At 44.5% G+C, this 72,089-nt stretch overlaps 1 protein-coding gene and 1 long non-coding RNA gene across 2 annotated transcripts; both read left to right on the forward strand.

The window, feature by feature from the left end:
- Positions 1–1,797: 1,797 nt before the first annotated feature.
- On the forward strand, positions 1,798–32,325 carry LY96 (lymphocyte antigen 96). The gene is made up of 8 exons (XM_056523014.1): positions 1,798–1,970; positions 2,083–2,137; positions 2,230–2,241; positions 8,690–8,813; positions 9,465–9,551; positions 28,101–28,229; positions 30,641–30,696; positions 31,725–32,325. The coding sequence occupies exons 1-8, from the start codon at positions 1,798–1,800 to the stop codon at positions 31,809–31,811; spliced, it is 723 nt and encodes a 240-aa protein (XP_056378989.1). The 3' UTR covers positions 31,812–32,325.
- Positions 32,326–58,614: 26,289 nt separating this feature from the next.
- On the forward strand, positions 58,615–67,417 carry LOC130274172 (uncharacterized). Its single transcript, XR_008844272.1, has 3 exons — positions 58,615–58,711; positions 62,668–62,770; positions 67,305–67,417. It is a non-coding gene; the product is annotated as an uncharacterized LOC130274172 (long non-coding RNA).
- The last annotated feature ends 4,672 nt before the right edge of the window (positions 67,418–72,089 follow it).

The raw sequence follows: 72,089 nt of genomic DNA on the forward strand, positions 1-72,089 counted from the left end.
ATAGACACAAGAGGGAGGTGTAGACGAGCGAGGCAAAATTTGCAGCAGTTGCTTGTTTTCACCAGATTCCACATGTTAGCTCCGTCTGCTGGTCATCATTGGGAAATATGACAAGTTAGTATAGAATTTTTCATGATTTGTAAAAAGTAAAAAAAATGGAAAAAAATATTTCCAAAAATAAAATAAAAATTGAAAAATGTATTTAACCTCTGATAAAATGAAATAACATTTGGTGACACATTCCCTTTAAGCAAGAAGATGCTAGATTAATCCTTAACCCCTTAAGGACGCAGGGCTTTTCCGTTTTTGCACTTTCATTTTTTCCTCCTTACCTTCTAAAAATCATAACGCTTTCAATTTTGCACCTAACAATTCCACATTATTGCTTATTTTTTGCGCCACCAATTCTACTTTGCAGTGACATTAGTAATGTTATCAAAATATCCACGGCAAAGCGAAAAAAAAATTAATGGTGCGACAAAATGTAAGAAATTTGTAAATTTTTGGGGCTTCCGTTTCTACACAGTGCATTTTTTCGGTAAAAATGACATCATATCTTTATTCTGTAGGTCCATACGGTTAAAATGATACCCTACTTATATGGGTTTGATTTTGTCGTACTTCTAAAAAAAAAATCATAACTACTTCTGACCCCTATAACTTTTTATTTTTCTGTGTACAGGGCGGTATGAGGGCTAATTTTTTGTGCCTTGATCTGAAGTTTTTATCGGTATCATTTTTATATTGATCAGACTTTTTGATTGCTCTTTATTCATTTTTTCATGATATAAAAAGTGACCAAAAAAGACGCTATTTTAGACTTTGGAATTTTTTTTGCGCGTACGCCATTGACCGTCCGGTTTAATTAACGATATATATTTTTATAGTTCGGACATTTCCGCACATGGCGATACCACATATATTTTTATTTACACAATTTTCTTTTTTTTTTTTTTAAATGGGAAAAGGGGGGGTGATTAAAACTTTTATTAGGGAAGGGGTTAAATTTTTTATTTTTTTTTGCAGTGTTATAGCCCCCCCCCCCCTCCCCCCCCGTGGCTATTACACTGCACATACCGATCTCATACACAGATCATTGCTGTGCATTGACACGGCAAAGATCAGTGTTATCGGCGGTCGATTGCTCAAGCCTTTATTTCAGGCTTGGAGCAATCAATCACCGATCGGACGCGACCGAGTCACGTAAGGGGACCTCCGCTCGTGTTCTGGCTGATCGGGACATCGCGATTTCAATGCGATGGTCCTGATCAGCCCGACTGAGCTGCCGGAAAGCTTTCACTTTAATTTTAGATGCGGCGATCAACTTTGAATGGCGCGTCTAAAGGGTTAATAGTGCGTGGCACAACGATCGGTGCTGCACGCTATTAGCCCAGGGTCCCGGCTTTATAAGCCACCGGGACCGACCCGGTATAACGCTTGACCCCGCGTTATATACCGGGCGCAGGGCGTACAGGTACGCCCTGCGTCCTTAAGAGGTTATATGGGCACTGTCAGATATAAAAACGTTTTATATGTTGTACATCTTGGCAAAACCAGTAGTTTTTGTAATATACTTGTTTAAAAATGTTCCCATTTTATTAAAGAAATCACCACACACTACTCCCGCAACTTATCGCCCCTCCAAAACTAACCTTGTAGTCCATTTAATTACAGCGGCTAAAGCATTGATTCCACTGAAGTAGCGTCAAACCTCCCCACCTTCTTTGACGGAGTGGTGAGATAAGGTAAATCAAATCTGTAAATTTGAGGAGTTGACAAGCTGGGCTAATAGGGCTCATGTCAAATTCACTGCCTTATGGGCACCATGGGGAGCTTCTAAGTATTTTGCAAACCAGTTACTCCCCTCGCCTGTTCACTCTCCGATGGAGCGTGATACCCAGTCTGTCTCACATACGAGCGACTCCTCTCGCCTGGAATCCAATTTCCCTAAGATCCCGGATTGATGAAGAGTGCGTTGCTAACCCCCCCTTCTCCCCTCTCCTCCCCCCACCTTATCTCTTACTCTTTCTCTTGTCTTGAAAGTTCTCGTTTCTTTCTTATTTCTTTCTTTCTTACTTTAAGTTCTTCCTTTGAGGTCGTGGCTGCTGATGAGTGGGTCTTAGAGAGCGCCATGGGCGTAGGAGTCCGCTGTTATATAATCATATATAGTGGTTTGATGATTGCGCTGTTCATGACCCCGTCTTGTAACCACTTATTATTCCTGTATAGGCACAATATGCAGTGAGTACCTTTATTTATTGTATTGTTCATATTACATGTTAAATTATTTGAAAACTTCAATAAAAAGAGAATTGATAAAAAAAAAAAAGAAAATCCCACCACTAGGGGTCCTCATATCTCCTTGGACACTGATAATTCCCACAGCAGTATGAGGGTGTCTAAGGATCATGGAAGCAAGATGGCTGATTGACAAGGCTGCAGGAGGAACAGCTTGCAGCAACACTGCTGTAACACAGAGTTTTACCAAACAAGTGCCTCCAGCTGTTGCAAAACTACAACTCCAAGCATGCCTGGTCAGTCAAAGGATGTCTGGGCATGCTACATTGAGCAGCTCTAAAATGCAATTCTTTTGTGAAATATGAGTAATAGAGACATAAAAATGATATGTACATGATCAGGATTAGGTACTGAATAACATATGTGGGATCTGACAGGTATGCTTTAAGGATAAATATGTGTGGTCAAGATTTACTGTAATGTTAAACACTTCAGAGAGTTTGTGCAGTGGAGGTGAGCTGAAGAGTTTCCTATCTTTGTGTATCTTCTAACGCTAATGACCAATTTATTAGATTCCATATAATACATGGACTATATTATTCTCCAATATTTTTCCCAAAAATATGATAACTCCCACTGTCCTATATGTGGTGAATGGGCTGTGGATATGTTACATATGATTTGGGAGTGTATTAGCATTTTAGTGGAAGGAAATTGATGTTGAGTTAGAGAGTAGAATGAAAGTGCAAATCCAACTATTCTACACTAGATTATTTATTATAGGAAATTGGTTCTCCTCAAAAATCTTACGTGTAAAGGCTTTGATAAAAGTAGTGGACCTTTTTGAGAGGTTTATTTCACTTCAATGAATATATCTGGGCAGTTAAAATAAAAGTTTAGTTTTTTTCCTGTCAAGTTCACCAGGTCAGTTTTGTAGAAATCAGGGAGGAGTAGTCTTCCAGAAACACGTTGTCCTTACTTGTATCTCCAAATAAACACTTTTATTTCTTCACCATATCTAAAGCACCTCATCATCTCTTGGTACATACTTGGTACATACTCTGAGCCAAAAGGTGGATCTCAAGGGGGGTTCTCTACCAAGAACACCCACATAATCTTCTTACTCAATATCCCCCTCATGTAGTGTATGTATACCCAGCACTGTCAGGAGCGCACTCCTATCCCCCTCATGTGGTGTATGTATACCCAGCACTGTCAGGAGCACACTCCTATCCCCCTCATGTAGTGTATGTATACCCAGCACTGTCAGGAGCACACTCCTATCCCCCTCATGTAGTGTATGTATACCCAGCACTGTCAGGAGCGCACTCCTATCCCCCTCATGTAGTGTATGTATACCCAGCACTGTCCGGAGCGCACTCCTATCCCCCTCATGTAGTATGTGTATACCCAGCACTGTCAGGAGCGCACTCCTATCCCCCTCATGTAGTATGTGTATACCCAGCACTGTCAGGAGCGCACTCCTATCCCCTCATGTAGTATGTGTATACCCAGCACTGTCAGGAGTGCACTCCTATCCCCCTCATGTAATATGTGTATACCCAGCACTGTCAGGAGTGCACTCCTATCCTCCTCATGTGGTGTATGTATACCCAGCACTGTCCGGAGCGCACTCCTATCCCCCTCATGTAGTATGTGTATACCCAGCACTGTCAGGAGCGCATACCTATTCCCCTCATGTAGTATGTGTATACCCAGCACTGTCAGGAGCGCACTCCTATCCCCTCATGTAGTATGTGTATACCCAGGAGTGCACTCCTATCCCCCTCATGTAGTATGTGTATACCCAGCACTGTCAGAAGTGCACTCCTATCCCCCTCATGTGGTGTATGTATACCCAGCCCTGTCAGGAGTGCACTCCTATCCCCCTCATGTGGTGTATGTATACCCAGCACTGTCCGGAGCGCACTCCTATCCCCCTCATGTAGTATGTGTATACCCAGCACTGTCAGGAGTGCACTCCTATCCCCCTCATGTAGTGTATGTATACCCAGCACTGTCAGGAGTGCACTCCTATCCCCCTCATGTGGTGTATGTATACCCAGTAGGGATGTAAGAAAAAATCGATTCTCGCGATAATCGCGATTTTTCATTTGCCGATACAGAATCGATTCAAAATATTTTTGAATCGATTCTTTTAGGGATGTGGAATTTTTATCTGCGGACGCCCGGAACAGCATGTCATGTCCCGGGCATCAGGAGATAAAAGTTCCACATTTGTGGAGGCGGGCAGGCCGGATCTGACACGGCTATGGAGCGGGCTCCGACTCGTGCCCACTCCGTACTATGCGACCCCCGGCTGATTTCAGTAGCCGGGGGCCGCCGCTAATAGCCAGCATGCGGCAATCGCCGCGGCTGGCTATTAAAGGAGTATCCGGTGCGCACTTTTCTCATTTTATCCTATCCAGGCTGCAAAATAAAACGCACTTTATCTTACCTGCAAACGAGCCCCCGGAGCTCCGGTACAGGTGTTCGGTCCCCGGGCTGTATTCTTCTTACTTCCTGTTAGTCTGGCACGTCACATGGAGCTTCAGCCTATCACCAGCCGCAGCGATGTCCCGCCTCCGCTGGTGATAGGCTGAAGCTCCATGTGACGTGCCGGACTAACAGGAAGTAAGAAGAATACAGCCCGGGGACCGAACACCTGTACCGGAGTGTACCGGAGCTCCGGGGGCTCGTTGGCAGGTAAGAGAGTGCGTTTTATTTTATTTTGCAGCCCGGACGGGATAACATGAGAAAAGTGTGCACCGGAGTACTAGATCGCCGCTGTCAAAGCTGACAGCGGCGTCTATTGGGATCTATGAATGCTCCCAGGTGGGCGATATATCGGGATATATCGCGATGTATCGTCACCTAGACGGTATCGCGATATATCGGGATATATCGAATCGCCACACTGGTATCGCGATTCGAATCGAATCGCCAAATTCTTGGCGATTCACACCCCTAATACCCAGCACTGTCAGGAGTGTACTTCTATCCCCCTCATGTGGTGTATGTATACCCAGCACTGTCCGGAGCGCACTCCTATCCCCCTCATGTAGTATGTGTATACCCAGCACTGTCAGGAGTGCACTCCTATCCCCCTCATGTAGTGTATGTATACCCAGCACTGTCAGGAGTGCACTCCTATCCCCCTCATGTGGTGTATGTATACCCAGCACTGTCAGGAGTGTACTTCTATCCCCCTCATGTAGTATGTGTATACCAAGCACTGTCAGGATCGTACCCCCATCCTCTCATGCAGTGTATGTATATGCAGCACTGTCAGGAGTGTACCCCCGTCCACTCATGTGGTGTATGTATACCCAGCACTGTCAGGAGTGTACCCCTATCCACTCATATGGTGTATGTATACCCAGCACTGTCAGGAGTGTACCTTTATCCCCTCATGTGGTGTATGTATACCCAGCACTGTCAGGAGCTTACCCCTATCCGCTCATGTGGTGTATGTATACCCAGCACTGTCAGGAGCATACCCCTATCCCCTCATGTGTTGTATATATACCCAGCAATGTCAGGAGCATACCCCTATCTCCTCATGTGTTGTATATATACCCAGCACTGTCAGGAGCATACCCCTATCCCCTCATGTGGTGTATATATACCCAGCACTGTCAGGAGCGCACTCCTATCCCCTCATGTGGTGTATGTGTACCCAGCACTGTCAGGAGCGTACCTGTCACAATCAAACCCTATCGGTCCAGCCATGACACTAGAGAGAGTGTGATGGTGCAAGGGTTAAAGCCACCAGACCTCTGGGTATCCACTACCAGTCCCAGCAAGTCACCAAATTAACCCTTTGATAAACGTGTTTCACCAGAGCTTCCTTCAGAAAGGTGAGCTCCTATATTTAGAGATCAAAGACCAGAGCTGATTAATTAAACATTTAATCTGAAAAAGGTATCACAGTGCTATGTATAAAATAAACAAATGACATATAAGTATAACAATATATAAAAGAGTTCAGCAAGACAAGTTCAGAAAACAAAAAGAAAGTCCTTACAGCATAATTGTATAGCAGTCTTTGTGAGTCAGTGTCCAGCTGTATTTTAGGATGTCTTCAGCTTTTTCCACAGGCTTGAACAAATGTTTGTCCAGCATCTCAGTTTTATAGTGGCCTTTTAGGAGGGAAAACTCCATCCCCCCTCCCTTCTGATCCCACCAGGTGGGGGGCATCTCTCGTCCGGGCCCCTTATCTCATTTTGATTTTATGATGGGACCAGAGACATCTCATATCCTGCTGCTATGAAGGCTTTTGACTTCAAAAGAAGTATAACACAGGCAGGCAGGCCCCCCAATACATCTGGAATACACAATAACAAATACACAGTCTGAATTAACCCTCATCCATGTCTCAGATTATACATTATACACAAATACAATTATAATACACGTGTATGATTCCATAATCAGGCCTTGGGCCTGACAGTACCCCTATCCCATCATGTGGTGTATGTATACCCAACACTGTCAGGAGCATACCCCTATGTCCCTTAAGTAGTATGTGTATACCCAGCATTGTCAGGAGCGTACTTCTATCCCCCTCATGTAGTATGTGTATACCCAGCACTGTCAGGAGCATACCCCGTCCCCTCATGTAGTGTATGTATACCCAACAATGTCAGGAGCATACCCCGTCCCCTCATGTGGTGTATGTATACCCAGCACTGTCAGGCGCATACCCCGTCCCCTCATGTGGTGTATGTATACCCAGCACTGTCAGGAGCATACCCCTATCCCCCTCATGTGGTGTATGTATACCCAGCATTGTCAGGAGCGTACTTCTATCCCCCTCATGTAGTATGTGTATATCCAGCACTGTCAGGAGCATACCCCGTCCCCTCATGTGGTGTATGTATACCCAGCACTGTCAGGAGCATACCCCTATCTCCCTCATGTAATGTATGTGTACCCAGCACTTGTCTGCTGCCAAGACACTGGGTGTATGATCCCCAGACGATGTGTTATGGCATAAGGAGGGTGGCCATAATTGCAGCCGGAGGCATGTTTAGTGCCTTCACAAATTAACATTGCATCTTATCTGCAGTTCTGACTAAACAGAATGGAGGATACAGCACTAACATGCACACACGTGCTTTCGGCTGACTATCAGTGCCACATCTCTGAAATCGTCTATGTGTCTACAAGGTGAGGGTGAAAATTACTGTACCCTTACTGTGAGCAATTAGGGAAAGGGGGAAAATAACTGTGTACTCATTGTATAAGCAAGACCCTCTATGATCAGGTTGGAGATCAGCGAGTAGTAATATGCATAGGTGCTGGACACCACTGTGCTGCTGTTCACATGGGCCGGAGACAAACCAGAGCAAACGTGCAAATCTGAATGACGATTCAAGTGCCGTGAACAATGGCCATGTGTGAAAATGATGAGAATGTTAACATTTAAAAGGGTAACAAGTGAGGAAAATGGAGAAGGGCTAACATTACTATAATACGCATCTAATAGTCATCGCATGGAACATTGCTAGCTGAATCTATCATGGGAACTTTTGGAAGACACGGTTCAGCTGGCAGGTTGCTATGTTTGTTTCAAAACTGTAAGGGTATATTCACACTGGTTGGTTAATCTAAAGTGTATTATAGTAGCAGAATAGTGGATGGGTTTTGGAGAAATATGTCCACACATAAATAGACCTGCAGTGCAGATTTCAAGTCTTGTGGATATTCTGGGGATTTAGGCTTTGTTTACACGAGGTAATTTCCGTGCAGAATTTTACAGTAGCAGATTCCCATTGATTTTAATGAGATTCTGCCGCGCTGTTCTGCTGCGTAAACTCAAATTCTGGTGTCCGCACAAAGAATAGATATGTCTACTCTTTCTGCGGACTGTGCACGGAATGCATTGCCATCTATGAGACGGCACATTTCCAAGCGGTCCGAGCGCTGGCAGATTCTTCGTCCGGACATTCCCCCTTGTTAACATATGAAACAACTTACAATTGCGTGGTCTTTTTCCCTTGTTAACATAGCCTTATTGTGATTTTCCACATAAACTTCATTGGCAAAGTCAAAATACACAATAAGGGTCCATTTATACGTACATAATCCACTGTGGGTAAACGTACCATAAATCTTTAGGCTTTTGTACATTACACTGATTTTTTTTTTTTTATAATATATTCTGCTCTAAAATCAGTGGCAGTAAATCCGCATATTTGGGTGCAGATTCACCTGTGGAGTTGCTCTTAATTTTCTACTGTGGAAAGTTTCTGTCCCTTGGGGCCTTACCCTAAAAATGTTTACAACAGACACCACAAGTAAATGACTAAATCATTCAGAGAATTATGCATCATGGGAGGAAAAATCCTCTAATAAAAGGAACTGAAAATTGACAAAAGGGGAACTTGAACTTTTGTTGCATTCTGCTTGTCGAGGTAAAACAATATGGTAAACGTTGTATTTGTAGGATCTTATTGCCTCTGAAATGTTTCGGGTTCTACTGTTTCTTTTTGGATTTGTGATAACAGAAACCAGCAGGAAACATATGATGTGCAATACATCCAAGATGGAAGTATTTTATGAGAAGTGTGGTAAGTAATACAGTCCTTTCTATATTAAAATACACTGTGCTATTTCTCTTATTGGTTTTATGAAAATGATCCCCCCAAAACACAAGCATTTATGAGAACATCCCATCAATGACTTCTCTTATCCTACCAGATGGGAATACTTTACATTTTTTGTTAGATCGGTAGCTGGATCTACCTTATTTTACAGACATATTCCCAGAATAAATATTAATTAACTCTATCAGATCGAGCAAAATAGAACAGGTTTGCTAGACGGATAATATAAAAAAAAATCAGTGTCAATATATTGCTGCTATACGTTTTTTTTATGGCGCCACAATATCATATATGGTATGGAAAGATGAAAGAGTTAATCCAACCCCTGATGGCCTTGTCTGACTAACATAGTTGATTTTTCTACTGTATGACTGAAAGTCGTGCTGCAAAAATGATGACACATACAGTGCTATTTTTGCTATTAAATCTGATGTTTTGCCGACAGAGAAGCCTTTAATGCAAAGGTTAACATGACCAAAGAAATAAATAAACAGAATATTTAAAAAATTGAGTGATAAGGGAAATGGATCTATTCTTATTATTATTGATATTGTTACTTTTAATTGTACTGAAAACAAATACTCTACATAATGTCTATGTTTCTCTCTTCTTCAGATGACAGTTTTATTCCATTGATTAAGGTAGAGCCTTGTGAGCTTCATAAGAACGCACGTATGAATTTTACTATGACACTGATTCCAAGTATGTACAGTATTTGTTGTTAAAAAATATCATTAGAAATGTTTTAAGGGGTACTCCGGTGGAAAAACAAGTTTTTTATTCAAATTTACTGGTGCTAGAAAGTTAAACAGATTTGGAAATTACTTTGATTAAAAATTTCAATCCTTCCAGTACTTATCAGCTGCTGTATACTACAGAGGAAGTTGCTCTTTCCAGTCTGACTTCACTGCTATCTGCTGACACCTCTGTCTATGTCAGGAACTGTCTAGAGTAGGAGCAAATCCCCATAGCAAACCTCTCCTGCTCAGGACAGTTCCTGACATGGACAGAGGTGTCAGCAGAGAGCACTGTGTTCAGACAGTAAAGGAATTAAAAAAGAAATACAACTTCCTCTGTAGTATACAGCAGCTGATAAGTACTGGAAGGATTAAGATTTTTTTTATAAAAGTAATTTACAAATCTGTTTAACTTTTTAGCACCAGTTGATTTGATAAAAATAGTTTCACACCAAAATAACACTAAATACAAAGACGATTTGCACCAACTCACCGTTCTTGCAGTTTAGGGAGATGCCTTTGATTGGAGGGAGCACAGGACTAGATGCCGAGCCACATCCTCAGTTCAGGTTCACAGCAAATAACAGGATATATCCAGCTCCACAAAAAGTTAAAATCTCAAATCTTTACTTCAAACTGGTTAAAACATGGCACACAAAAACAAAAGATAGTGCTCTAGTGAGATAAAAAGACTAGTGCTGAGCACGAATATTCGTAATGCAAATTTTTATCGCGAATATCAGCACTTCGCGATTTCACGAATATTTAGAATATAGTGCTATATATTCGTAATGACGAATATTCGTTTTTTTCCACATGCAAATCTTTATGCAAATTTATATGCAAATTTTCGCATAGAAAAAAAGTGACTGAACATAGCGAAAATGCGAATTTCGCGAACATAGGACGAATAATCGTCAATATATTCGCAAAATATTGTAAATTCGAATATGGCCCCTGCTGCTCATCACTAAAAAAGACGCCAATGCGTTTCAAACCCTTAGGTTCTTAATCATGGCATGAGTGGTTACTACTAGCTACAGCACTTATATACTACTAATTGTTCAGACCCACATGTGAAGGAGACACCCTCTGACATCAAGGAAGATACATTCCACAGGGAGTGACAAGCTCCACTACGAAACCAGCATATTAAACCACATATATCAAAGTACACATAAACCTACAAAAAAAAAGCAAATCAATAAATATAAGCAAAATCATTCTTATAATTCATACCCAACGGAAAAAGTGTGTCTAAAATCCAATTAGCTTCTCTCATGAATAGAGTCCGTGACCAGTCTCCTCCTTCAGGGAGGGCCGACTCTTTCTATGCCTGTAATTTCCTAACATGATGCGTCACCATTATGGAGCGTGAAAGTGACATGGAGACCTGTGGGATAGGAAATTGTTTGTAAATAAGTTTTTTTGAACTTACGTACTGTGCATCCTACATATTGTACATTGCATATTTAACACGTAGCCAAATATACTACATGCTATGTATCACGATTTATGAAAGATTGAATATCAAAACTCTTATTATTAGCGATTGATATAAAAGTATAAGTCTTAACCCCTTAAGGACCCGGGATTTTTCCGTTTTTGCTTTTTCGTTTTTTCCTCCTTACCTTTAAAAAATCATAACTCTTTCAATTTTGCACCTAAAAATCCATATGATGGCTTATTGTTTGTGCCACCAATTCTACTTTGTAATGACATCAGTCATTTTACCCAAAAATCTACGGTGAAACAGAAAAAAAAAATCATTGTGAGGCAAAATTGAAAGAAAAATGCCATTTTGTAACTTTTGGGGGCTTTCATTTCTTCACAGTGCATTTTTCTGTAAAAATGACACCTTATCTTTATTCTGTAGGTCCATAAAATTAAAATGATACCCTACTTATATAAGTTTGATTTTGTCATACTTCTGGAAAAAATCATAACTACATGCAGGAAAATGTATTCGTTTAAAATTGTTATCTCCTGACCCCTATAACTTTTTATTTTTCCATGTATGGGGTGGTATGAGGGCTCATTTTTTGCGCCGTGATCTGAAGTTTTTAGTGGTACCATTTTTGTATTGATCGGACTTTTCTATCGCTTTTTATTCATTTTTTCATGATATAAAAAGTGACCAAAAATACACTATTTTGGACTTTGGAATTTTTTTGTGTGTACAGCAATGACCGTGCGGTTTAATTAATGATATATTTTTATAATTCGGACATTTCCGCATGCGGCGATACCACATATGTTTATTTTTATTTACACAGTTTTTTTTTTTTTAAATGGGAAAAGGGGGGTGATTCAAACTTTTATTAGGTGAGGTGTTAAATGATCTTTATTCACTTTTTTTCCACTTTTTTTTTGCAGTGTTATAGCTCCCATAGGGACCTATAACACTGCACACACTGATCTTTTACATTGATCAGTGGTTTCTCATAAGAAACCACTGATCGATGATTCTGCCGCTTGACTGCTCATGCCTGGATCTCAGGCACTGAACAGTCCTTCGGCGATCGGACAGCGAGGAGGCAGGTAGGGACCCTCGGGCTTTCATGTAAGCTGTTCGGGATGCTGCGATTTCACCGCGGCAATGCCGAACAGCTCCCTGAGGTAGCCGGCATTGTTTTACTTTCACTTTAGACGCGGCGTTCAACTTTGAACGCTGCGTCTAAAGGGTTAATAGCGCGCAGCACCGCGATCAGTGCTGCGCGCTATTAGCAACGGGTCCCGGCCTTTGTTAGCCGTGGCCCCGCGTTATAGAACGGGAGCGGACTCATGACGTACCGGTACGTCATGGGTACTTAAGGGGTTAAAGGGGTATTCCAATTTTTTTTTATTTCACTATGCTACAGGGGCTGTAAAGTGTAGTTCATAATATAGTGTAGTTCATAATATAGTGTGTGTACCTGTGTGTGAGACAGTTTTCTCACAATTCTTCTGTGATTTTCACCCCAATATTTATTTTTACCAGCATACAAAATGACTGTTGTCTCATTTTTCCCAGGTTGCAATGCGGCCGAGACCTGACTCACTAGTCAGCTGATGACAGGGAGCATGTCTGCTTCAATGGGTGGAGGGATCGCTTGGTGGGAGAGAGATCAATCTGCAACTAATGCAACAGCTGTAGGCACCCTGATTGAAAACCACAGGTCTTTTGAATGGATGCAACTCATTTATGTTTCAATGGGTGGGGTGGCTGATGTGTGGAAGGGAGAAAATTGAATTATGGGATTTGTAGGCAAAGAAGAAAACTCAAAAAGGAAATACCAGTTCACAAAAGCTAGCCACAGTGTTATAGTAATCTTACAACATAGCCATTTAGCCCCAAGACAAGTGCAGATCCTTCCTAAGCATGTCCATTACTGTCTGCCAGGTACGTACTAAAATCACCTTATGGTGGAGAACCCCTTTAACATAAGTCACACCGAGGTCTAGAACACTTAAAACAACCTTTATGCCGTAACCACCTGTCATTCTCATTACTTCCACAAAAATCACTGTGATAAATTATTACGTAGTGTCTGTCCCATTTTCGCAACTACTCTTATGCCAGGTTTCAAGATTTCATTTAAAACATAATTTACAAACAATATAGGTAAGTGCTTACGTATGACTCTCTCTATTTGAGTAAATTCAGTGCTATCAGATGTGGAAAAAACAATCTGTTTATTTTTAATGTTTGAATCCTTTCTTTTACGTGAATGAGTGTTTAATAAAAGGTCATTGCGGCTTTTGGGTTTAACTATATTTTGTGCTATTTTGTGCTTTTTGTGTGCCATGTTTTAACCAGTTTGAAGAAAAGATTTGAGATTTTAACGTTTTGTGGAGCTGGATATATCCTGTTCTTTTTTGGAGTACCCCTTTTAAAGGGTAAAATAATAATTATATATTTTTTTAAACTGTTGATATTTGATCAGTATGGGTCTGAGACCAGCACCAATCACTAAAATAAAATACTCCTCTAAGCGCTGTACCCCTTCCGTTTTTTTTTATCCGCTATCCTTGAAGAGCTCTTTCTGTGAATCCATACTTTGCACAGTCAGCTCTCCAAGATGTGGGATGAATGACCTGGGTGGCCGTATGATGACGGCTAGTCCCCTCCTGGCAGCAACAGCAGAGACCCCTCTGCTGCTGCTTCCAGGAGGGGACTAGCCGTCTTCAAACGGCCACCCCGGTCATTCATCCCACGTCAGGGACGGTATCTTAGGGTCTGAGTGAGTGGTCCCCACCGGACCGGACATCTTATTTTCCACACTAACTGGCGGTTATTGTATCACAGCTCTTTTCTTTCCTACATTTGTATCCCCTGATGAACCCGCATTACTCCTATTTTGGAGGGGGGGAAACGCGTCGGGATTAATTACGTTATATTTGTGTATATTGACACAGTTGATTCTCTGTAGGATTTTGTGCTTTAATATGGGAAGTTTTGAGCCCTATAACATTTATCTGAGCTCCTCTTCACCTATACTTATTACTAATTATTTTTGTACTTTGAGGACTATTTGTCTTATTACTAAACACTATTAAAAGTTAAGTTTTAAGCGATCTATTTCCCTTCTGTGAAACCCTATTCTCTAAATGCATTTACCTGATTCATTCTAAATGTTCTCTTCTGTTGTTGTACACTCTAAGGATCATGAACACTTTTATTATGCATCATTGGTCCTAAAATGCAGCTTTACTTTGGATACGTTTTATTTAGTTGTCCTTCGATATGTGGCATTACAACAGCCCAGAGGGAAATTTTCTGCTATGCCATGACCAAATAATATCACAATACTGCTACTAAAAGGCACTGTAGAGGATAACTGGGGGTGGCACTACTGACCTCTGTAAGACTGGTACAATATATAAGTTCACTGAGGGGATAAGAGCCAAAGCTGTGAAAATGAGGGGTGCAAAGAGCCTGAGAATACAGTCTGAAAACCAATCGAAAAATTGAGAAAAAATAGGCAGCAATGCATTCACCTCTACAAATTCACTTCTTCATATCACATCCATTCCATAATGCTGGGCAGACACCGGGCTCTGCCCGATGTCTGCCCAGCATTATTGTCACGATGCCGGCTGGCAGGAGGTGGATCCTCTGTGCCAGAGAGGGATTGGCGTGGACCGTGCTAGTGGACCGGTTCTAAGTTACTACTGGTGTTCACCAGAGCCCGCCGCAAAGCGGGATGGTCTTGCTGCGGCGGTAGTAACCAGGTCGTATCCACTAGCAATGGCTCAACCTCTCTGACTGCTGAAGATAGGCGCGGTACAAGGGAGTAGACAAAATCAAGGTCGGACGTAGCAGAAGGTCGGGGCAGGCAGCAAGGATCGTAGTCAGGGGCAACGGCAGGAGGTCTGGAACACAGGCTAGGAACACACAAGGGAACGCTTTCACTAGGCACAAGGGCAACAAGATCCGGCGAGGGAGTGCAGGGGAAGTGAGGTATACATAGGGAGTGCACAGGTGAAGACACTAATTGGAACCACTGCGCCAATCAGTGGCGCAGTGGCCCTTTAAATCGCAGAGACCCGGCGCGCGCGCGCCCTAGGGAGCGGGGCCGCGCGCGCCGGGACAGGACCGAGGGAGAGCGAGTCAGGTACGGAAGCCGGGGTGCGCATCGCGAGCGGGCGCCACCCGCATCGCGAATCGCACCCCGGCTGGAGGCGGTATCGCAGCGCACCCGGTCAGTGGATCTGACCGGGGTGCTGCCGTAGCGAGGATGTTGCGAGCGCTCCGGGGAGGAGCGGGGACCCGGAGCGCTCGGCGTAACAGTACCCCCCCCTTGGGTCTCCCCCTCTTCTTAGAGCCTGAGAACCTGAGGACCAGACTTTTATCTAGGATATTGTCCTCAGGTTCCCAGGATCTCTCTTCAGGACCACAGCCCTCCCAGTCCACTAAAAAAAAAGTTTTTCCTCTGACCTTTTTGGAGGCCAGTATCTCCTTTACGGAGAAGATGTCTGAAGAACCGGAGACAGGAGTAGGAGAAATAAGTTTGGGAGAGAAACGGTTGATGATGAGTGGCTTAAGAAGAGAGACATGAAAGGCATTAGGAATACGAAGAGAAGGAGGAAGAAGAAGTTTGTAAGAGACAGGATTAATTTGGCACAAGATTTTGAAAGGACCAAGATAGCGTGGTCCCAATTTGTAGCTGGGAACACGGAAGCGGACATATTTAGCGGAGAGCCATACCTTGTCTCCGGGAGAAAAAATGGGGGGAGCTCTTCTTTTCTTATCAGCAAACTTCTTCATGCATGATGAAGCCTGTAAGAGAGAATTTTGGGTCTCTTTCCATATGGTGGAAAGATCACGAGTTATTTCATCCACAGCGGGCAAACCAGAGGGCAAGGGAGTAGGGAGGGGGGGAAGAGGGTGACGGCCGTACACCACGAAAAATGGGGATTTGGAAGAAGATTCAGAGACTCTGAAGTTGTACGAGAATTCGGCCCATGGAAGAAGATCTGCCCAGTCATCCTGGCGGGAGGAAACAAAATGCCGTAAATAATCACCCAGGACCTGGTTAATTCTTTCTACTTGCCCATTGGATTGAGGATGATAAGCAGAAGAAAAGTTTAATTTAATCTTGAGTTGTTTACAGAGAGCCCTCCAGAATTTTGACACGAATTGGACGCCTCTATCCGAGACGATCTGCGTGGGCAACCCGTGAAGACGAAAAATGTGTACAAAAAATTGTTTTGCCAACTGAGGCGCTCAAGGAAGACCAGGAAGAGGAATAAAATGTGCCATCTTGGAAAATCGATCAACGACCACCCAAACAACAGTGTTGCCACGGGATGGGGGTAAGTCTGTAATAAAGTCCATACCAATCAGAGACCAAGGCTGTTCAGGGACAGGCAGAGGATGAAGAAGACCAGCAGGCTTCTGGCGAGGAGTCTTATCCCGGGCACAGACAGTGCAGGCCCGCACAAAATCAACAACATCCGTTTCCAGAGTCGGCCACCAATAGAAACGAGAGATGAGTTGCAAGGATTTCTTGATGCCCGCATGGCCTGCGAGATGGGAGGAGTGACCCCATTTGAGGATTCCGAGGCGTTGGCGTGGAGAAACGAAGGTCTTCCCTGGAGGAGTTTGCCTGATGGAGGCTGGAGAAGTGGAGATCAGGCAGTCAGGAGGAATGATGTGTTGCGGAGAGAGCTCTACTTCCGAGGCATCCGAGGAACGAGAGAGAGCATCGGCCCTAATGTTCTTATCGGCAGGGCGAAAGTGAATTTCAAAATTAAACCGGGCAAAGAACAGAGACCACCTGGCCTGGCGAGGGTTCAGCCGTTGGGCAGACTGGAGATAGGAGAGATTCTTGTGATCGGTGTGAATAATAACTGGAAATTTTGATCCCTCCAGCAGATGCCTCCATTCCTCAAGTGCTAATTTAATGGCCAGTAGCTCTCGATCCCCGATGGAGTAGTTCCTCTCCGCCGGAGAGAAGGTCCTAGAAAAAAAACCACAAGTAACAGCATGCCCAGAAGAATTTTTTTGTAGAAGAACCGCTCCAGCTCCTACTGAGGAGGCATCAACCTCCAATAGGAAGGGTTTAGATGGGTCAGGTCTGGAGAGCACGGGAGCAGAAGAAAAGGCAGACTTGAGCTGTTTAAAGGCGTCTTCCGCTTGAGGAGGCCATGACTTAGGATTGGCGTTTGTTACGCCGAGCGCTCCGGGTCCCCGCTCCTCCCCGGAGCGCTCGCTTCACTCCCTCCGCTGCAGCGCTCCGGTCACGTCCTCTGACCCGGGGCGCTGCGATCCTGCTGCCAGCCGGGATGCGATTCGCGATGCGGGTAGCGCCCGCTCGCGATGCGCACCCCGGCTCCCCTACCTGACTCGCTCCCCGTCTGTTCTGTCCCGGCGCGCGCGGCCCCGCTCCCTAGGGCGCGCGCGCGCCGGGTCTCTGCGATTTAAAGGGCCACTGCGCCGCTGATTGGCGCAGTGGTTCCAATTAGGGTTTTCACCTGTGCACTTCCCTATATTACCTCACTTCCCTTGCACTCCCTTGCCGGATCTTGTTGCCTTAGTGCCAGTGAAAGCGTTCCTTGTGTGTTCCTTGCCTGTGTTTCCAGACCTTCTGCCGTTGCCCCTGACTACGATCCTTGCTGCCTGCCCCGACCTTCTGCTACGTCCGACCTTGCTTCTGCCTACTCCCTTGTACCGCGCCTATCTTCAGCAGCCAGAGAGGTGAGCCGTTGCTAGTGGATACGACCTGGTCACTACCGCCGCAGCAAGACCATCCCGCTTTGCGGCGGGCTCTGGTGAAAACCAGTAGTGGCTTAGAACCGGTCCACTAGCACGGTCCACGCCAATCCCTCTCTGGCACAGAGGGTCCACTACCTGCCAGCCGGCATCGTGACAGTAGATCCGGCCATGGATCCCGCTGAAGTTCCTCTGCCAGTTGTCGCTGACCTCACCACGGTGGTCGCCCAGCAGTCACAACAGATAGCGCAACAAGGCCAACAGCTGTCTCAACTGACCGTTATGCTACAACAGTTGCTACCACAGCTTCAGCAGTCATCTCCTCCGCCAGCTCCTGCACCTCCTCCGCAGCGAGTGGCCGCTCCTGGGATACGCTTATCCTTGCCGGATAAATTTGATGGGGACTCTAAGTTTTGCCGTGGCTTTCTTTCCCAATGTTCCCTGCATCTGGAGATGATGTCGGACCTGTTTCCCACTGAAAGGTCTAAGGTGGCTTTCGTAGTCAGTCTTCTGTCCGGAAAAGCCCTGTCATGGGCCACACCGCTCTGGGACCGCAATGACCCCGTCACTGCCTCTGTACACTCCTTCTTCTCGGAAATCCGAAGTGTCTTTGAGGAACCTGCCCGAGCCTCTTCTGCTGAGACTGCCCTGTTGAACCTGGTCCAGGGTAATTCTTCCGTTGGCGAGTATGCCGTACAATTCCGTACACTTGCTTCAGAATTGTCCTGGAATAATGAGGCCCTCTGCGCGACCTTCAAAAAAGGCCTATCCAGCAACATTAAAGATGTTCTGGCCGCACGAGAAATTCCTGCTAATCTACATGAACTTATTCACCTAGCCACTCGCATTGACATGCGTTTTTCTGAAAGGCGTCAGGAACTCCGCCAAGATATGGACTCTGTTCGCACGAGGCGTTTCGTCTCCTCGGCTCCTCTCTCCTCTGGTCCCCTGCAATCTGTTCCTGTGCCTCCCGCCGTGGAGGCTATGCAGGTCGACCGGTCTCGCCTGACACCTCAAGAGAGGACACGACGCCGTATGGAGAACCTCTGCCTGTACTGTGCTAGTACCGAACACTTCCTGAGGGATTGTCCTATCCGTCCTCCCCGCCTGGAAAGACGTACGCTGACTCCGCACAAAGGTGAGACAGTCCTTGATGTCTACTCTGCTTCTCCACGTCTTACTGTGCCTGTGCGGATGTCTGCCTCTGCCTTCTCCTTCTCTACAGTGGCCTTCTTGGACTCTGGATCTGCAGGAAATTTTATTTTGGCCTCTCTCGTCAACAGGTTCAACATCCCAGTGACCAGTCTCGCCAGACCCCTCTACATCAATTGTGTAAATAATGAAAGATTGGACTGTACCATACGTTTCCGCACGGAGCCCCTTCTTATGAGCATCGGATCTCATCATGAGAGGATTGAACTTTTGGTCCTCCCCAATTGCACCTCGGAGATTCTCCTTGGACTTCCCTGGCTTCAACTTCATTCCCCAACCCTGGATTGGTCCACTGGGGAGATCAAGAGTTGGGGGTCCTCTTGTTCCAAGAACTGTCTAAAACCGGTTCCCAGTAACCCTTGCCGTAACTCTGTGGTTCCTCCAGTAACCGGTCTCCCTAAGGCCTATATGGACTTCGCGGATGTTTTCTGCAAAAAACAAGCTGAGACTCTACCTCCTCACAGGCCTTATGATTGCCCTATCGACCTCCTCCCGGGTACTACTCCACCCCGGGGCAGAATTTATCCTCTCTCTGCCCCAGAGACTCTTGCCATGTCCGAATACGTCCAGGAGAATCTAAAAAAGGGCTTTATCCGTAAATCCTCCTCTCCTGCCGGAGCCGGATTTTTCTTTGTGTCCAAAAAAGATGGCTCCCTACGTCCTTGCATTGACTACCGCGGTCTTAATAAAATCACGGTTAAGAACCGCTACCCCTTACCCCTCATCTCTGAACTCTTTGATCGCCTCCAAGGTGCCCACATCTTCACTAAATTGGACTTAAGAGGCGCCTATAACCTCATCCGCATCAGAGAGGGGGACGAGTGGAAAACGGCATTTAACACCAGAGATGGACACTTTGAGTATCTGGTCATGCCCTTTGGACTGTGCAATGCCCCTGCCGTCTTCCAAGACTTTGTCAATGAAATTTTTCGTGATCTGTTATACTCCTGTGTTGTGGTATATCTGGACGATATCCTAATTTTTTCTGCCAATCTAGAAGAACACCGCCAGCATGTCCGTATGGTTCTTCAGAGACTTCGTGACAACCAACTCTATGCCAAAATTGAGAAATGTCTGTTTGAATGCCAATCTCTTCCTTTTCTAGGATATTTGGTCTCTGGCCAGGGACTACAGATGGATCCAGACAAACTCTCTGCCGTCTTAAATTGGCCACGCCCCTCCGGACTCCGTGCTATCCAACGCTTTTTGGGGTTCGCCAATTATTACAGGCAATTTATTCCACATTTTTCTACCATTGTGGCTCCTATCGTGGCTTTAACCAAGAAAAATGCTGATCCCAAGTCCTGGCCTCCTCAAGCAGAAGACTCCTTTAAACGACTCAAGTCTGCCTTTTCTTCGGCTCCCGTGCTCTCCAGACCTGACCCTTCCAAACCCTTCCTATTGGAGGTTGATGCCTCCTCAGTAGGAGCTGGAGCTGTTCTTCTACAAAAAAATCCTTCCGGGCATGCTGTCACTTGTGGTTTTTTCTCTAGGACCTTCTCTCCAGCGGAGAGGAACTACTCCATCGGGGATCGAGAGCTTCTAGCCATTAAATTAGCACTTGAGGAATGGAGGCATCTGCTGGAGGGATCAAGATTTCCTGTTATTATCTACACCGACCACAAGAACCTCTCCTACCTCCAGTCGGCCCAACGGCTGAATCCTCGCCAGGCCCGGTGGTCTCTGTTCTTTGCCCGATTTAATTTTGAGATTCACTTTCGTCCTGCCGATAAGAACATTAGGGCCGATGCTCTCTCTCGTTCCTCGGATGCCTCAGAAGTTGATCTCCCTCCGCAACACATCATTCCACCTGACTGCCTGATCTCCACTTCTCCTGCCTCCATCAGGCAGACTCCTCCAGGAAAGACCTTTGTTTCTCCACGCCAACGCCTCGGAATCCTCAAATGGGGTCACTCCTCCCATCTCGCAGGTCATGCGGGCATCAAGAAATCTGTGCAACTCATCTCCCGCTTCTATTGGTGGCCGACTCTGGAGACGGATGTTGGGGACTTTGTGCGAGCCTGCACTATCTGTGCCCGGGATAAGACTCCTCGCCAGAAGCCCGCTGGTTTTCTTCATCCTCTGCCTGTCCCCGAACAGCCTTGGTCTCTGATTGGTATGGATTTTATTACTGATTTACCCCCTTCCCGTGGCAACACCGTTATTTGGGTGGTCGTTGATCGATTCTCCAAAATGGCACATTTCATCCCTCTTCCTGGTCTTCCTTCTGCGCCTCAGTTGGCTAAACAATTTTTTGTACACATTTTTCGTCTTCACGGGTTGCCTACGCAGATTGTCTCGGATAGAGGGGTCCAATTCGTGTCTAAATTCTGGAGGGCTCTCTGTAAACAACTCAAGATTAAATTAAATTTTTCCTCTGCATATCATCCCCAGTCCAATGGACAAGTAGAAAGAATTAACCAGATCCTGGGTGATTATTTGCGACATTTTGTTTCCTCCCGCCAGGATGACTGGGCAGATCTCCTTCCATGGGCCGAATTTTCGTATAACTTCAGGGTCTCTGAATCTTCCTCCAAATCCCCATTTTTCGTGGTGTACGGCCGTCACCCTCTTCCCCCCCTCCCTACCCCCTTGCCCTCTGGTCTGCCCGCTGTGGATGAAATTTCTCGTGACCTTTCCATTATATGGAGAGAGACCCAAAATTCTCTCTTACAGGCTTCTTCACGCATGAAGAGGTTCGCGGATAAGAAAAGAAGAGCTCCCCCCGTTTTTTCCCCTGGAGACAAGGTATGGCTCTCCGCTAAATATGTCCGCTTCCGTGTCCCTAGCTACAAGTTGGGACCACGCTATCTTGGTCCTTTCAAAATTTTGTGTCAAATTAATCCTGTCTCTTATAAACTTCTTCTTCCTCCTTCTCTTCGTATCCCTAATGCCTTTCACGTCTCTCTTCTCAAACCACTCATCCTCAACCGTTTTTCTCCCAAATCTGTTCCTCCCACTCCTGTTTCCGGCTCCTCGGACGTCTTCTCGGTCAAGGAAATTTTGGCTGCCAAAAAGGTCAGAGGGAAAAATTTTTTTTTGGTGGACTGGGAGGGTTGTGGTCCTGAAGAGAGATCCTGGGAACCTGAGGACAACATCCTTGACAAGGGTCTGCTCCTCAGGTTCTCAGGCTCCAAGAAGAGGGGGAGACCCAAGGGGGGGGGTACTGTTACGCCGAGCGCTCCGGGTCCCCGCTCCTCCCCGGAGCGCTCGCTTCACTCCCTCCGCTGCAGCGCTCCGGTCACGTCCTCTGACCCGGGGCGCTGCGATCCTGCTGCCAGCCGGGATGCGATTCGCGATGCGGGTAGCGCCCGCTCGCGATGCGCACCCCGGCTCCCCTACCTGACTCGCTCCCCGTCTGTTCTGTCCCGGCGCGCGCGGCCCCGCTCCCTAGGGCGCGCGCGCGCCGGGTCTCTGCGATTTAAAGGGCCACTGCGCCGCTGATTGGCGCAGTGGTTCCAATTAGGGTTTTCACCTGTGCACTTCCCTATATTACCTCACTTCCCTTGCACTCCCTTGCCGGATCTTGTTGCCTTAGTGCCAGTGAAAGCGTTCCTTGTGTGTTCCTTGCTTGTGTTTCCAGACCTTCTGCCGTTGCCCCTGACTACGATCCTTGCTGCCTGCCCCGACCTTCTGCTACGTCCGACCTTGCTTCTGCCTACTCCCTTGTACCGCGCCTATCTTCAGCAGCCAGAGAGGTGAGCCGTTGCTAGTGGATACGACCTGGTCACTACCGCCGCAGCAAGACCATCCCGCTTTGCGGCGGGCTCTGGTGAAAACCAGTAGTGGCTTAGAACCGGTCCACTAGCACGGTCCACGCCAATCCCTCTCTGGCACAGAGGGTCCACTACCTGCCAGCCGGCATCGTGACAGCGTTCTTCTTGGTTAAAGCCACGATAGGAGCCACAATGGTGGAAAAATGTGGAATAAATTGTCTGTAATAATTGGCGAACCCCAAAAAACGTTGGATAGCACGGAGTCCGGAGGGGCGTGGCCAATCTAAGATGGCAGAGAGTTTGTCTGGGTCCATTTGTAGTCCCTGGCCAGAGACCAAGTATCCTAGGAAAGGAAGAGATTGACATTCAAACAGACATTTCTCCATTTTGGCATAAAGTTGATTGTCTCGAAGTCTCTGAAGAACCATGCGGACATGCTGGCGGTGTTCTTCTAGGTTGGCAGAAAAAATCAGAATATCGTCCAGATACACAACAACACAGGAATATAAGAGATCACGAAAAATTTCATTAACAAAGTCTTGGAAGACGGCAGGGGCGTTGCACAGGCCAAAGGGCATGACCAGATACTCAAAGTGTCCATCTCTAGTGTTAAATGCCGTTTTCCATTCGTCCCCCTCCCTGATGCGGATGAGATTATAAGCACCTCTTAAGTCCAGTTTGGTAAAGATGTGAGCACCTTGGAGGCGATCAAAGAATTCAGAGATAAGAGGTAGAGGGTAGCGGTTCTTTACCGTGATTTTATTAAGTCCGCGGTTGTCAATGCAAGGACGTAGGGAGCCATCTTTTTTGGACACAAAGAAAAATCCAGCTCCGGCAGGAGAGGAGGATTTGCGGATAAACCCCTTTTTTAAATTTTCCTGGATGTACTCAGACATAGCAAGAGTCTCTGGGGCGGACAGAGGATAAATTCTGCCCCGGGGTGGAGTAGTGCCCGGGAGGAGGTCAATAGGACAGTCATAAGGCCTGTGAGGAGGTAGAGTCTCAGCTTGTTTCTTGCAAAATACGTCAGCATAGTCCATATAGGCCTTAGGGAGACCGGTTACAGGGGGAACCACAGGGTCACGGCAGGGAGTACTGAGAACCGGTTTAAGGCAGTCCTTGAAACAAGAGGTACCCCAGCTCTTGATCTCCCCTGTGGACCAATCCAGGGTTGGGGAATGGCGTTGAAGCCACGGTAGTCCAAGGAGAATTTCGGAAGTGCAATTGGGGAGGACCAAAAACTCAATTTTTTCATGATGAGGTCCGATGCACATTAGGAGGGACTCCGTGCGGTAACGTATGGTACAGTCCAATCTTTCATTGTTAACACAATTGATGTAGAGGGGTCTGGCGAGACTGGTTACCGGGATGTTGAACCTGTTGATGAGAGAGGCCAAGATAAAGTTTCCTGCAGATCCGGAATCCAAGAAGGCCATAGTAGAGAAGGAGAAGGTGGATGCAGATATCCGCACAGGCACAGTAAGACGTGGAGAAGCAGAGTTGACATCAAGGACTGTCTCACCTTTGTGCGGAGTCAGCGTGCGTCTTTCCATGCGGGGAGGACGGATAGGACAATCCTTCAGGAAGTGTTCGGTACCGGCACAGTACAGGCAGAGATTCTCCATGCGGCGTCGTGTCCTCTCTTGAGGTGTCAGGCGAGGCCGGTCAACTTGCATAGCCTCCACGGCGGGAGGCACAGGAACGGATTGCAGAGGACCAGAGGAGAGAGGAGCCGGGGAGAAAAAACGCCTCGTGCGAACAAAGTCCATATCCTGGCGGAGCTCCTGACGCCTTTCGGAAAAACGCATGTCAATGCGAGTGGCAAGATGAATGAGTTCATGTAGATTAGCAGGAATTTCTCGTGCGGCCAGAACATCTTTAATGTTGCTGGATAGGCCTTTTTTAAAGGTCGCGCAGAGGGCCTCATTATTCCAGGATAGTTCAGAAGCAAGAGTACGGAATTGTATGGCGTACTCGCCAACGGAAGAATTACCCTGGACCAGGTTCAGCAGGGCAGTCTCAGCAGAAGAGGCTCGGGCAGGTTCCTCAAAGACACTACGAATTTCCGAGAAGAAGGAGTGTACAGAGGCAGTGACGGGGTCATTGCGGTCCCAGAGCGGTGTGGCCCATGACAGAGCTTTTCCAGACAGAAGGCTGACTACGAAAGCCACCTTAGACCTTTCAGTGGGAAACTGGTCCGACATCATCTCCAAGTGCAGGGAACATTGTGAAAGAAAGCCACGGCAAAACTTAGAGTCCCCATCAAATTTATCCGGCAAGGATAGTCGTAGGCCTGAAGCGGCCACTCGCTGCGGAGGAGGTGCAGGAGCTGGCGGAGGAGATGATTGCTGAAGCTGTGGTAGTATCTGCTGTAGCATCACGGTCAGTTGAGACAGCTGGTGGCCTTGTTGCGCTATCTGTTGTGACTGCTGGGCGACCACCGTGGTGAGGTCGGCGACAACTGGCAGAGGTACTTCAGCGGGATCCATGGCCGGATCTACTGTCACGATGCCGGCTGGCAGGAGGTGGATCCTCTGTGCCAGAGAGGGATTGGCGTGGACCGTGCTAGTGGACCGGTTCTAAGTTACTACTGGTGTTCACCAGAGCCCGCCGCAAAGCGGGATGGTCTTGCTGCGGCGGTAGTAACCAGGTCGTATCCACTAGCAACGGCTCAACCTCTCTGACTGCTGAAGATAGGCGCGGTACAAGGGAGTAGACAAAAGCAAGGTCGGACGTAGCAGAAGGTCGGGGCAGGCAGCAAGGATCGTAGTCAGGGGCAACGGCAGGAGGTCTGGAACACAGGCTAGGAACACACAAGGGAACGCTTTCACTAGGCACAAGGGCAACAAGATCCGGCGAGGGAGTGCAGGGGAAGTGAGGTATACATAGGGAGTGCACAGGTGAAGACACTAATTGGAACCACTGCGCCAATCAGTGGCGCAGTGGCCCTTTAAATCGCAGAGACCCGGCGCGCGCGCGCCCTAGGGAGCGGGGCCGCGTGCGCCGGGACAGGACCGAGGGAGAGCGAGTCAGGTACGGAAGCCGGGGTGTGCATCGCGAGCGGGCGCCACCCGCATCGCGAATCGCATCCCGGCTGGAGGCGGTATCGCAGCGCACCCGGTCAGTGGATCTGACCGGGGCGCTGCCGTAGCGAGGATGTTGCGAGCGCTCCGGGGAGGAGCGGGGACCCGGAGCGCTCGGCGTAACAATTATGGAATAGATGTGATATGAAGAAGTGAATTTTTAGAGGTGAGTGCATTGCTGCCTATTTTTTCCTCAATTTTCTGACTGCTACTAAAAGACTAGTGCTAGAAAACAGCTCTACAAAGTTTCTGAATGCCGTATTAAAGGGGTACTACCGTGGAAAACTTTTTTTTTTTTTTAAATCAACTGGTGCCAGAAAGTTAAACAGATTTGTAAATTACTTCTATTACACAATCTTAATCCTTCCAGTACTTTTTAGGGACTATATACTGCAGAGGAAATGCTTTACTTTTTAGATTTCTCTGATGTCATGACCACAGTGCTCTCTGCTGACCTCTGCTGTCCATTTTAGGAACTGTCCGGAGCAGGAGAAAATCCCCATAGCAAACATATGCTGCTCTGGACAGTTCCTAAAATGGACAGCAGAGGTCAGCAGAGAGCACTGTGGTCATGACATCAGAGAAATCTAAAAAGTAAAACATTTCCTCTGTAGTATATCGCCCCTAAAAAGTACTGGAAGGATTAGGATTTTTTAATAGAAGTGATTTACAAATCTGTTTAACTTTCTGGCACCAGTTGATTTAAAAAAAAAAAAAGTTTTCCACAGGAGTACCCCTTTAAGTGATTACAGTGCAGTTACATCCAGTCACAGATGACATCTTGGGAGTTAGCCATTTTCCATATATCTCCGTCTTAGAACACCAGGACGATTTTTTCCAGCCGCAACTTATCTCAGCAGAACCGGCCAGACACACATCTCAAGCTTCTCACTTTTCCATTATCCTCCTTACCTTTCTCTATCTATAGTAAAAATGGCCCCTTGGTGTAAAGTGGGGTAGGTAAGTTTGTTGGAGAAGGGTTAGGTAGGTCTTCCTAATAAGTGAGTAGGTCCTTCCCAGTATGTAGTGTTCCCCATTAGGTAGGAGCCACCAGTTTGTAGTTTGCCTAGTGAATAGTTGGCCCAATGCATAGATTCCTCAGTATATAGCCCCCAGTGAGTAGTTTACCCCTGTACACAGTAAACAATGTGACGGAGTACAGCCAACTCCCTCATAGACCAGGGAATGGGAAAGAAGATGCATACAGGGCTTAATCCTGCCTTTCTAGCAGTGCAGTACAGCTGCTATTTGTCTTTAAAAGGATTGTCTGAAAAAAAGAACCAAAAGCACAGAGCGCTTCCCGGTGTGGAATCCGAGATATAGTTAGTAGTATAGGGATGGGTACATAGGCACTCACCTAAAAGGGTTGTGCAAGGTTAAGTCACTTAACAACAGCAATGTCAGCATAACCCCTTTAAATGCCACCTCTCTGCTGACATTGTCCACCTATTGTGTGTACTGAATAAATCAAGATTTTTTTTCAATGATTTAAAAAAAAAAAAAAAAAAAAACCTTAAAGGGGTATTCTAGGGAAAAACTTATTTTTTTCTATATCAACTGGCTCCAGAAAGTTAAACTATTAAAAAATCTTAATCCTTTCAATAATTATCAGCTGCTGAAGTTGAGTTGTTGTTTTCTGTCTGGCAACAGTGCTCTCTGCTGACATCTCTGCTTTTCTCGGGAACTGCACAGAGTAGAAGAGGTTTGCTATGGGGATTTTCTTCTAAACTCGGCAGTTCCCGAGACACGTGTCATCAGAGAGCACTTAGAAAAGAACAACTCAACTTCAGAAGCTCATAAGTACTGAAAGGATTAAGATTTTTTTATGGAAGTAATTTACAAATCTGTTTAACTTTCTGGAGCCAGTTGATATTGATATATATAAAAAATTTTTTTCCTGGATAACCCCTTTAAAAAAATGTATCTATAAAGGCAGCTCAGTCCCATTTTCTTAAAGTGTACCTGTAACGCTTATCTCCAACCAATTCTTCAGACTAAGAGACGCAGGTCCTCTTTGGGCAGTACAGTTGCTGAGGCACAGTGGGTCCATTTCTAATTATTAGGACTCATGCACCCAACTCGCTGGGCATTGTACTCCTCGGTCCTCGCCATCTGTGCCGCCCAGTGTGGACCTGCATCTCTACTCTCCCGAAGAACTGGTGGGAGATCATCTTTACAGGTACACTTTAAATAGACGTTGACACCGATAAAGATAGAGAATTGCTTCGCAAATGCATTCTGATTAGAAAGTTAGAATTCAATTTTATTTTCCAACAAATAACCATATTTTTCTTCACATGATACAGGAAAGAACATTGACCGTTTATATGCTAAGGTGCAAATTTGGAAGGGACCCGTCACAGTCTCAGATAGGAGATACGTGTTGTGTACTGGACTGGATGATGAATATGATTTCTGTGGCGCTCTAAAAGGAGGTGAGTTAGCAGCAGAGACATTGCTTGAGTTTCTTCCACATTACATGAGCGTAAATACTGTATTTCACATTGCAACAGAGTGGTTCAGACAACACTGATGGTCAGGAACAGATTTATGTCTAGTAGACTAGTGTTTCCCAACCAGGGTTCCTCCAGCTGTTGCAAAACTACAACTCCCAGAATGCCCGGACAGCCTTTGGCTGTCCGGGCATGCTGGGAGTTGTAGTTTTGCAACAGCTGAAGGCACCCTGGTTGGGCAACACTGCTGAAGATAGTGGCACCTGTCTGGCACCTTAGACTCTTCCCATAAAGTACAGTAACCCCCCGACATGCGATGGCCCCGACATATGATCATCAAATCAACATATGATGGCCTCTCAGAGGCCATCGCATGTCGATGTCAGCATCGACATACGATGCTTTTATATGTCGGGGCCATTAACTGCTATCTGACAGCGCAAAATGTTTGTCGAATAGCAGTTTAAGCATCCCGAACAGGTTCACTTACCTATTCCTGCTGCTCCGGGTCCACTTTGCGATCCTCCGGCATCTTCTGCATCTTCTCCGGGGTCCGGGCCTCGCTTTCCGGCGTCGTTATTACGTCGCTGCGCACGCCGTCCCGGCACAGCAACGTAATAACGTTACCAGAAAGCGAGTCCTGGACCCCGGAGAAGATGTGGAAGAAGCTGAAGGACCCGAAGAAGATGCCGGAGCAGCGGGACAGCATTGGGAGCACCTGGGATAGCATCGGGAGCGGTGAGGACGCGGTCCGGAGCGGCGGGGACAGGTGAGTATTTAATGCACTTTTTACAGTGCACGAATCCCTCAACATACGATGGATTCGACAAACGATGGGTCGTTTGGAACGAATTACCATCGTATGTTGAGGGACCACTGTAATCCACACTTTACACCATGTATGGCTTAACAGCTGGCCTTCCGCTATTGGCTGAACACTCCAGCTGGCAGCTATTCCTTCCAAAATTTCTGTACAGATGCCTATGACACCTAGGGCTATGGCTTATCTCCCCTGAGAGTCCATTCATACCTAAAGTCTCAGTCATGCAGCTTGTATGTCCAAGATAGACAATGTTAAAGGTTCTGGCAGCTGGTGTTTGAAGTGCCCAAGGGGCTGGATCTTCTTCTTAGGTGCCCAGGGCTCTCTGCAATGAGAACTTTCTAAGTCTTTCGTCTCCACTATAACTGATAACTCGACCTTCCAATCAGAGGACAGCGAATGCTATCCGTCATAGCTGAGAGGTGGTCTCCCAATAAAATCACTGAGGTCTGCCAGGATTTATTAACATCCTTTGAAAATTGGTCTGGCACAGCTATTATAGCTCCATTTTAAATAGAAAACTCATCACTAGAGTGAACAGAGCCTAAGACATATAGGAGGATATTTATTCATGTGTTTCCAATGTTTTTCTCTCTTTTTGGGGCCAAAATTTGCAGGCAAAAAAACCTTAAAAAGGGACGTGGCCACTCGGGGTAAGGTGCATAACAAACAACCCCCCCCCCCAAAAAAAAGGGGTGTAACCTCGACAAAAGGGCATGCTTCTAACAAAAGGGGCATAGGCATGTCCCCGACCTATTCATTGAGGTTTCCACATAAAATGTAGTGGATTTGAGTTCTGAAAAACCAAACAATTTTGAACTGTTGTAAAAAAAATTAAAAAAGACAAATGTAGGAAAAAGCAAAACACAGGGAAAAAAATACAAAAAAACCTTGAAAACCTGACAAGCATTCCACTTTCAAAAGAAAAACTTGAAAAAAGGACGTGGCTGCCCGGTGAAAGGTGCATAACACCCAACCCCCCGCCCCCTCCCCCCAAAAAATGGAGTGTAACCTTGATAAAAGGGGCATGTTCCCGACAAAAGGGGCATAGGCATGTCCCTGACCTATTCACTGAGGTTTACACATAAAATGTGGTGGATTTGAGTTCTGAAGAAACAAACAAATTAGAAAAAATTTATATAAAAATTAAAAAAAATTTGGGGGGGGGGGGGAAAGCAAAACACAGAGAAAAATTTTAATAGAATTAAAATACCTGTGGGTGGAAAAAAAAGACACAAAACTACACTCCATTCTTAGTAAATCTTCTCATTGCATTTATGGTAAATGCCACCATATCATTATTTCCACCTTCAAAAAGTAATTATCAGTCCTGGCAGTAGATGATGGGTTGGCCATATGTAATGTATGGAGTCCATTTATTTAAACAATGTTTTCCATCCATTTTGGGAACAGACAAGGCAATATGAGTATCATATGTCACAGAAAAAGCCTTGTAGGCCTCAGTTTTACAGTACTGTATCCAGTAGATGATAAATTTATAGTATCTGCAGTGACTATTATGATTGTACGTTTTGTGTTCTTCACTTTCTACTGATTTTTCTTTTCTCCACAGAGACACTGAACCTATTTCACCATGATCTTAAGTTTAGGAAGCTGCAGTTAATACCGGTATTGTGATGTTATGGCTACTTCTTTTACTGTATTTTTTTGGGTACATTTTTGTAAAACACAAGACAATTTAAATGGTGGACACAGGACAATTTAAATCGTTTCATAGTTGTTTTGCAAAACTGCTGCACTTTCCTTTTGGCCACAATTAGAAAAATTAAGGAAATAACCAATTTTGGCCTAAAGTCTAACTGACATTTAAACTTTTTTTTATGTTTTAAGTTAGTGTCACTGATTTAAAACCACTTTATAGTTTACTTAATTGACCTTTCCTACCCCCTTTAGTGTCCTGTAAACTCCTAAAATGCCTCTCCACACTATCGCTACATTGTCATAAGAAATCCATCTTCACTCACTGTGCTAAGCGGGGAAGGCAGCTCTCTGAGTGGTGACATCTTTTCAGCTTCCTGCGTGCTCCAGTTGAACCCCATGCTTAGGGTCACTGAGTATCAGATATTTCTTTCACTGTTCAGCACCTGGTACATCGGGTGTTAGACTTGAGCATGAAGGAAGCCAGAAAGACGTCACTTCTGCCATCCCGGCTGAGCACAGTGAGTGAAGATGGATTTCATATGACCACACAGTTTTCCCTGAGGGAAGTACCCCACATGTAAGCATAAACAAAAAGGTATTTAAGGGATGCAGTGACAATTCAGACCTCACAGATGTTTGAGTAGAGTTTATAGCATTAGGTTGTAAAACATAATATTTAACTTAAAATTACTAAGTTTCATAAGAAACTTAGGGGTATATGCACCCCACAATTTTATGCCATTCTTCCTGAATATGTCAGTACCCCATATGTGACCATGCGGCTGTTTGGGTACACAACAGGATTCAGAATGGAATGAACACCATTTTTATTACAGAGTTTGCCAAAATAGTTTTAGGGCGTTATGTCACATTAGTACAACCCCTGAGGTACCAGTACAGTAGGGAACCCTGACAAGTAATATGTCACATAATATACCATTTTGTTTTGAAAATGTTTAAAGCAACAATGTTTTCTGTCCTCTTGTTTTTCCTAGGGCCTATACACTATAAATATTCATCTACTTGTGGGTAAAAAAGAAGAAATGCTTGCATGTTTCATCATAACAGTGATAAAGCAGTGATAAAGCTGCAGTGTTCTGATAAGAAGCTGAAATTCAATATACAACACATACAAGGGGATGATTCTAAATGATTCCCAGACTGACCTGTGAAAAGTTTGAAGACTGGGAGGGATCTTTACATTTTGATATTTGTCTGTTTTACTAATTTCATTCACACATGGCAGGAGAAATCTGCACAGTTATTAGGGGATTTTTTTCACCTCAAGATTGAAGATTGTTCTGTAAATTTAGACCACCCAGACATTCCGGGATTGTTGTTTGCCTTTCTCTTTTTTTATATTACTGTTTTTTTTAATTTATTTAATAAATAAAATAACATTCACATTTTCACATAAGTGCACAATAATAGTGAAAATGAGAAAATAAATAATTACACTAAATTAAATAAGAGATACAAAAGCAAAACAATAATCCCGATACATATCTCAACCTATTTTGTAAATAGTTGTCTAGAACAAGGGTGTGGAAATTTAATTAAAAAAAATACTTGTCCATGGGACTAAAACAGAGCAAAATCTACCGTATATACTCGAGTATAAGCCGACCCGAGTATAAGCCGAGACCCCTAATTTCAACCCAAAATCCCAGGAAAAGTTATTGACTCGAGTATAAGCCTAGGGTGGGAAATACCTCATCCCCCCCTGTCATCATCCAGACCCGTCATTAACATCCTCATCATCATCCCCTTGTCATCATCCCACACATCCCCCCTTCATCATCCCCTTATCATCCCACACATCCCCCCTTCATCATCCCCTTGTCATCATCCCACACATCCCCCCTTCATCATCCCCTTATCATCCCGCACATCCCCCCTTCATCATCCCCTTATCATCCCACACATCCCCCCTTCATCATCCCCTTATCATCCCACACATCCCCCCTTCATCATCCCCTTGTAATCATCCCACACCCCCCCTTCATCATCCCCACCCCCCTTCATCATCCCCACACCCCCCCTTCATCATCCTCTTCTCATCATTCGCCCTCAGTGGTCTTCAACCTGCGGACCTCCAGAGGTTTCAAAACTACAACTCCCAGCAAGCCCGGGCAGCCATCGGCTGTCCGGGCTTGCTGGGAGTTGTAGTTTTGAAACCTCCGGAGGTACGCAGGTTGAAGACCACTGCGGCCTTCAACATCATCCAGCCCCCCTCTCACCCCCTTTAGTTCTGAGTACTCACCTCCGCTCGGCGCTGGTCCAGTCCTGCAGGGCTGTCCGGAGAGGAGGTGGTCCGGTGAGGAGGTGGTCCGGGCTGCTATCTTCACCGGGGGCGCCTCTTCTCCGCGCTTCCGGCCCGGAATAGAGGCGTTGCCTTGACAATGACGCAGAAGTACGTTGGCAATGAACGCACCTCTGCGTCGTTGTCACGGCAACGTGACTATTCTGAGGCCGGGCCCGAAGCGCTTAGAAGAGGCCTCCCCGGTGAAGATAGCAGCCCGGAACCAGTATCCCACCAGACAGTCCTGCAGGACCGGACCAGCGCCGAGCGGAGGTGAGTACTCAGAACTAAAGGGGGTGAGAGGGGGCTGGATGATGTTGAAGGCCGCAGTGGTCTTCAACCTGCGGACCTCCGGAGGTTTCAAAACTACAACTCCCAGCAAGCCCGGACAGCCGATGGCTGCCCGGGCTTGCTGGGAGTTGTAGTTTTGAAACCTCTGGAGGTCCGCAGGTTGAAGACCACTGCGGGTTGGGGAGTTCACTCGAGTATAAGCCGAGGGGGGTGTTTTCAGCACGAAAAATCGTGCTGAAAAACTCGGCTTATACTCGAGTATATACGGTACTTGTCCCTCATGACGATCCACTTGTCCTAGCCAATAGAGATGAGCGAAGTTACAGTGATTTGATTCGTCAGGAACCTCGCGGCTCGGCATTTGCTTACTTTAGCCTGCATAAATGAGTTCAGCTTTCAGGTGCTCCGGTGGGCTAGAGACCCTCTCCTAGGACTGTATCCACCTTTTCTAGCCCATCGGAGCACCTGAAAGCTGAACTAATTTATGCAGGCTAAAGTCAGCAACTGCTGAGCTGTGAAGTTCGTGACAAATCAAATTACTGTAACTTCGCTCTTCTCTACTGGGAAATTTTCGCTTTTACACTCTCGTTTTTTTCCTCCTCGTGCTATAATAGCCATTACTAACTACTATAATGATACCTTTTAATTCTTCCATAACATATGCTCCGAAACGAAAAAAATATTGGTGAAGTGAAATTGAAATAGTAAAAGATAATTTTGCAAATTTGATGGTTTTCTTTTCTACGCTATTTACCTTGTGGTTGAGTTAAAGGAGAACTCCAGAATAGGAAAATTATCGTCCATACTGCCGAAATAAACCGGTACATACCTTTCTTCATTCCCTTTGTGCCTCCGGTAACCGGCTCCGTCCTCTGCCGCGATCCTCTTCCTGGTTGCCGGTGGTCAGCGAGTCATACTGCACTCAGCCAATCACCGGCCGCAGCAAAGTCCCGACTTGGCCGGCGATAGGCTGAGCGGCAGTGTGGGAACGCTTCAAGACACACAATTCATCACTACACTGGCACCTGCTGCCAGGGCCAAAAACGTCACACTGCCGCTCAGCCTATCGCCGGCCAAGTCGGGACTTCGCTGCGGCAGGTGATTGGCTGAGTGCAGTATGACTCGCTGACCACCGGCAACCAGGAAGAGGATCGCGGCGGAGGCCAGAACCGGTTACCGGAGGCACCGGGGGAGCAAAGGAAGGTATGTACCTGTTTATTTTTTTTACTGCCGGCAGTATGGCCGATAATTTTCCTATTCCGGAGTTCTCCTTTAACATGTTATGTTTGATACTGTAGGCTGGCCTGATTACAGCAATACCAGATTTGTATAGTTTCCGTCATGTTTTACTAATTAAAAAAAAATTCTGAACTTTTCGAAAAAAAATTAATTTCTATTTTCTGACCCCTGTAGGTTTGTTTTTGTCCTCCCCCCCCCACCCCCCATACCAGGCTGTTTGAGGCTGTTTTGCACCATAATTAGTTTTTTGTATCTGTACCATTTTGGTACCTGACTTTTTAATCACTTTTAACTTTTTTCTGGGATATTATAAGAATTGCAACTCTATGGTTTGGTATTTTTTTTACATTTATGTCATTTACCGTACGGGATACATAATGTTATATTTTAATAGTTCGTACAATTACACAGGCAGTGATACCAAATATGTTTATCTTTATTATGTTTACATGTTTTTATATAGGAAAAGGGGGTGATTTGAACTTTTAGTATGGAAGGGGTTAATGTGTGTCTTTTAAAATTTTATAAAATGTTTTATTTTTTTACACTTTATTAGTCCCTTAGGGGACTTATAGGAGAAATCATTAGATTCCTCATACAGATCAATAGAGTTCTATTGAACTCCATTGATCTGTGTCATCTGCCCTCCATTGATAGAGCCTAGTCCATCCAGGCTCTATCAATGACAGAGCCACGGACACCAGACAAGCAGAGGTAAGCCCTCCGGCTACCTCTATAGTGAATCGCCCCCACGTGATTGCGCTGCGGGGGGCGATCCACCCCACAAGCCCACCAGGGAGCATTCACATTCCGTTTAGATGCTGCTGTCAGCTTTGACAGCGGCGATCTAAAGGGTTAATAGCCAGCCGCGGTGATCGCCGCATGCTGGCTATTAGCGGCGGCCTCCAGCTACTGAAAACAGCTGGGGGTTGCAGAGTATGGAGCGGGCACAAGTCAGGAGCCTTCTCCATACACCCCTCTGAGCGCCGCCGTGCATGTCGGGGGCTTTCAGGTCTGGCCCTGCTTGACCGAAGCAGGGCTAAGGGCCTGAAAAATTCACCTGCTCGGCGCTCGGAACTGCATGTCCTGGGCGTTGGGCGATGGGAATTCCACATCCTTGACTAGAAGGAACTTAGAATTGTAAATGATGTGTCCGTGACTAGTCTTAGTAAAGTTAGACCAATTCAATTATTAGCGAAATGGACTAGGGCGGAAGTAAGCCCCTTAATAATTACATGTACTTTATAACAAACTGGTAAACCAGGGACAAGAAATGTATCCTTCTATATGGGAGTAGATTGCACATAGAAGGTAGAGAAGTTGTAATCATCAAGTCCAGTCCAACTGTCCTTGCGATTTCAAGAGTAAGTGGGGATTAAAGAGGAGAATAGAAAAAGGAATGAAGATAGAGTAAGGAATGTAGAAGGAAAAAAAAAAAAGGAGGTAAAAAAAAACATAAGTAAAAGATAACTAATAACAAGTGGTACCTGCATGAACCTCATCAACCGTCACTTCTATAGGGCATTGGTCTCTTCATCAAGTTCGTCCTACGGGTGCCAGATTCTTAAGAATCGTTCAACAGTATTATCTACACAAGCTGACTGGTACTCCATCCTGCGGACCTCTTTAATTCTATCAATTAGGGCTCTATATTTTGGAAGTACAATTCCACCACCTTGAAATCAAACATTTAGAGGTCGTCAGAACAAAAAGGAGTGGTGGATACATTTGAAGGGAGGAGTTTTAAAAGAAAAATCTCTGGGCGCAGAGGGACAGTAATACCTATGTCCTGTGGAGTATGTTTAGGGTGTGATACCAATGCATTACAATTTTGTATTGGTTTTCTTTGTGTATAATACACAAGGATGATTTGGAAGCATGGGACCAGATAGTCCACCATTGGAGAGGGTTGAGTTCTTTATTTACGTAGGTTTCCCACTTGATTATATAGGGATGTTTTTGAGTAAAGCAATCAAGTGAAGAAGATAGAATGTTATATATTTGTGAGATACGACCTCTTGTAGTACTACTATGTTTACATAACATTTCAAAGGGAATCGGGAGGGGAAAGGTGTCATCCAGGTTATTATTTAATAAGTACTGCTGTACATTTTGATATAAATCAAAAGCTTTCCTGGGTAAGTTATATCTGTCTCTCAATGAGGGAAATGGTAGTACGGTGTGTCTTAGTGGGTCAGTGATGCCTGCCAGGTGGAAGACTTTGGCTTTGATCCATGGTGTTATCGTTTCCGGATCATTATTGTTAGAGATTTTAGGGTTAAACAAGATAGGGGTGATGAGCGTTTTGGAGGATTTTAAAGGATACTGTAAACAGGCTGAATCCCAGATATGTTTAGTTAGTTTCATGGGGCCTAAGAGCTGTTTAGGAGCCTTAAGGGAGGTGGGAGACCAAATAAGAGAGCTAGGGTGTGCTGAATCCAACCACAGTCTCTCCACCTCGGTCCATTTATTGAGTGCAAGAAAAGTTGCACAGGATGGAATTCTCCTAAGATGGACCGACAAGTAATATTTATGTAAGTCAGGAACTACAATTTTTGGAAGCAGTTAAGATCGAGGAGAGTCTGTGACGTTTCTCTCCCCAAATAAACTTTATCAACATGGATTGGAGGCGTTTTAAAACATATTTAGGTATAGGTAAGGTCTCTAGAACATAAAGAATTTTAGGCAGAATTGACATTTTAACAGTGGCAATCCTGCCAAAAAAGGAGAGTTTGAAAGGGGACCATTTCTCACAGAGAAATTTGATCTCTTGGGTGAGACGTGGTATATTACTTTTAAATAATAAGGGATAGGACGAGGTGAGGCTACTTCCCAGGTAAGTCAAGGTGGTGTCTTGCCACTTATAAGGAAAGTGTTTCTTTAACCGGACAAGGTCGTATCAGAAATATTAACCGGAAGGGCCTCCGTCTTGCTGGCATCTATTTTATAACCTGAGAGCTTCCCATAATAGTCAAGGGCATAATGCAGGTTGGGCAGGGATTACAAAATGGAGAGGAGGACATCATCGGCAAACAATGAAATCTTAAATGTTTGTGTATTCACTTGTATGCCCATGATGTCAGGGTTATTCCTAATGCATGTGGCGAGGGGTTCTATACACATAACAAAAAGAAGTGGGGATAAGGGTCAGCCCTGACGGGTTCCGTTCGATATGCCGAACTTCTGGGAAGTTGCATGAGGTAATCTGACTTGGGCTGTTGGCGTGGTTTATTGGCTGGAAACGGCAGAGGCAAAAGGACCATATATTTTGTAGCTTTTCAAAGTTGCAAAGAGAAAAGACCAATTTAGCCTGTCAAAGGCTTTTTACGCATCTAGGCTCCAAAAGAGACCAGACTTCTTGGTCTTATTCAAAATCTCAATAAGGTCTATATTTCGCCTCGTACCGTCTCCAGCCTGCCTATGCTGAACAAAGCCAAACTGATCTTTATGGATCAAGATCGGTAGGATTTTACTTTTTAGTGTAAAGTTTCAGGTCAGTATTGAGCAATGCAATTGGCCACAAAGTATAGCTACCACAATCTGCAGGGTCTTTTCCGGGTTTCAGAATAAGTAGACGTAAGTCAGAAGTAAGTCAGGTCCGAAGGGGAATCCTGGGGAGATTACACGATTTTAAGTATTCAGATATCTGGTTCATCCTATCCCTCGAATCATTAACAGAGTTATCAAATGGTAAAGGTGTCAATAATAGTCTTGGGAAAGTTTTCCCATTTGGTCTGGATCATAAATCAAATGACCATTTTTATTTTTTAATGCAAAGGGGCTATTTTGTGAGGAGCTCGAGTTCAACTGGGCTGCCAAAAGGGTGTGGGCCTTGTTAGCCTTCGCATAATATTTATGCCTAGTATAAGACAGTAGTTTCTCTATGTTATGAACCGCCAAATCCTTTAATTTGTTATGTATATTAACTAATCTTTTTAAAGTAGTTGTAGTAGGAGTACTACTCATTAGATTTTCTTGGTATTTAAGTTGTCTCTCCAGGACGTGTGTTTGTTGTAGACGGTCCTTTTTAGATACAATGATATAAGATACAATGTCCCCTAAAAACAGCCTTGTGAGATTCCCAAATTAGGGGAATGGGAGTGTAGATAGGGGGGAAAAAAAAAACGGTTCGGCGAGGCGCTGCTTAGTGTATGGTCGATAAAAGAGGACTCGAGTAGCACAGGACAATAAAAACTTTATTGATGTATTGGGGACAACACGTTTCGGCATCCACTGCCTTCCTCAGGTCCACTTACAGCTCCCAGTGTTGCTGTATGCTATGCGCTGGGTAGCTGGAACGGAGTCCTGTTCAGTTTCTGTGCTTCACACAGACCGAGAGAAGCACAGAAACTGAACAGTACTCCGTTCCAGCTACCCAGCGTATAGTATACAGCAACACTGGGAGCTGTAAAAGGACCTGAGGAAGGCATCAGTGAATGCCGAAACGTGTTGTCCCCAATACATTGATAAAGTTTTTATTCGTCTGTGCTACTTGAGTCCTCTTTTATCAGTCATACACTAAGCAGCGCCTCGCCGATCTGTTTTTTTTCCCTATCTACACTCCCATTGCCTTTCTATAGGACACCACTCTGGGTGATCCGATACGATAAGAGTGCAGCAGCCAGCAAACTCCGAACACCGCTACCCTCTCAAGCGCAGCCAAACCCAGCGCAAGTACGTCTAAGGTTGGTATATCACCTGAGTGTGGCGGAGGGTACACACCAGTGGATACACCTCACCAGGGAGCACCACCTGTATTTTTCATCCCTTCTCCTAAGCATCAAATATGAGGAAGGTATTGAGTCTAAGTTCTGGTTGAAAAATTCTGTAAGACATGCTCCCAGGCAATCTCTATATATAAGAAAAAAGAGAAAGACCAACGGGCGGCGCCTCGTGTATTATCCCAATATATATGCGTGAGAGGTGGGGAGAATAAAGGGATGACCCCACGGGGCTTATAGATTGCCGCTCACCTCAAGACAGTAGTAATAGGCATATAACCCCAGCAACATGGGGTACCATCAATCCTAGAGACGCTGTCAAGCCAGTGGGTTGCAGGAATCGACCCAGGTCGTCCTGTAGAAATGTGAGAAGAGAGTATGGCAAAAGAACCCTTGGGACCGGCGCTGCGACTAATAGGAGTGGTAATGCTGTAATCCAGGTAATGGAGGAAATGATGATGAAGTCCAGGTAGTGATAAAGATCCTCAGCAGGATCATTTATTGACAAAAGATAAAAGATTACGCGTTTCGGGAGGAGCCCTCCCTTCCTCAGATCAGGGTAGCTAGGAACTGTGGTAGCCTTGAGGTCAAGTGTGACTGGCGCATGATCTGACCACGTGATAGGATGAATGGTCACTTTGTTGGTCAGATGTAAACCCATAAGATTACCTTGGAGCATGTCTATACTGGAATGGGTAGTATGGGGGTGGGAGTAAAAGGTATACTGCCTACTAGTGGGGTTATCTCCATAGGTCTTAAAGACGATATCATTTAATGAGTTTACATTATAGTCATAATTTGTCTTTTACAACAAGGAAAGTGTGGGGGAGATGCACCTTTCTATGGTATCTTCAGGTGAATATAATGACCATTATTGGCTGCAGTTCACTCTGGACCCAATGTGTGCAATGTAGGTAGTGCTACTACGTGAAAAAGTGTTCAAACAAGTATATTCTTGCATAGAAGAAACTACAGAGCACTGACCGTTATCTTGCAGGAGATGTCCTTTATTGAAGATCATGACATGTTCATATGTACAGGTGGGGAGAGCGGACGCCTGTAGGAGATGAGCGGGCAAAGGACCGTATCACGCGTTAGCGCTTCTTCAGGCCATATGACATCACGTCCGGGAGGTGTGCTTTCAAAATCCTCCGACCTGGTGGTCATAGCAACCAACCACGCCAGATAAGAAAAACAGGTGAGGGAGGTGCAGGTAAGTGGGGAGGGGAGACAGATGGGATAGAATAGAAAAAGTGAGGAACAAGGAGTGGAGGATAAAAAAGGAGGGGAAGAAAACGGCAAAGAAGGCATGAAAAGAAATAGAAAAGGATATTAAAAGCAACCGCATTGCAAACAGACACATACAAAGGTGTAAACAGACACATACAAAGACATTGTGTAGATAGTCAGACTATGGATGGAGGTGGCGTAGGATGTGTTAATGAGTGTCTATCAGTTAGGGCTGAGAACAGAAGATTAAAGTCTCCACCAATAAACAGAGTATAAGGAGGTATTTTAGTGAGCTGGGCAAAGGCTCTGGTGATAAAAAATAATTGCGATTTATTGGGTGCATATATGTTGCAGAGGGTCATAGGAACATTGGAGAGGCGTCCTGTGACAATAATATATCATTAAGGGTCAGCAATAGAGAAGGTGACTTGAAAAGGACATGTTTTAGAAATTAAAATGGCCACCCCACCTCTCTTTCGATCCTGATTAGCAGCAAATATTGAAGGGTAACAGGAAAGGGCGAAGTTAAAGGTACCTGATTCATCATGATGCATTTCCTGAATAAAAGCAATGTCAATTTTCTGTGTTCTCAACTCTTTCAGGAGGAGTCGATGCTTAACGTTAGAATTCAGGCCTTTAACATTGAGTGTCATTAGACGCACCATGATGAATCTTTGTGTGTTGTCGAGCATGTTAAAGATAAAACATACCAGAAGTCTCATGTTGATGGTGGAGGTACATAAGTTGAGATAGTTAGCCTAGGTGGATTCCATGCAGGAGGAGGGCAATGATGTAGATAGAAGATTTTGTACTTTACAGCCCAGGAGAGACGGTCAGAGTGGTTGGCAAGGTCTTGCAGGCACAGAGAGAAAAAAAGATAAAAAGGAGTTAACATTGGGAACAAGTAAGAAACATGTGAAAAAAACATAAAGCAAATCAAGAAGATAATGAGGCATTCCTCAAAGAATTTACTCTAAAGGGGATTAACCTGGTCAGAGATAGTGGAGGTATTAGACTACTGATTGAACTCCTACGGACTACGGGGACCAAGGGGAAAGATTAATACCTCTACCAGTGGGAGAAGAGGTGAAAGGCACAGGAACTAGAACTGGTGGAACAGAGTAAGTGAGTTTTAACTAAATTAACACTGTCCCCTGCCGCAATTGTGAGGGAGTATGATATAATTACTTTATCAAGCAAGGAAATATAAAGGAATGAGTAACAAAATTCATTGATAGTATTGGAAGTAACCATAATGGTAATAAAATGGTCTTAAATGGAGAGTTTAGACTATATTAAGCCCTGTTAAAAGCTTACTACATAAAACATACATCTAAATACTAAGTATCTAAATAGTACACCCTCTCTGTATGTTGAAGGTGAGTAACAAATCCAGAGATTCTGAAAAACCTGAAAGGTAAAGTGGTAAATCAAACAGGGTTTAGATCTACGAATCCCCTATCACAGTCTTGTAGAATTATGGTGGTTGTCTATGCCGGTCTGGCATCTTAGATTGAGGACTTTGAGTCTTCCGAGGCAGTACTTTGGTCCATATTGGAGGAGGAGGGGGAGGCAACAACTCCCAGTTAGGCAGTTCTGGCACAGGGATGTCAAGAGTCTCACAAAAGTCCTGCAAGTCCTGGGAAGATTTCAAAGTATCTGATTTGCCATTATGTCTAGCTGTAAGGCTAAAGGGAAAACCCCACCTGTACATTATATTATTGTCTCTCAGGGACTGGAGGAGGGGCTTAAGTTGTCTTCTCTTTTGCAAAGTGAGCCAGGGGAGATCGAGCATTAGTTGTAAGATAGCTCAGTTGAAAGCTATGGTACTCAAATTTCTCGCTTTCATCATAATTTCTTCTTTGACAGAGTAATCCGTGACACAACAGATCACGTCCCTGGGGAGAGGTGACATTTTTAGGTTTTAAGGCTCTATGTGCTCTGTATTTTGTTATTTGGAGGAGCCTTGAGGATCATGTTGAATATGGCCTCTAAAGTGATTTTTAAGTTCTCTTCTTGAGTGGCTTCCAGGAGCCCCCTTACCCTAATGTTGTGTCTCCTTCCCCTGTTGTCAAGATCCTCGAGGTGACATTGGTATTCGCACAGGGTAGTATGTTGTGCGGCAACTGTAGATTGTTAGGAGGAGATATAGGTTCTTGTCGTCCTCTAAAGTATCAACTCTCTGTTGAATGACTCGAATATCTTGCCTCACCGTAACTATTTCTTCTTTGAGGGGGTACTTCATTTTACTCAAATAACATAGTAACATAGTTAGTACGGTCGAAAAAAGACATATGTCCATCAAGTTCAACCAGGGAATTGAAGGGTAGGGGTGTGGCGCGATATTGGGGAAGGGATGGGATTTTATATTTCTTCATAAGCATTAATGTTATTTTGTTCCAGGAATGTATCTAATCCTGTTTAAAGCTGTAAATTTTTCCTGCTGTGACCAGTTCTTGAGGTAGACTGTTCCATAAGTTCACAGTTCTCATGATAAAGAAGGCGTGTCGCCCCTTGAGACTAAACTTTTTCTTCTCCAGATGGAGGGAGTGCCCCCTCGTCCTTTGGGGGGGTTTAACCTGGAACAGTTTTTCTCCATATGTTTTGTATGGGCCATTTATATACTTATATACGTTTATCATATCCCCCCTTAAACGTCTCTTCTCAAGACTAAACAATTGTAACTCCTTTAATCGCTCCTCATAGCTAAGATGTTCCATGCCCCATATTAGTTTAGTCGTGCGTCTCTGCACCCTTTCCAGCTCCACAGTGTCCCTTTTATGTACAGGCGACCAAAACTGAACAGCATATTCCAGGTGAGGCCGTACCAATGCTTTATAAAGGGGGAGTATTATGTCCCTGTCCTTTGAGTCCATGCCTCTTTTGATACATGACAATATCCTGCTGGCTTTGGAAGCAGCAGCCTGACATTGCATGCTATTCTGTAGTCTGTTATCTACAAGTACACCCAGATCCTTCTCTACCAGTGACTCTGCCAGTTTAATCCCCCCTAAGACATACGACGCATGCAGGTTATTAGTACCCAGATGCATAACTTTACATTTATCCACATTGAACCTCATTTGCCAAGTGGATGCCCAGACACTTAGTCTATCCAAGTCATCTTGTAACCTATACACATCCTCTATAGACTGTACCGTGCTACAAAGCTTGGTGTCATCTGCAAAGATAGAAACAGAGTTGTTAATGCCATCCTCTATATCATTGATAAATAAATTAAACAACAGCGGGCCCAGTACTGAACCTTGGGGTACACCACTAATTACCGGGGACCAATCAGTGTACGAATCATTGACCACCACTCTCTGGGTACGATCCATGAGCCAGTGTTCAATCCAGTTACAAACTAAAATTTCCAAACCCAAAGACCTTAACTTACCTGTCAGACGTCTATGAGGGACAGTATCAAATGCTTTAGCAAAATCCAGAAACACTATATCCACAGCCATTCTTCTGTCAAGGCTTCTACTCACTTCTTCATAAAAGCAAATTAGATTGGTTTGACAACTTCTATCCTTAGTAAACCCATGCTGGCTATCACTTATAATACAATTATCCCCTATGTATTCCTGTATGTAATCCCTTATAAGTCCTTCAAACAATTTACCCACAATGCACGTTAAACTTACCGGTCTATAGTTTCATGGGGAAGACCTAGAGCCCTTTTTGAAGATTGGCACCACATTCGCCTTGCGCCAGTCCCTTGGCACAATACCAGACACCAGTGAATCTCTAAATATCATGAACAGGGGTACAGATATTACTGAACTTAGTTCTCTAAGAACTCTTGGGTGCAATCCATCCGGCCCTGGAGATTTGCTTACATTTATATTACTTAACTTACCTTGTACCATCTCTACATTAAGCCAGTTCAGTACATTACATGATGTGTTACCAGCACTGACCTGTCCAATGTCAGCTCCTCCTTCTTCCATAGTGTATACAGAACTAAAGAACCCATTCAGTAGCTCCGCTTTCTCTTTATCGCCTGTGACAACCTCCCCATTATCATTATTAAGGGGTCCTACATGCTCTGTCCTTGGTTTTTTTGCATTTATATATCTAAAAAAATATTTAGGATTAGTTTTGCTTTCTTTGGCCACCTGTCTCTCGTTTTGAATTTTTGCTGTTTTTATTACATTTTTACAGATTTTATTAAGCTCTTTGTACTGTTTAAATGTTATAGCTGACCCATCAGATTTGAATTTTTTGAAGGCTATTTTTTTGTTGTTTATTGCTCTTTTAACATCATTTGTCAGCCATGTAGGATTTAGTTTTAATCGTTTATATTTGTTCCCCTTTGGTATATATTTAGCTGTATAGTTATTTAGAGTTGATTTAAAGATGTCCCATTTACCTTCTGTATCAGTATTTGAGAACACCTCCCCCCAGTCTATGTCCTGTAGTGCAGCCCTCAGCCCAGGGAAGTTTGCCTTTTTAAAGTTATATGTTTTTGCCTTCCCCGCCTGTCTTTGTTTTCTACATTTTAAGTCAAAAGTAACTATATTGTGGTCGCTATTACCAAGGTTTTCCCTTACAGTTACATTACCAACCAGCTCTGCGTTGTTGGAAATGATCAGATCCAACAAGGCATCACTTCTTGTTGGGTCCTCCACAAACTGGCCCATAAAATTATCCTGCAATAAATTTAGGAATTGTCGCCCCTTTGTAGTTTTAGCCAGCCCCCGGCCCCAATCTATATCTGGATAGTTAAAATCTCCCATTATTACCACTGTACCTGCCCAGGCGGCCCTCTCTATTTGTTTATGAAGCCGAACTTCTATCTCTTCAGTGATATTAGGGGGTCTGTAGATTACACCAAGTATTATTTTTTCAGTATTTCCCTCCTTTTGTAATTCTACCCACAGTGATTCCACCTCCTCAGAATCATCACACACTATGGCATCGTTCACACTGACTTTCATACCACTTCTTACATACAGACAGACTCCACCACCTTTTCTGTTCATTCTATCTTTGTGAAACAATGTAAACCCCTGCAGATTGACAGCCCAGTCATGCAAGGAGTCCAGCCATGTCTCAGTGACCCCAACTATATGAATATGTTCCTCCAGTATCAAGGCCTCAAGCTCCCCAATTTTATTTGCTAGGCTTCTGGCATTTGTGAACATACACTTTACATTTCCATCCTTTATGTTATTGGGGTTAATGGGATTCAAGGGTGTAAGTTTTATTTTCCTATGAAGCCTATTCCTATTAACTATTCTAACCCCTCCCTCCGCTCCACCCCCAGGTACATTTATAATTCCCACCTCTCTATCTACACTATCTTCCACCTCTTTGCTGTAGGTTCCCTCCCCCCAAGTCCCTAGTTTAAACACTCCTCCACCCTTCTAGCCATCTTCTCCCCAAGCAAAGCTGCACCCTCCCCATTGAGGTGCAGCCCGTCCCTACGGTAGAGCCGGTAACCGACAGCGAAGTCAGCCCAGTTCTACATGAACCCAAACCCTTCCTTCCTACACCATCGTCTGAGCCACTTGTTTACCTCCCTGATCTCCCACTGCCTCTCTGGTGCGGCTCGTGGTACTGGTAGTATTTCAGAAAATACTACCTTGGAGGTCCTTGCCTTAAGCTTGCGGCCTAAGTCCCTGAAATCATTTTTAAAGACACTCCACCTACCTCTTACTTTGTCATTGGTGCCAATATGTACCATGACTGCTGGGTCCTCTCCAGCCCGGCCCAGCAACCTGTCTACCCGATCCGCGATGTGCCGAACTCGTGCGCCAGGCAGACAACACACTGTTCAGCGATCCCAGTCTTTGTGACAGATTGCCCTGTCTGTCCCCCTAATAATTGAGTCCCCCACCACTAGTACCTGTCTGGCCTGCCCTTTACTCCTCCCTCCCTCCTTACTGGAGCAGACACCCCCCTGACGGTCAGAGGCGGTATCCTGCTGCAGTTCTGCTAGCTCTGTAATGGCATCCCCCTCATCTGCCAAGCGGGCAAAATTAACTACGGGAGTTGTATTTTGTTGGAAGGTGCCTCAAATATGCTCTCAGTTTACTGTCGTCTCCGACCGGGGCATCATCTAAGTCAAAGCAGGACTGAGACAGAGGGTAATTATATTAGGGGATTTCAATTCAACAATATGGCCATCAATGGATTCAACCTCTAGCCGAAAAGTTACCGAACCAATATGTTCCAAATCATCTCCCGGTGTGGTCTCTATGATGTGTGGAGAATACAACAGCCGATTGAAAAGGATTACTCCTTTTATTCCCACCGTCACAGAGTCTACACGAGGATTGATTATGTCTTGGTTTTGGAGCTATTGTTAGACTTAATAGAGAGGTCATCAGTGGGCACAATAACATGGACAGATCATGCCCCCGTTGCAGTGTCCATTCAGTTTTATGGAGAGCCTGCCCACATGTAATACTAAACCCAGATCTCAAGGTTAAATTAGCCCAGGAAATACAGGAGTACTTTCATTATAATGAGGGAACAGTAAAATCATATTTTACTTTATGGTGCGCCTTCAAAGCTAATATAAGAGGACATATAATTAATCAAACAGCGTATTATAATAAACAAACACAAGCAAAGAGAATAAAAATACAGGAAGAAATAGCTGATTTGCATAGACAGAACAGGTCAAGCCCCTCAACTGGTTTGCTTGATCGTTTATCAAGACTGGGCCGGGAGTTGCACCTGTTGGATTTATATAAATACGAATCAGCTATGAGACGACTTAAGCTGCAACATTATGGGCAATCAAATAAATCAGGCACTTATTTAGCACGTGAATTGAAATTTAAAGATAATAAATCTAAGATTACATATTTAGAAAATTTAGATGGAAATTGTTAATCCTCAAGCAATAGCAGACTCCTTTTCCACCTTCTAATCCAATCTGTATAATATTCCAAGTGACCCTGACCTACATCATCCAACACCTGAATTAATTGTATAATTTTTATCACCATTATCACCACCAAAGTTATCATCAGAACAAAAATTGGCCCTGGAGAAAGATATAACTGAAACAGAGATAATATGTGCAATTAAAACTCTTAAAGGCCAGAAAGCTCCAGGTCCAGATGGATTGATTAACGAATTTTATAAGTCCTATGTAGAATTAATAGTGCCATATCTCACAAAATTATTTAGAAGAATTCAGTCGATAGGAACCATATCAGCAGAAATGCTGGAGGCTGTTGTGATTACTATAACAAAGCCGGGGAAGTCTTCAATAAGCGTAGCAAATTACAGACCAATCTCGCTGCTAAATATGGACCTTAAAATATATGCAAAGGTTTTGGCATCTAGATTAGCTGAGGTTTTGCCTGTTATAATACACCCAGATCAAGTGGGCTTCGTTAAGGGACGTCAAACATATGAGGGAACACAAAGATTTGTGAATGTGATTGCTCAGGTGGGTCTCGGTCGGATGCCTTTTCTGCTATTATCCCTTGATGCGGAGAAGGCATTCGACCGAGTCAACTGGGTTTACTTGAGGGAGGTTCTGGACAAATATGGACTCCCAAAAAGCTTTGTCCTCTCGGTAATGGCGATGTATTCAGGACCGTCTGCACGTGTGTATGTAGGAGGAGCTATATCTAAAAAATTTCATATATATAATGGTACACGCCAAGGTTGCCCTATCTCACCCTTATTATTTATCATTAGCATTGAACCCCTGGCAGAACTGGTACAAACTTCAACTTTAATTTCAGGAGTAAAGATAGCATCTATTGAGCATAAAATAGGCCTATACGCCAATGACGTGCTGATAGCACTGTCACCGGTACAAAGCTCTCTTCCAGCAGTGATGGATATTATTCAATCCTACTCAGAGGTTAGTTACTATAAAGTTAACTTTAATAAATCAACTATCTTACCAATTGTTATGGAGCCAGATATAGAACATCAATTAAGGAATTTATATACCGTATATACTCGAGTATAAGCCGACCCGAGTATAAGCCGAGACCCCTAATTTCAACCCAAAATCCCAGGAAAAGTTATTGACTCGAGTATAAGCCTAGGGTGGGAAATACCTCATCCCCCCCTGTCATCATCCAGACCCCTCATTAACATCCTCATCATCATCCCCTTGTCATCATCCCACACATCCCCCCTTCATCATCCCCTTATCATCCCACACATCCCCCTTCATCATCCCCTTGTCATCATCCCACACATCCCCCCTTCATCATCCCCTTATCATCCCGCACATCCCCCCTTCATCATCCCCTTATCATCCCACACATCCCCCCTTCATCATCCCCTTATCATCCCACACATCCCCCCTTCATCATCCCCTTGTAATCATCCCACACCCCCCCTTCATCATCCCCACCCCCCTTCATCATCCCCACACCCCCCCTTCATCATCCTCTTCTCATCATTCGCCCTCAGTGGTCTTCAACCTGCGGACCTCCAGAGGTTTCAAAACTACAACTCCCAGCAAGCCCGGGCAGCCATCGGCTGTCCGGGCTTGCTGGGAGTTGTAGTTTTGAAACCTCCGGAGGTCCGCAGGTTGAAGACCACTGCGGCCTTCAACATCATCCAGCCCCCCTTTCACCCCCTTTAGTTCTGAGTACTCACCTCCGCTCGGCGCTGGTCCGGTCCTGCAGGGCTGTCCGGAGAGGAGGTGGTCCGGTGAGAAGGTGGTCCGGGCTGCTATCTTCACCGGGGGCGCCTCTTCTCCGCGCTTCCGGCCCGGAATAGAGGCGTTGCCTTGACAATGACGCAGAAGTACGTTGGCAATGAACGCACCTCTGCGTCGTTGTCACGGCAACGTGACTATTCTGAGGCCGGGCCCGAAGCGCTTAGAAGAGGCCTCCCCGGTGAAGATAGCAGCCCGGAACCACTATCCCACCGGACCACCTCCTCACCGGACAGTCCTGCAGGACCGGACCAGCGCCGAGCGGAGGTGAGTACTCAGAACTAAAGGGGGTGAGAGGGGGCTGGATGATGTTGAAGGCCGCAGTGGTCTTCAACCTGCGGACCTCCGGAGGTTTCAAAACTACAACTCCCAGCAAGCCCGGACAGCCGATGGCTGCCCGGGCTTGCTGGGAGTTGTAGTTTTGAAACCTCTGGAGGTCCGCAGGTTGAAGACCACTGCGGGTGGGGGAGTTCACTCGAGTATAAGCCGAGGGGGGTGTTTTCAGCACGAAAAATCGTGCTGAAAAACTCGGCTTATACTCGAGTATATACGGGTACATTAAATTGGCCTAAGGAAAACATTACTTAATTGGGGATAAGATTATCTTTGGATTTGAATCGCTTATGTACTCAAAATTTTAATCCACTAACCTTGAATATAAAGGAGACCCTGGAGACATATTCCAAACTACCCACGACCTGGATAGGCCGAATAGCGTCAATAAAAATGTTTATACTGCCTAAAGTAATACATCTTTTCAAAATTTGCCGATCACTTATTCACTAGGTAGTATAAAAGAGTTACAAACCATGGTGTTGAGGTACATTTGGAAAGGCGGTAAACAGAGTAAGAGCAAGTATGTTATATGCACCTACAAAAGAGGGGGGACTGGGGTGCCCGGACTTTAAAACATATTATTATGCAATCATACTCAATCAGTTAAAATCTTGGTGGCATAATAAACAAGATAAAACCTGGGTATTATTAGAGGCATGCCAATTGAAAACATCAACCAATGTGGCACTTTGGTCCGCAGCAATTTCTAAAGGCCCGATCACCATCTGTTCCCCCACTATTAAAGCAGGTATCAAAATATGGAGAGGTGTGGTTAATAAAGGGATTATAAACCAAATAACCTATTCCGGAACACCATTAGAAGCCCTAGAATATTTGCTTCCTCATTTGAAATTTGAAGAATGAAAGTATCGTGGCATAAAGAAATGATCAGACATTGAGGAACAAGGTACTTTAATGTGTTTTGGAGAAATTAGTTCTAGATTTGACGTCTCTTCAAAAGATTTTTTCAAATATTTACAATTAAGACACCTTTTGACCTCTCTTAAGTGGTGTAAAGAAGAAACAATTACTCCATATGAAATTTATTTCCAAAATATTGAACATGCTGAAAAAGGAATATCCTTGGCATATAAGCATTTAATCAAGTTTAAAAATCCTTGCCCCCATTACTTTCAACAAAAATGGGAAGAGGATCTAGGGCAATCTTTTTAATGGGAAGAGTGGGAGTTTGTGTTCAGCTTACCATTTAGAATCTCACACTGTACCAATCACTTGGATATTTCTAGGAACTTATTATATAGATGGCATTGGGCGCCTGTACAATTAAATGGTATTTCACCCCTAATGGCAAAGTATTGTTGGAGATGTAAAGCAGAAATAGGTTCACTATATAATGTATGGTGGGATTGCTTACTTATCCAAAAATATTGAAATCAAATTCGATGCCTGATTAATAGAATAGTGAATCGTAGTATCAAGTGGGGTCCAGAAATTGCATTACTCTTACTCACAACAAATACTTTGCCGATTTCGGGAACTAACACTAATAACACATATTTTACTTGTAGCACATAGTCAAATTGCTAGTAAATGGAAAACAGAGATAGTACCAGGTATTATGGAATTGGGAAATGTTGTACAGAGGAATTACAAGCTGGAGGGGTTGATAGTACAAAGCAATTTAAAGAGTAAAAAACATGAATTAAAGTGGAGATTATGGAAATTATTTAGAGGTGAATTACCGTGAATGATGTAATAGATTAATATGTACTGCCATGATATAAAACTGTATAGAACGGTTGAATGTCCTAAACTACATAAGGAATTTTGTAGGTATGAAAGGATTGAATGAATGATGGTAAGATTTATCTTTTCGTCTTTCTTTATGTTATTGTGTTGCTGTTACCCTGTATTATGGGGTAGGTTTGTTTGTATTGTTGTTTCTGTTTGTGAAGTATAATAAAAATAAAAAGAGTTAAACCAAAAAAAAAAAAAAAAAAAGCAGGACTGAGACAACACAGAAAGGATGGTCTTTCTTTTTCCTCAGTGGTGATGGTGTGCCATCTGAGGGTTCAAAGTCCCATGTTGTCATGGGTTTGAGGACACGCTTCGCATTTTGTGAGGTAGTTCTAGTTGTACGCTGTTCTTTAGGAGTCTGATCTACCAATGAGGTAGAGGCAGGAGCTCATTTTTCGGGAGGAGTACACCTATAATCACCCGTGATTTCTGGAGCTGGAATATGGTGCCCTCGAGGGAAGTCAGAAGAGATTGTATGATGGGTTGGGGTGCAGTTTGAGAAAATTCTGTCAATTCAAATGTTGACGGATCTTGTTGTGGAGAACAATCCATGGTGTGATGTTTGCGATGAGATGCTGTAAAGTGAAAGAGACTGTCTTTAATGGTAGACACACCTTTTTTTGCAGGTGAGGGCGGAGCACTTTGTTAACAGTTTATAGAGTCTCTAGAAACAGTCGTTTCACTAAGGCGGTGATTTGAAGTAGGTATAGAACTAGAGCGAGTAGATCTAGATAGTTAAGACTGCGGTTTTTCTTTTCCTTGTCCACCCACGGAGCTCTATATAGTTGTTTGCCTCTCTCAAGGTGCGACCAGTGAGTTAAAGGGGTATTCCGGGTTTAGACATCTTATCCCCTAATGTCTCATTTTATCCCCGGATGTCTGATTTATGGGGCCCGCCGCTAGGACCCCCCCCCCCCCCCCCCCCGCGATCTCCTTGCAGCACCCGCATTATGTGTGGACTGGAGACGGGACGTAATCCCACGGCCCCCTCGTGACGTCACGTCATGCCCCCTCCATTCATGTCTATGGGAGGGGGCATGAGGGGGCTTGATGTCACAAGGGGGGGGGGGGGGGGGGTGGCATTACATCACTTCTCCAGTCCCGAAAACTTCCGGTTTCCGAGCCTGGAGATGCAATTCCGCACATAATGCGGGTGCTGCAGGGGACCAGGCTGTATCACTACACAATTTACACATACATTTGGATATGATTTTGTCACGTTTTTAACATGTTATTCAGTCATGATTGATATATAGTAAAAATCTATATGTGATGATATTTAACAATCTATAAAGAAATATCAATTGTATTGCTGCTTGTATATTCAACTTAATTACTTGTACAATATCAGGGAGCAATATGTTTGCTACAGTACCAGCATCATATTCACCAGGACAATTTTAATCTTTGCCAAAGATGTTCCACACATATGCAACTATTTAAAACACAATTATTTAAAACAACAGATCACAGTCCACAGTGGGATACTGACGATTAAAATATTAAAGGGTTTATCCACCATCCATAAGGTTATTTAGTTTGTACCTGCCAGACAGTAATGGACATGCTTAGGAAGGATCTGCGCTTGTCTTTGGGTTAAATGGCTATGTTCTGAAATGACCTTAAAGATGTGGCTTTCTTTTTGTGAACTGGATTTTTCTTGTTGGAGTTTTCTCTTTTACTTCAAATCCCATAATTCCACTTTTCTCCCTCCCACACATCAGCCACCTCACCCATTGAACCACAAGTCACCGGACTAGTGAGGTAGTGTCTCGGCCGCACTGCATCCTGGGATCACGTGAGACAGGAATCATTTTGTATGCTGTTAAAAATGAATATCCGAAGCAAAGATCACATAAGAACGAGAGACCAGCCATCAGAGACAGGTACAGACACAATAATATGGAGTACACTAACTCTGCAGTCACTGTACCATAGTCAAATAAAATAAAAAAAATCCTGGAATACTCCTTTAACCCCTCGTCTTGCTTACATGTTTCATGGCACTAGCCACGTCCTCAGGGGTGTAAAGGTAAATGCCTAGGGGTTTGGCATAGAAGTTCATTTACCCCATTCCTACCTTAGAGCACTGTTGTGTTTATACTAACAATATGTACTGGACACCACATATGCCCTTAGTGTCCTGATAGGTGTAGATATAGACAGAAATCATATTGCTTTACTATTATCAAATAAATCTACTGTATATGAAATGGGCGCAAAACAATTCCATAATGCAGGACAAGTGTTAATAAACATAGATAAATTATGTAATGCATATATATGTAGTGGGTGCTAATCCTTTAATATTTGGCATCCAATATGAGGTGTTACGGCGAGTGCTCCGTGCGGTCACACTGGCCGTGAGCGCTCTTTCCATCTGTCCTCCAGCAGGTCCGGGATTCGCATTGCAGGACGCGCCCACATGCGTATCTTGGGCCGTCACTCACCTTCTTCTTCTGCTGTTTCCTCTGTACTCTCTCATCGCCGAGGCGCATGTCCCCGCCTCCTAGGGCATGCACATGCCGGAGCTCTGAGATTTAAAGGGCCAGTGCGCCCTTGATTATAATTTGCATCTGTCCATTCTCTATAAGTATGTGCACCTCCCACAACCCCTTGCCAGAACTTTGTGTGCCCATTGCCTAGAGAAAGTGTTCATTGTTTCTTGCCTTACCATGTTCCTGACCTACCTGCTCCGTGACCTGACCTTGCTCCTGTGCCACCTGCCTTCTGACCCCTTTCTATGTCCCTGTTCTCGCTACCATGCTGCTTGCCCTGACCTTCTGCTATCCTGACTATGAGTTGTCATATTCCTCCTGTGTCACATCTTCTCCTCAGCAGCCTGTGTGGGCGAGTCATGTCAGGGGTAGCGACCTGGGTGCCGTCTGCCGCAGCAAGTCCGTCCCGCTTTGCGTCGGGCTCTGGTGAAAACCAGCGGCATCTTAGACTCCGCTCCCTGACACGGCCCGCGTCATCATCCACACAGGCTCAGCGGATCTACGACCTCCTTGCCGCTTACATGAGGGCTCATGCCATATCAGTATGTAGATCACAGATGGTGCCATGATGAAAAGATCCATGAACAGGAATATAGAGGCGGAAGTAGAAACATATCAGAAAAAATATTTCAGTATCTCTCTTATCAGTAAAAAAAAAAATCTAGGCAACATATTCCCTTTGAGACCAAACAAACAACAAAGATTTATAGTGTTCTATTAAGAATTACATTTTTTTCTGATATAAAAGCAAACATCTGGATGTCTGTACATAATCTAAAGAGAAGACAGAAGAGATTCACAGCATATATTTATTATTTGCATCTATTACAGCTACATAATAAACCACTGACAATTTCTGATAAGCAAGATTCATGCTCCAGTAACTGGCAGTGATATCATAATAACATGGACACATAATCTTTAACAATTGACCCTGCAAGGAAACATATGGGTCATTTAACTAAAGCATCACATAATATTACATGAATCGATTTCCTATACCGCTGATGTATACCCAGAGATTTTCGACTATGAGTGTATCCCATCTCAGAGTGATATTTTTGCAGGGATATTGGATGCTGAATGTGGAAAGTGTGACTTCATCTAACTACCATATTTTTCGCCCTATAGGACGCACCGGCATATAAGACGCACCCTATTTTAAAGGTGCAAAATCTAGAAAAAAAAGATTCTGCACCCAACAGTGATCTTCAACCTGCGGACCTCCAGATGTTGCAAGACTACAACTCCCAGCATGCCCGGACAGCCGTTGGCTGTCCGGGCATGCTGGGAGTTGTAGTTTTGCAATATCTGGAGGTCCACAGGTTGAAGACCACTGGATAGGAGGTAGTACTCACCTGTCCCCGCCGCTCCGGACCCGTCACCGCTGCTCTGGATGTCGCGCCATCGCTGTCGCCGCGTCCCCGTGGTGTCCCCGACGCTCCGGACATCTTTTTCCCCGGGATCCACGCTCTCCGTCGCCGTCATCACGTCGCTACGCACGCCGCTCCTATTGGATGACGGGATGGCGTGTGCGACGACGTGATGACGTCGAACGAGAGCGCCATGCAGGGGATCCCAGCACGGAGCAGACACAGAGGAGGCAGGTAAGGTCCCTCCCGGTGTCCTGTAAGCTGTTCGGGACGCCGCGATTTCACCACGGTGGTCTCGAACAGCCCGACTGAGCCGGGTTAGTATTATTTTCGCTTCAGACGCGGCAGTCAGCTTTGATCTGAAGGGTTAATACAGGGCATCACCGCGATCGGTGATGTCCTGTATTAGCCACGGGTCCCGGCCGTTGATGGCCGCAGGTATTCGCCATATAAGACGCACCAACTTTCCCCCCCCAGTTTTGGGGAAGAAAAAGTGCGTCTTATACGGCGAAAAATATGGTATATTTTATTTATGTAAACCAATAATAGGGCCAATTTCCTTGCAAAGAAACAGCAATTATCCAGTGCAAAAATTGCTAATAACAACCACCTATCAAGAAGAGCACCAAACAGAAATAGATAAAAAATGAAAAATCTTTATTTGAACATACAAAATGACATAAAACATGATTAAAAAAATCAGCAACAGTCAGAAAAAAAAATGAGATATGTACTATTCTCTTTAGAACGCCAAAGAATCTGACATTATATAGTAATAAACATGTAGTTGCAATGTTAAGTTGAATAGAGGAGAGTGTACAGAGATCTAAGGCGAAAATTGTAAATAACAAGAGAAAAGGAGTGTAACAAAACAAATGTCAGTGATGTGATGTGGAATCCGGAAAATTGGGGGCAAAAGGTGCACTAGGAAAGAGTCTCTGATACGGCCACTATCACCATCACACCAAAGTATCCCCCAGGGATGAGGAACAAGCAGTAAGTCAGAGACATGCTGTTATACTCACTGGATCTGGTCATGCACTACCCCTACGATGTTTCGCTACTCGCTTCATCAGTGACTCCCTGATGAAGCGAGTAGCGAAACGTCGTAAGGGTAGTGTGAGTATAAGATGTCTCTGACTGTGGTGTGGCAGCTTACTGCTTGTTCCTCATCCCTGGGGGATACAAATAAAGATTTTTATTTTAGATCTATTTATGTTTGGTGCTCTTCTTGATAGGGGGTTCTTTATATTTTATTTATGACTAAGATCAAGTCCAAGTACTAATTGTAGTCTGCTATTTTACACTATAGGTGACACAAATATTTTTTCTGCATCGAGGGGCGATGGTAACTTCATGTTACAAACTGGTTTATTTATGCCATTTTCACACAAAAATATGCATACAGTGTTTCAGTGTTACAAGTTATAGTTTGAGCATTGAAAAAAGCTATATGATGTTGAGACGAAATGTTGCATGCATTTTTTATCTGTACAAATAGCATAAATAATCATAAATAAATGATTTTTTTTTGCAACGAGGAGATGCTGCCACCCATGGATTTGCAATGTGGGTATGAACCATCCTTCTTTGGCAGGATGTGCATGAAAATTTTTTGGATCCATCTGTCTCCACTGTGCATTGTTATCACCACAACAGATTCCAAGTAAAATTTTCTCAATCTAATTGTGTTTATTTTACTTTGAAAAACTATGTTTTCTCCAATAAAGTTTAATATCTGAGTAAAATAAGAACGTTCATTTTTTTTTTTCTGACATTTTACTGTATGTCCACCAGATGGCAGCATGCCTCTCTACAATCTATGACGAAAGCACTATCCTGTTTTCGGATGAGAAATTGGACACAAATGGCCATCATTTTATCTATTTATAAATTTCAATGCCTGATTTCTACTGAGCCTTCAAAATTCTAGGAGCTCTTCTCCGTGGGTGTTTGTGTAAGCAAATCACGACCATTGTGGCCCTGGGTCTTCATTTGAGTAAATAAATAGCTGGTTATTAAAGCTGAAGCTTGTTGCTGCTGATATATCCTTAAAAATGCATATAAATAAAAATGGTAGATGTGAGATAAGCTAGTACAGTGGTCCCTCAACATACGATGGTAATCCGTTCCAAATGGACCATTGTTTGTTGAAACCATCGTATGTTGAGGGATCCGTGCAATGTAAAGTATAGGACAGTGATCTACAACCTGCGGACCTCCAGATGTTGCAAAACTACAACACCCAGCATGCCCGGACAGCCAACGGCTGTCCGGGCATGCTGGGAGTTGTAGTTTTGCAACATCTGGAGGTCCGCAGGTTGAAGACCACTGGTATTGGAGGTTATACTCACGTGTCCCTGCCACTCCGGACCATCACCGCTGCCCTGGATGTCGCCTTCCATCGCTCCGGCAAGGCCTCTGCTTCCCAGACATCCTCGCTCTCCGTCGCCGCCATCACGTCGCTCCGCACGCCGCTCCTATTGGATGACGGGACGGCGTGCGCAGCGACGTGATGACGACGATGGAGAGCGCTGACGATGCAGGGGATCCCGAAGAGGACGTGCCGGAGCCCCGAGGACAGGTGAGTGTTCGTCAGCAGACCACACGGGGCACCGTAAACGGCTATCCGGTGGCAGCTGAAGCAGTCTGCGCTGCCGGATAGCCGTTTATGCGATGGCCCCGACATACAAAAGCATCGTATGTTGATGCTGCCTTCAACATGCCATGGCCTCTGAGAGGCCATCGTATGTTGAAATGATCGTATGTCGGGGCCATCGTAGGTCGGGGGGGGGGGGGGGGGTCACTGTATAGCCAAAATCGTTGTGTAGCCTTGTTCTGTGCTGTGGCCCGTTCACTGCTGTATACAATCTTGTGGACTGCCGCTACCACTTCATAGTTCAAATAAATAAGTAGCACTGCAAAAAAGTCTCAGGTATTAGGGTGTATTCGCACATGATACGAGACAGATATATTGCAGAAATTTCTGTGACCAAAAATAAGTCACATTCATCTGAACGGACTTGTTCTGGTGGCAAGCACATGGATTTCTGCAATCCGTATTTGGATAAAGAAGACAGTCACATAAATGATTGCAACAAATCTCCCCTGTGTGAATATACCCATACTGTGTAGGGATCAATCAAGGCCAGGGGGAAGGGACATTACTGCAAAATACCCTCAGAAGGGGCAGCATAGACGTGCTGACAGATATGAGACATATGAAGGTAATGACAGACTTGGAGTGTCCATTAGTAATAATAATGATAACTGAAATCACACAGGATGCCCTGCACAACAGGTTACTGTATATACCTACTATAATGGCGTAGGCTGTGGATACACTTAGAGGGGGATTTATCAAAACCTGTGCGGAGGAAAACTTGCCCAGTTGCCCATAGCAACCAATCAGATTGCTTCTTTCATTTTTCACAGGCCTTCATAAAAATGAAAGCAGCAAGCTGATTGGTTGCTATGGGCAACTGGGCAAGTTTTCCTCCGCACAGGTTTTGATAATCTCCCCCATAGTGACATAAAAATAATGCACCAGGAATGAGTTATTGGCATGGAATGAAACTTATGTATGACTATAACCATAATATACATAAGTGATTACAATATTAGAGTAAAAGAATAAGTCTTTTGGGGAAACTACAACATACAGGTTCCCTATAACATCCTGCAGCACATTTGCCCACATATGTTACAGCTGGGCCTTGTACACTTGTAGGTTGCTGAAGCTGGCATCCCAACTGGTCGCATAAATGCTCGATTTGTGATAAATCTGGTGACCAGGCAGGCCAAGGAAGTGTTACAATCTGGAGGAGACATTCCTGTGAAATGCTTGCTGTGTGAGGGTCAAAAATGCTGAAAAATGGCAGGTGGAAGCCATGAGGGGCAACACATGTGGCCGCAGGATGTCCTACAAATATTATATGTGATGGCTTTCCAGATCATCACACCAGCATATGGGGCAGTGTGTCACTCCACAGAAAAAAACTGGATTTAAACGCTCCATGTTTAAAGAGAACCTCTCATGATCTTGTTAAATCTTATCATCCTCCCAGTTCACTGCCCCCATCATTATAAACCACCCTCTGCCTTTATTTTTATTACTAAAAACGTGTATAGGTAGCTGCAACCCGATAATAGGGACAATAGTATTACTGCCAGACGAGTACTAATGTGCAAAAGGTTGTGTATCCCATACAAAAACAACCCAATAAACAACCCCAATAGTATCTAAGAAAGATCAAATCACGCAAATCTAATGCAAAATGTATGAAATTTTATTAAACACATAATATTAACAAATAACATGGACAACCCTTGGATACCCCCTATAAAAAACACAAACACTTCAGACTCCCACTCCCAGACGAAGTGGGGTGAAACGCGTTGGAGTGTGAGGTGTGGGAACACCGGAGCGGTGCGCATTGATTCGCCGTGATTGGTATGTTTACTTGGTATGTATCCATGGTGACTGTCTTATTGTTAGGTATGCTGCACATGAGACATAGCTATAAGTTATTGTTACATACAAGCATGCATATGCGATTCAGTGACCTTTATATTTAAGCTACTTGAATGTCTCATGTAGACCCATAGGCTGTGCAATATATAGCAATACTCACTTTATCATACTGTGATAAAGTATGTCTGAAGTGTTTGTGTTTTCTATAGGGGGGTATCCAAGGGTTTTCCATGTCATTTGTTTATATTATGTGTTTAATAAAATGTGATACATTTTGCATTAGATTTGCTTGATTTAATCTTTCTTAGATACTATTGGGGTTGTTTATTGGGTTGTTTTGGTTGATGTAGTACATTCCATATTTTTGTATGCACAGTTTTTGTATTTGTGGCCTTATTGATGTAGGTTGTGTGTGTATCCCATACAACTTGTGAACAATGTATAAAGTGGGGGTACACTTTCCTCAAGTCTGGGCTTGATTGTCACCAATAAATGGGTGTATATAAAATATATGTAAAAAATGATGTAGATCCAGTGAATTAATTAAAAAAATGTAATTTATTATTACAATGATAGTGCTTGAGGTGTCCTTTGTAGGGCCCTTACATCGGACTCACCACGATTAGCAATTTAGTGAATGTATAAAATATTCATACAATGAAATAAAATAAAATAAAATAAACATATAATATACAGGGTAAAAAAGTGCTGGTATCTCAGTGTGGCAAATAGTCTGTAGCGCTTAAAGACTCCTAGGACTGTATTCACCTTTTCCAGCCCACCGGAACACAGGAAAGCTGAACTTATTTATGCAGGAAAAGTCAGCAACCGCTGAGCCGAGAAGTTCGTGATGAATCGAATTTACTGTAAGTTCTCTCATCTCTAGTATTAACCCTTTGTTGTTGTGACGCCAGGGTGTGGTTTCCTAATGGTTAATGTTCTTACCGCCAACCGTCCCACAAGCAGCAGGGAGAAATAATTGAATGTCCACAGCAGATGTTTGATGAAACTGGAATAAACTTTACTGCATATTTTATGCAACTGTAGAAAAGTCTTTGTATAGGGGACCGTAATTCAGGTTCCGCGACTAGGGGTAGCCCTCCAAGAGAGCCCTACTAGCATGGAGGGACTCTGGCTGAGGGGACTTTAGACAGAGGGACTGGACCAAGTCCTGTACCGGGACACCACAAACCCCCTGACTTAAAACGAGTAGTCCTCAACGAAGGTCCCCAAAGACAGATGGACGAAATGATAAAGTCCAAAACAGCCCTGGACATAAATTACGAATGTCCTTAATCAGGCTGTAGATGAGTAACAAAGAGTCCTTGTGCATTATAGAATGTCCATACAAGCTCTAAAATCATTATAACGGAATTGTGGAAGATTGAATCACAAACAGGATAGTAAAGTATGACCTTATCTAGAGATCCTGTAGATATCCACATTTTACTTTACTTTATTATGCACTTATTACCTATGCATGAAATTTAATACCCAATAACATTTGACTGATATTTTACTATATTTTTTTTATTTTTAACACAATAGTTCTAACTGGGTGGAGATTTGTATCATTTCTAACCATCATTATATATATTATATATGTCCCTCCCAGGATCCTCTATTGTTACATACATGTAGCTCCATTAAAGCTTGTATACAGTACGAAGAAAAGAAGAGCTTAACTATGAATTGTGAACTATAAAATCAATACTTTATTAATATTTCATAAAAACATAGGTACGCATATATCAAGTCTCAATATTGTAACAGTCCCAGTACTGAATTTACCGATTTTATAGTTCACAATTCATGGTTAAGCTCTTCTTTTCTTCGTACTGTATACAAGCTTTAATGGAGCTACATGTATGTAACAATAGAGGATCCTGGGAGGGACATATATAATATGTGAGATATGTCTTAAACTTATGTGTACTACATTTTATTTGGGAGTACACTAATGAGAGTTATGAGATGTACTATGTGTACATGATATTGGATGAAGTCAGTCTTGGCATCTTAGAGGAAGGTATGAATAGGTGCTAGTGAGAGGTAGTAGTAATGTTACTCCCAGAGGAGCTGGGAGGGTACCTTAGAGTAACCACTATAACACCTGAAGAAAATATGCATTTGAGGTACAGGAGTTGATACTTCTGTACAATAACACTGTACACAATGTTGACATTTGATGTCAACAGATTTTATTTATACACAACAGCGCAACATAAAGATATCTTCGGCATATGTACATTGAACAGGCACACAAGGATCAACAGTCCACCTGTGTTATGAGTCCACATTCTCACACGGCTACTACCAAGGCCAGGCACAAACTTACAAATTCTCCTAGAACCAGGAGTCTCTCGGCCAAGGAGCCGGGCAAAAGCTTAGTGGTTGCGTTGCTTAACCAGGAACTTTCATGGCATAGTCCTGCCAGGCACTTTTCTTTTAACAGGTTACTTAACAGCATAGTCTGTCAGGGAAACAAAGGTACTGGATACCGGACAGTTAATAACAAGCAAAACAAGATATCTGCAGCTTTACATGTGAGATCTTCTGGAACCCGCCCCTCGTCTATCAGGATTCTTTCTCCTCTCAGACATGAAACGAGAAGAGCGAGGTGGGGACTCTCTCATAGGATGAATCGCAGTATCCCAAGAAACATTGGTAAGGGTGGATTGGGATACTGATGGATTTACACTGACGACAAAATTAATGGCCGCTGCTGAGGCCACTGGACTCGTGGTTGGTGCCAGTTGATCCGGCCTCACCTCTTTAACCGGTGTAGACTGTGGCACTTTCGTCGGTGCCTGCTGGTCTATTATTATAGACCTCCCTATCGCTCTTGGGAAGGGTGGCGGTAGGACAAGCATTACTGAGGAGCCCTCACCCTGGCGTCACGAATAGGAAGGGTTAACAAGCACCCTTTAGTTACCGCACAGATACGCTCCCCATACCCTACATCCCCCCAGGCTATCACAATAGTATGTTAAATAAGACAAGGACATTTACTATTGTATATGCCATCACAGATGCGGTATGAACAATGTTTTTTTTTTCCAGCCTGATCCATATGGAATCCGACAGGAAACAACCTCTATATGGCAAGAGGTTCAGTAGGATGCAAAAAATCTACAAATGTCCTATTACAGTTCCATGATACAAGGTTTGTGTAATCCTGATGTAACAATATCGCACCGACTGAAATGTCTACAGCAGCGTTTCCCCACCAGTGTGCCTGCAGCTGTTGCAAAACTACAACTTCCAGCAAATGTCTACAGCAGAGTTTCCCCACCAGTGAGCCTGCAGCTGTTGCAAAACTACAACTTCCAGCAAATGTCTACAGCAGCGTTTCCCCACCAGTGTGCCTGCAGCTGTTGCAAAACTACAACTCCCAGCATGCCCGGACAGCCACAGGCTGTCCGGGCATGCTGGGAGTTGTAGATTTGCAACAGCTGAAGGCACACTGGTGGGAAAACACTGGTCTACAGGTGCGGCCAAAATATGTGTGGGGTAAATAAAAATGACAGCTGGGAATGCTTTGCTGCTCATACTCAATAGAAATTAGAAATGAGAAATGGCTGAATTCATTTCTTATCTGGAGCAGTCTGGACATGATTCATTTAGCTAGTAAACCATTGGGAAGTGCATGGGAATTATATACAAAGCAGATAACAAAAAGAATGATTAACAGATCTGTATTACTAATGTTCACGTTGTTCTTGTAATGTGTAGTGCACAATGCCTTATACATTCGGGGGGTAGATGGTGATACACAGTTATTATGTAAAGATCGGTTATTTTACATGTCAGATATAATTGTAGGTTGGGAATACAGTGCCATTCAACCCTATGGACAATTTTTGCCTCCGTAAATTCTGACAGCCATAAAATTTTTAATTTTTCCATTGAAATTGTTATGTAAGGTACGCCTATGATGTGAATCACACTGCCGTGGAGATTTGGGTGGGCCCAGCTGTAGTACCTGTGTGATCACAGCACAGTACTTAGACAGTTCACAGGGTAGGATGGTTCTTTTGTCAGGTTCTTAAAAATTCCCAATGCGCATTTTTTGTGCTGACTAACGGTTGTCATATGTGGTAACCCCTTTTTATGCACTTTCGTGTTATGCATTTACGTGTTTGCCATTTATGCAGCCTTAATCTTCTTATGTCTATTAAGAGCGTTGCTGTCATCTAGTGGTTGTATTGTGGTAAGACTGTAAGGGGGCAATGTCCTTTTCTCAAAACAGCTACTTCAAGGGGTACTCCACTGGAAAACATTTTCTTTTAAATCAACTGGTGCCAGAAAAGTTAAACCGAGTTGTAAATGACTTCTATAAAAAAAATCCCATTCCTTCCAGTACCTATCAGCTGGTGTACAATCCACAGGAAGTTCTTTTCTTTTCGATTTTCCTTTCTGCCTGACCACAAGTGCTCTCTGCTGACACCTCTGTCCATGTCAGGAACTGTCCAGGGTAAGAGAGGGTTGCTATGGGGATTTGCTCCTACCCTGGACAGTTCCTAAAATGGACAGAGGTGAAAGCAGAGAGCACTTGTAGTCAGGCAGAAAGGAAATTCAAAAAAAAAAAGAACTTCCTCTGTAGTATACAGCAGCTGATAAGTAGTCGAAGGATTGGGATTTTTTTAATAGAAGTAATTTACAAATCTGTTTAACTTTTTGGCACCAGTTGATTTAAAAGAAAATGTTTTCCAGTGGAGTACCCCTTTAAAGGGTACCAAGCATCAGATTTTACCATATGTAAAGCATGGCAATGTGTTATATATGGTAAAATCTTCATCCTTACCATCATTGGGAGGATGTTCCTGGCCTCAGGGATGGTAAGGATATAAAGTTTGTAAGTCTCCCTGCCAACCCTGTAAGTAGTCCCCTGGGCAGGGGGCTATACTTACCTAGTCCCATTGGTAGCACTGTAATCACACCCTCTCCACGTGATTGACAGCCTGCGTCTCCGGAGAAGGCGTGGATACAGTGCAGCCAACGGGACTATTTAAAGGGGTACTCCACTGCTGAGGGGGATATGGTCACGGGGGATATGGCCATGGGGGGGGGGGATAAACTTATGCACACTGGGGCCAATAAATTATTATACATTTGCATGGGGGCATACATTTAGGGTTAACACAGTAGTAGTTTAAAAACCGTGCAGGGAGCCCCGAATGGCTCCTCAGTCCTGGCGGGGGATTTAAAAATGAAAGTTTAAACAGTATATTCAACACAGAGTAATGCAGCATGCCGCTCGCTCCCCTGCTTTATAACTGCTGATTGCATCGGGTGTCAGAATTGAGACCCGGTGCTATCAATCCTTCAGCCCCTGTACTACTACCCCCAACATGGAACAGACTGTTCCATGATGGGCGTAGTAGTACAAACACTGGTGTAGCCTCCCCAGCCGACGGCGGACTCCAGCAGCAGGGGAACTACTACTCCCATGATGGAAACTAGCATGTTCCAAGATGGGAGTAGTAGTAGTCCCTCAGCACTAAAGGAGTCTGCTCAGAAGTAAGTCAGTTGCTAAGGACGCTGTACAGCAAGGAACAGAAATGCGCACAACAAGTAAGAAGAAAGGTGCTGCAGAGTCCGTTCGTAACAGCTATTGGCTGATCATTAGCCAATAACTGCTAACGACTCCGTAAAAAAAAAAAATGCAAATGTGATTACCATAATCATGAGGAGCTGGGCAGAGCGGCAGCTGGGAGGAGGTGCAGCAGAAAATGTCACGGCTGAGTAAGTGACGTTGCGCTCACAACATGGCCGACAACACTGAGTGAAATGTGAGCGCCTGTCATGGGAACCCAGTAACAAACAGTATCTTCAGGGAAGATTTTAAAGTAACGTCAAAAGAACACCAGACAAGGAAAAGAAACCAGGCACCGAACTGGTGAGCTAAATATAATGATTTGCACCATATAACTATAAAAAACACCTGCCCAGGGGACTACTTATGGGGTCGACAAGGAAATTTACAAACTTCATATCGTCACCATCCCTGGGGGCAGAAACGTTCCCCAGGGATAGTAAGAATGAAGATTTTACCAAACATAACGCATTGCCACACGTTATACAGTAAATGTTAAAATCTGATGCTTGGACCTAAGGAAGGAAATACATTCTAAACCAATTAGTTGTGAGTCTTGACTTAGCTAGCAAAGAATGAGTAAGTGTCTAAGCAGCTTGTCTCCCCATTCTCTAGACTAGGCCTTAGGACACCATATGAACACATAGGGGGACATTTATCAAGGGATTTAGAGCTCTTTTTTTGCTTACAAATGTCGCACAATAAGTCGCATAAGCACCTAAGCAAATTTTTGTGTGACTTTTGGCTGTAAGCAAAAAGCTACAAAAGAGCTTATGAAAGTGAATTTCATTTTTCTGGGTACGTTCAAACGTGCGGTTTTTCAGCGTATTTTATGCTGCAGATCCGCTGGTGAAGGCCCGCTCTATGCTGGCTTTACATGTGCCTGCTCGTAGTGGCAATACACCGCTACCAGCAGGCACACTGCGATATGCGAGTCGCAGTATACTCGCACATCGCGGGAGCTCTCTGCCTAGCTTAGAGAAGGGAGAGCGGCCGCGATGTGCGAGTACGCCGCGCACATCGCTGCAGTGTGTCTGCTCGTAGCGGCGTATTGCCGCTACCAGCAGGCACATGTAAAGCCAGCATAAAGCGGGGCCTTCACCAGCAGATTCGCAGCGAAATACGCTGTGAATATCTGCGTATGTGAACGTACCCTTTTTTTGCAGTGGTCAGGGATTTATCAAGTGCGGAAGTCGCAAGCCTTCCAAAACAGCGTAAATGTAAGCCAGCCTGGACCTGGCTTACAAAAAACGGCTTTGGAGAGCAAATTTTATATTTCCCACTGGCAGCCGTGATCACAGCTCCAGTGGGAAATATGATATTACAACCCTATAACGGAGCCTGGGCTCCTTCATATTTTCTCCCCGCTACCCTTACAAAGACAAGGACATTGCTTTATATTCCCCCCTTGTCTCACACCCACGCTGCACATCTCCCATCTGTCTTCTACCTGTTGCAAGACTACAACTCCCAGCATGCCCATACAGTCGGGGCATGCTGGGAGTTGTAGTATTGTAGCAGGCAGGAGATGTGCGGCGTGGGCAGGTGGGAAACAAGCAGGGGAGGGGTGTAAAACAGTGTCCATTAGAAGTGAGGGTAGCAGGGAGAAAATATAACGGAGCCTGGGCGGCTGCAGAGTGATTTTACCTCACCTGGCCTCGCTCTGGCAAGCTCAGGTTCAGGCTGCGGGTCTTCCGGGACTGTGGTGCCTGTAAAGCATTGAAAGCATGCTGAGTGACGATCCTCTTCTGCGCAGCGTAAGGGACGTCTTTCCCTGCAACCGCAGTGGTGAAAGTGGCCGTAGCGCCGGGGAAGTCCCTTACGCCGCACAGAAGAAGAGCGGGCAGGGATCGTCACTCGGCATGCTTTTAATGCTTTACAGGCACCACAGTCCCGGAAGACCTGCAGCCTGCCGGAGTGCGGCCAGGTGAGGTAAAATAAAAAATAAAACGCTGGGGAGAAAAGCTGGGGAGAAGGGGGGGGGGGACGGCTTACTGTAAGGGCATGCTGGGAGTTCTAGTCGTGCAGTGCGGAAGATGTGCGAGCGGGTGACAATAAATGTGTTAACCTATTTTTCATGTTTTTTTTTTTCTCATTTCAGATCCGTGTATCCTGTGGACTACATCGGATCCGGTTGACTACGTCGATGACCAGCATTTTTTCTTTGTTTAATGTTAATAAAATAGTTAACGAGTAGTGTTTTTTTGGAAGAATTTTTTTTTAAACGTGTTGTGTGTTTTATTTTTTTATTTACTTGACAGGCTTAGTAGTGGAAGCTGTCTTATAGAGGGAGTCCATTATTAAGCTGGGCTTAGCGTTAGCAACAAAAAAATAGGAGGGGGGGGGAGACCCTAAGCGTTTTTTTAATAATTTTAAATATTTTAATTATTTATGCAAAAAAAAACATAGGGTTCCCCCTTTTTTTATTCTCAACAGCCTGGCCCTCCCCAGCCTAAATAATGCCAGCCTTTTACCACCTAGGCCCAGAAGCACCATTTTTGATGCTCCGGGCCTGTGGCGGTGGGTACCGGGGTAAAAATTTTATGAACACACACACACCACACACACACACACTTCACACTGTCATGCTAATTACACCCCAAAAATGAATCACTATGTTTTAATGTTTCATAGCATAATAGCATAATATCAGCCATTTTGCGTATAATCAAAATAGGCCAATTTCTGATGTTTCATCTCTACTGCATCTCTAATGACAGTCTGGGAGTACAATGCTCCTTGTATCTGTAGTTTATTTATGGTGTTTGAGATTAATGACTAATAAGGGGTCTGATTACATTCTCTAGACATCACTACTAAAATTCACCCAAGTAAAGGGGGGTGAGATAACGACTAGTGGAGTATTCCTAAGACTTAGTGAAAGTTATGCTGTTTAACAGTTAATTACCCATTTGACTGGACATAAACATTCACACATCTGTGTTAGAGACCTTGATGATTTTTTATCTTTCCAATAAATTTAGGATGTCTAATTGGAGACTGTATGTCTATAAGAATCCAGGGTTTGATTACTTAAGATGTCAAAAAGTAAGATCTTTTTGATAATCTAGTGCTCCATATTTCAAAATGGGGAATGTTGGTTTAAGACCAATTATTGACAGTTAACCCTCAATGGTAATGATGCTAATTGCTTATGCAATAGCAACCCCTAGTGTATGGGTAGGTGACATTACACTGACAGGAAAGGCATTATGGGTGATATGCTCAATGCATTCTGGGTAGTATAGTGATGTCATAGCCATTACCATATGTACATGCCCAACCTACATTCATTGGGGAATTCCAATTTAGGAGGGTGTATCTAACCAATTAAAAAGTATGGTAAAACAGATGTTAGCTCCAGAGACTGAAAGCTGAATACTGAGAGCTGATACTGAACTGGAAGCTGAACTGCTCTAACTGAAAGCACAAGACAAAGGGAAGAGGTCCACAAGATGGATGCCATGGAAGCCATGTGAGATTCCAGATGCCGGACTGATTACACGGTACCGACCCAATGGCTGTCCCTGACGATGAGATGGACCGTTCAGTGTTCCTCAGAGCAGAAGTAAGGTTCTTACAGAGTTTTGGTAAGAGACACAAAAATGGTATTCCATTTAATTAAGACTAATTGGGATAATGTGGAGTGAATTATACCATTTAGATTGGCGACTAAATTAATAAAATAAAATAATTAACTATCTTGATATTGAGATCATAGTTTTAGGATATTGTGAGACTTCATTTTACCTGCAGAAAAATCAAGACTCATAATCTATGAAAGCATTAAATAATTGCTTAAACATATTGATAGAATTCCTACTCGCCAAGCTAAGTGTTATAAATATTATTTCCCACACAGGAAACTTGTTCCTCCTAAAATATAGAGCAAGATCATATATCTCTGCTAATTGTCTTAATGTCTTACCAAAGTCATGTATAGAAAAATAGTCCAGAATGTCCAGAATTTATATATTAGATGGATTTCAACATTCATGGAGTCATGTGATTTGTAGTGGTTAGAAGGGGGCGGAGAATGTATCTAGCATTCCATATTGATGTCTATTGATTAGATATTGCCCATCTTAATATCATGAGGTTCCTCTGAATAGAGTGATATGAACACACACACAACACACACACACATCGCACATTTTTTTCAAAGCTGCAAAGTGTTGTTCTGAAGTCATTTATTGGTTTTTGCTTATGTGTGTAGGCAGAACACTATAGTGTTTCATTCCTATTAGCATTTATATGGTTTTGCCACTCCACCCTTCATCTTGCATACAACACAATCAAGATTTATTTGTCCGGTGTTCAACATTACATCACCCTGTCACATCCTGACAGAGCTTCATTGTTCTGCTCCCATGCTATCAGGACAGCTTTGAAGGGGGTGTCTAAAAGTCAGGTCCGCTGTTTAGGGAGTTGGCTGATGTCCTCGAACAAATGCCTTTTGGTTATGGCAATAGCCTGGCATTAAAAGCTGCCTTATTTTTGGGCATTTATGGATTCTTAAGGCACGGAGAGTTCATGTGCAGGTCCAACAGTTCTGCTTATTTAAAGTTGGGCCAACTCTGTTCGGACAAAGACCACTACGTGCTTAAGCTGAGTTCCACAAAAACGTCACTTCCGGGTCAACAGGTATGTCACGATGCCGGCTGGCAGGAGGTGGATCCTCTGTGCCAGAGAGGGATTGGCGTGGACCGTGCTAGTGGACCGGTTCTAAGTCACTACTGGTTTTCACCAGAGCCCGCCGCAAAGCGGGATGGTCTTGCTGCGGCGGTAGTGACCAGGTCGTATCCACTAGCAACGGCTCAACCTCTCTGGCTGCTGAAGATAGGCGCGGTACAAGGGAGTAGAAGGAAGCAAGGTCGGACGTAGCAGAAGGTCGGGGCAGGCAGCAAGGATCGTAGTCAGGGGCAACGGCAGGAGGTCTGGAACACAGGCTAGGAACACACAAGGAAACGCTTTCACTGGCACAATGGCAACAAGATCCGGCGAGGGAGTGAAGGGGAAGTGAGGTATAAATAGGGAGTGCACAGGTGAACACACTAATTGGAACCACTGCGCCAATCAGCGGCGCAGTGGCCCTTTAAATCGCAGAGACCCGGCGCGCGCGCGCCCTAGGGAGTGGGGCCGCGCGCGCCGGGACAGGACAGACGGAGAGCGAGTCAGGTACGGGAGCCGGGATGCGCATCGCGAGCGGGCGCCACCCGCATCGCGAATCGCATCCCGGCTGGAGACGGTATCGCAGCGCACCGGGTCAGTAGAGCTGCCCGGAGCGCTGCGGCAGCGAGAGTGAAGCGAGAGTGAAGCGAGCGCTCCGGGGAGGAGCGGGGACCCGGAGCGCTCGGCGTAACAGTACCCCCCCCTTGGGTCTCCCCCTCTTCTTAGAGCCTGAGAACCTGAGGAGCAGACTTTTGTCTAGGATATTGTCCTCAGGTTCCCAGGATCTCTCTTCAGGACCACAACCCTCCCAATCGACCAGGAAAAAGGTTTTCCCTCTGACCTTCTTGGAGGCCAGTATCTCTTTAACGGAGAAGATGTCCGAGGAGCCGGAAACAGGAGTGGGAGAAACAAACTTAGGAGAAAAACGGTTGATGATAAGTGGTTTAAGAAGAGAAACGTGAAAGGCATTAGGAATTCGAAGAGAAGGAGGAAGAAGAAGTTTGTAAGAGACAGGATTAATCTGGCACAAGATTTTGAAAGGACCAAGATAGCGTGGTCCCAATTTGTAGCTAGGGACACGGAAGCGGACATATTTAGCGGAGAGCCATACCTTGTCTCCAGGAGAAAAAATGGGGGGAGCTCTTCTTTTTCTATCAGCAAACTTCTTCATGCGTGATGAGGCCTGTAAAAGAGAATTTTGGGTCTCTTTCCATATGGTGGAAAGATCACGAGATATTTCATCCACAGCGGGCAAACCAGAGGGCAAGGGAGTAGGGAGGGGGGGAAGAGGGTGACGGCCGTACACCACAAAAAATGGGGATTTGGAGGAGGATTCAGAGACTCTGAAGTTATACGAAAATTCGGCCCATGGTAGAAGATCTGCCCAGTCATCCTGGCGGGAGGAAACAAAATGCCGTAAATAATCACCCAGGACCTGGTTAATTCTTTCTACTTGCCCATTGGATTGAGGATGATATGCAGAGGAAAAGTTTAATTTAATCTTGAGTTGTTTACAGAGAGCCCTCCAGAATTTTGACACGAATTGGACGCCTCTATCCGAGACGATCTGCGTGGGCAACCCGTGAAGACGAAAAATGTGTACAAAAAATTGTTTTGCCAACTGAGGCGCTGAAGGAAGACCAGGAAGAGGGATGAAATGTGCCATCTTGGAGAATCGATCAACGACCACCCAAACAACAGTGTTGCCACGGGATGGGGGTAAGTCCGTAATAAAGTCCATACCAATCAGAGACCAAGGCTGTTCGGGGACAGGCAGAGGATGAAGAAGACCAGCGGGCTTCTGGCGAGGAGTCTTATCCCGGGCACAAACAGTGCAGGCTCGTACAAAATCCACAACATCCGTCTCCAGAGTCGGCCACCAATAGAAACGAGAGATGAGTTGCACGGATTTCTTGATACCCGCATGACCTGCGAGATGGGAGGAGTGACCCCATTTGAGGATTCCGAGGCGTTGGCGTGGAGAAACGAAGGTCTTCCCTGGAGGAGTTTGCCTGATGGAGGCTGGAGAAGTGGAGATCAGGCAGTCAGGGGGAATGATGTGTTGCGGAGAGAGCTCTACTTCCGAGGCATCCGAGGAACGAGAGAGAGCATCGGCCCTAATGTTCTTATCGGCAGGCCGAAAGTGAATTTCAAAATTAAATCGGGCAAAGAACAGAGACCACCTGGCCTGGCGAGGATTCAGCCGTTGGGCAGA

The sequence above is a fragment of the Hyla sarda genome, chromosome 5 (genome assembly GCF_029499605.1).
Source record: "Hyla sarda isolate aHylSar1 chromosome 5, aHylSar1.hap1, whole genome shotgun sequence".
Lineage (NCBI taxonomy): Eukaryota > Metazoa > Chordata > Amphibia > Anura > Hylidae > Hyla > Hyla sarda.

What these genes read in the sequence shown, in the direction of transcription:
- LY96 (XM_056523014.1), top strand. Translation starts at nt 1,798, where the DNA reads ATGTCAAATTCACTGCCTTATGGGCACCATGGGGAGCTTCTAAGTATT. An exon ending in AGATCCCGGATTGATGAAGA is followed by an intron (nt 1,971 to 2,082) that starts GTGCGTTGCTAA and finishes TCTTACTTTAAG; the next exon opens with TTCTTCCTTTGAGGTCGTGG. An exon ending in TACTATGACACTGATTCCAA is followed by an intron (nt 9,552 to 28,100) that starts GTATGTACAGTA and finishes CACATGATACAG; the next exon opens with GAAAGAACATTGACCGTTTA.